Source organism: Hevea brasiliensis, chromosome 7, assembly GCF_030052815.1.
Source record: "Hevea brasiliensis isolate MT/VB/25A 57/8 chromosome 7, ASM3005281v1, whole genome shotgun sequence".
Classification (NCBI taxonomy): domain Eukaryota; kingdom Viridiplantae; phylum Streptophyta; class Magnoliopsida; order Malpighiales; family Euphorbiaceae; genus Hevea; species Hevea brasiliensis.
The window spans coordinates 12,247,493-12,319,581 of record NC_079499.1 but is presented as its reverse complement, the minus strand read 5'-3'; the positions used below and the strand labels follow the sequence as shown (position 1 = coordinate 12,319,581).

The window sequence follows — 72,089 nt, the reverse complement described above, 5'->3', positions numbered from 1 at the left end:
ACAAGAAAAAGAAGAAGAGGAAGAAATTAATACCTTGCCTAAGGAGCAACAGATATGTACAGTTTCCAGAGCTCTTTTCATCATTCAAATGAAGCATTCTCAGAGAGTTTCGTCTCCACTGAAGAAATTCACCAGACCAAAAAATTTGGTGGCGTACACGGGAAAGCCAGGCAATTCTTGTCCTTCTAGTTCTTGTTCTTGTTCTTCCTGTTCTTGATCTTGTTTTTCATGTTATATTTTCTTCTTTTGTTTTATGGGTTTTCATTTAAATATGGAGGATAAAGAGATAGTTAATTACGAGAAGTATATGTCAACTTTTGTTAGAAAATTTCATGGCAGATTCATAGCAATGAATTAAGATTTTGGCTGGTTTCCAGTCTCCCTCCTTGCATGTTCTTTTCTACTCTATATTTTCTTTTTTTATTTTTAATTTTTAATTTTATTTTCTCAAATAATAATAATAATAAGAATAATAATAATGAGTTCTTACTGTGACTATTGACATTGATTGATATTTCATCACCTTTTGCCAAGTGCATGTCATTGATTGATAACAATTAGGTTTAATTACTATGGTATTAATTAACGAGTTTAATTTTGTTTAACTTATATTGGTCCTACGTAATTGGTTGGTATAGTGTTAAATCAAGAGTTTAATTTAAAAACAAATTTAGCAATTTTGATTATATTATTTTAAACCTTCACCCACCACCATAATTTAATTAACAACTATATGTAGTTAGGCTGTAATTAATTTAAGTTAATTGAACAATAATATCAATTCCTCATATCATATATATTCTTTCACTTGTTGTCCTGGTTAATAAATGCTGCCAATTTTCAAGCAGTAAACAACCGTTGCAGTCAATTTTTAATTATTAATAATTATTAATTTAACTTATAATTTTATCATAAATATTAAATTTTAATTATCAATTAAGTTCATATAAAAGTGAATTAATTTCCTTTAAAATAATTGAAAAATATTGATACTTAATAAGGAAATCAACACAATGAAGCCTTTGGGTACAGTTGAACCATCCCTTTTAAGTTTCAACAGACTAAAGGAGTTGCATATTTTTCTCAGAATATTTTTTTGCAAAAAAATTCTTAATCACACTACTATGACCTTATACTATTTTGTCTTTTAATTTTTAATTTGTTAATATTAAAATCAGTTTAAAATGTATAAAATATAAATTTTAAATTCAATTAAAATAAAATCAATAAAAGTTTATAATTTCCTAAAATAATATATGTTTTAGTTTTAATGAGATGAAATTGAGATTTAATAATGGCTTTCTTTGATAATATTAATTATTTTAATAATTATTAATTATTTGATAAAAATAATTATTAAATTAATTAATAGTAATATTATTTTATTAATCATAATTAATATAATCTTTCAATTTAATTTTTTTTAAATTTATCTTTTAATTTTTAAATATTAATATAAATGTTATATGAGAGAAAATATTTTAATTTTAATTAAAATATTAAATGCTAAATTTGATGAACAAAGCCAAGATAGAAATGTAAATGAAAATGTGAAATAAAGAAAGAATTAGAGAGAGTTTTGATGAGGGAGAAATATAAAATTGTTTCGTTTTTTGCAGAGAGTGTCGGAAGCAATCTCTTTTCAAACTTCTACGCCTCGCATTACGCCCGAGGCTTACTTGTTGACTTCTGGTTTTCTATATATATATATATATTATCTTTGTTATAATTATATATTTTTTATTTAAATAAATTCACTTGAAATTAAATTCATTAACTCTCAATTTTCAGATGATTTCAATAATATTAAACCAATGTTCATTAATTATTCTCAATTAATAAAAATATAAAAGTCTAAAGTTAATAATTTAAATAAAAACAACAAGAAATAAAAATATTTTAATTATAAAAATATTAAAATAATAAAATAATTCTTTTAAATTAAAAAAAGTTAAAATGACGTTTTGAAAAACAATTTTAATCCTTTAACTCTAATGCTAAATAGAATTTAAAGTTAGTTGTATAATTAAAATTAAAAAGTTAAATTTAATTTTGTAAATTTTTTTATTTATATTATTAATAAAAAAAGGGAGTATTAAAATATTAGGGCACACGTGTAGGCGTAGTAGTAAGGGGCTCCAATCCATATCCGATTGTTCCCAAGCTATATGTTGCATTGTTGAAAGGCAAAATCCATGGTGTAATAATCAAGGAAAAATTAAAATAATCAAGTGAGCAGATGATGAATTGATTGATTAATTAATTGAGGTACGTGCCTCTTTGTCTACAATCCAAAATTTCAATAATTATTTTTTTGTTTTTTTGACCAAATCTCTCTTCTATGGTTGTGGGGAAATGTAATTTTAGACTTTGAATTTTCAACGACAACAATGCCTTGGAATTTTATCCTTTACATTTTGATTTTGGGATTATTTTCTACGTTCCCCTTCCACACTTCACTCACCCTTTTCTCCATGGTATTTGAATTTTTATGGGTACAATAAATATCATCCCATTAAGTTTGTATAAGTCTTTTTTATTAATTTTTATATTTAAAATAAAAAATTAATTTTTTAATTTTAATAAATTTATTTAAAAAATAAAAATCAAATATGATTATGTGAAAGTTGATTTGAATTTTTTTAATAAATAATTTATTCTAAATGAAACTATGGATTACACATTAAGGAAAAAAAAATTACACAAATGTAATCTGAGTCTATTAATTCAACAGCTTAAACGTTTAAATCAGATAACACTCAATATGTAATACCCCTTATCCGATCTACAGTGTAGCCGAGTAAGGAATGTCACATTCTGTCACACCTTACCCAATGCATAACATGATCCCATAATATACTTAAAGTATTACTGAATTTCGCCTACCGATAACCCATTAAATATACTACAGGAGATTTTAAAACAATTTTATCTTCTTTTGTAGGTTGTGAGCACTTTTAACAGGTCTTACAAACTTTTATTTGCATTTTGAATACTACGTAAAAAATTTTTCAAATTTTATTTTTTGATAAATTTTGTAAAAATTTCGTCAGAGTGTTGTCTAAAGTAAAACTAAAAATTTTAAACTTATAAAAAGTACTTCCAATGATTTTCAATCACAATCCCCAACCTCCAATATATCAACACAATTCAAATCAACACAATTCAACTCAACTTCCATAATTTACGATGTTTTCAAAACATTGAAATAAACCCATCCACATTGCATTTAAAAATGTTTAATTTACATTCACAAGTTTAATTTACAAACATAAAATCCAAAAATAATACTATTACAAATTTACTGTACAATTGCTCAAGACCAATTACAAAACATACATACAGTAATATACATCAAAATAAATTTTGTAAAAAAGAGTATAATTCAATACTCGATAAAAATCCAAAAGTGAAGTACTTTAAGTCCTTAGCAGCTTACTCGGCTGCTTTACCAGTCTCTCTACCTGCGACAGTAACGAAAAGCCATCGCTGAGTACAATTACTCCATGGTGCACAACATAACAAAATACCAATTTATGCATATATTAAATCATGATTAGTCCAAATACAGTACTAGAATTGATAAATAGATACAAAACATAATTTAAAATTTTAATCAAAGAAATTTTCACTTCAAAAGCCATAAAACAATTTTTATACAATCATACAGTCATATCATGACATCAATATATTTTTTATCTCAATAGCCAAAGGCTTATGAGGAATACCAAGGCTAGCTAGCTCAAATATATGGGTACCCATTTAAATTTTGTAACATCCCAAAATTTTATTATTTATGAGTATTTTTGGTATTTTAATTTTATTTGAATTTTAGGAATTTTTTTGAGATTTTTCGGATTTTAAAAATCGGGTTCGATTTTTCGAAAATATAAACTTTGATGATTTTTAAAAATTAATTTAAAGACCACGTGGCAAAACTAAAAATATATTTGGAGTCTACGTATTTTTCTGAGTTTTATGGAATTTTTTCGAAATTTTTGGACCTCGTTTTCGGTCCCGAGGCAGAGTAAAAATTTAAAATTTTGTGTCCTGAATCGAACCGGCCGAATCGAATCGGACCGGATCGGACCGGTCGAATCGGACCGGTCTCTTCTCTTTTTCTTCCTCCCGCGCGCGACGCTCCCTCCCCTCTTCTCTCTCTCGTTTCTCTCTCCTCTCCACCCCACCACGGCCACCACGCCACCCACCCGACGGCGCCGCCAGCCAATGGCACGGCCGCTCAACGGCCGGAAAAACGCGCCTGAAACACCCCCTGCGTGCGCGCGCGCCACTCCTGCTTCCCGGCCCAAATCCGGCCGATCCGGCCACCGATTGGACCGGGTCTTGTGTCCAGAATCATCTACTCGGCGAGAGCTTTCCATAGACACCAAGAACGCCGAAATCCATCTAGCGGATTGTCCGATTTTTGCTCGGGAAGATTTTAGCCCATTTCGACTTTTGGGCTAGATTTCTCGAAAACCGTGAATCCCACAAGGAAACCGAGGCCACCAGCACGCTCCATTCGTCGAGAGCTTCGCAACGACATAAATTTCAAATTTTTCCGACACCGTTTTTCGGTGGGTCCCACGGAACTTCGCAGTGTATTTTCGACCATTAAATGAGCTTAGAAAATTCTGAAAAATTTATGTACTAACCCCCGTGTTATGGGCTTCGTGTAGGTATCCTCGATTCGCGGAAATTCGGCGATTGGACCGGTTCGCAAATTTCGGGCGAACGGACGTTCTGGAAAAGTCTCCGAATTGGACCGAGGTTTTGGCTAGCCCCCCCATTGTCAGACGTCCCGAGCGCGTTCCCGAAGTCGGAATCGGCAAAGGTAAACTCGAACCTTGTTTTTTCGTAATTTTCTAGTGCTTAAATAGGATTAAAAATCCATAAAATATTCGTGGTAGCTTAGAAAATTACGATTCTTTTTGCAATAGCTTAGTAATATTGCTAAGGACCGCGGGGCAAAGTTTTATAATTTTTAGAGCTTGTTTGGGCAGTTTTTGCAAAAATGATCAATAATAAGGACTAAATTGAAATTTTGCGTATTGTGATGGATGATTGATTTGATGGGCCCAGAAGGGGCTGTGTGATATGATTGAACGGTTGATATATGGATTGTGAATATAGAAGTGCGTTTTTTTGCCCTTTTGCAGGTTGGGTAGGTCCTAGGTATAGGGGAGACTCTGCCGGATTTTCGGCACGACTTAGGACGTAATTGGTCTTTTTCTTTGTTTGTATTGAGTCAGATAGTATTAAATAATTGTAATGTAATTGTCAGGTGAGCCGGGACAGCCTTCTTCCTCCGCCCAGCCGCCACAGTAATTTGTCGTCAAGTTTGTGAGTAAAATATTAATTTTAATTGTAATTTCGATATTATTATATGTTCAGCATGCCCATGCATCACTTATATGCATATATTTATGTAGTTAAACTCTAGGCACGAATTATTTTGCATTCATAACTGTTAATGTGCCATGAGTGTTGTTGTGGTAATTTGGAGCAGTGTGCGTGCGTTGGCGTGCGTGTGATGTGGTGTGGACTATGGATAGGACGGGGTAGTCACGGCTTGAGTTCTTCGCTGGGACCCGTTCCTTCGAGGGGTAGTCACGGCTTGAGTTCTTCGCTGGGACCCTCGATTTGGTTTATTAAGCGAAAGTCCGGCTTGAGTTCTTCGCTGGCACCAGGTTGGATTTAAGAGAGCTGTATAGGGGATCAGCTCCCAATATATTATGATTGATGCTACAGGGTGTGTGAGTGCTCCAAATTACCTTTTTGATGCTATGATGTGAATATGATGTTGATGTTGCATTTCACTCTACAGGGTGCATTAGTTACAGATAGTTATAAAGATTATGGTTAAAATTGATATTTTACTCTCTGAGTCGAACGCTCACTCCTGTTCAAAAATTTTTACAGGCCACAGGAGGATATTTTGTTCTGGGTTAACCTGCTTTTCTACTTCGCAGGTTGTTTATCAATATTTGTGTAATTTTATTTACTCCTAGAATTTCCGCATGTGTTAGCAGTGATTATTTGAATTTGGTCTGTAATATTATTATCATGTTGGACCTGTAAACTTAATACTCTATGTCTGTTTGATGGATTGGATGAGGGAGCTGAGCTCCCATTTCTTTTATGATGCTATGAGTATGTGGATAGTGAGCTGAGCTCCCCAATTGACTATATATTGTGTTTACAGGTCGGGTGAGTTGAAAACTCCCCGTTGGAAAGTCCATTTTATGGCCGGACTCTGTCCGTTTGTTTTCTTGAAATTGGGCCCAAATGGGCCTTAGAGTTGAGTTAATGAACAGTTAGGCTTACTACGGGCCTCGGGGGCTTTAAGCTGGCCCAGGTCCTAGTGTCGGTCCGGCCCATAGGTTGGGTCGTGACAAATTTCTTCATTTACTGGCACACACCTCAACACTTCAGCCAGAGAGGAAATACAAAAATAATTCCTCCCACTAGTCAAGCTAGTGAGGCATTCAGTTATTTGGTCATGACACTGTGATTTCAAACTGTTTTAACAATTTTCTAAACATTAAAATGCCAACCATACACCTACTATTTTACTTTCCCAACAGTTTGGCTCATTAACACATTTTTCTTCTCAATCAAAATTTTCAATACAAATAAAGTCATAATTTAATTTTCATAATTCATTTAACACAAATTGCAAAGGAAAATTCAAGAAAAGTTTATATGTTGTACACAAACCTCTTACAAGTTACCTTGACCTTGACTCGGTCTTTCTCAGTATCCTTCTCAACTGAAACACATAATTTATAGTGTTTCAATATCACAACTTATAATAATTCGAATAATAAATTTTTATGTCTACTTAATTGTACCCCTAAATTTGCTTAAAATATCACTCCTTAAACTTTGTATTTTAGGGTTACTATTCATGGTACTATTCAAGGTAAAATATTGACTTCTTCATGCTTAATAGGTATGTGAATTCCAATTACACCCACATACCACATTTTGAGTAGCTAATTTGTTGGTCTTGGTTGCCATTTAAATTTCTAGGTCTCCTAAGAGAAATTTCAATTTTTCAGTTTTGGTCCCCTGTTTTATACTATTCCATTGGTCTAGTTACTATAGGAATTTGACTAAGTGTTCTTCACCAAAGTTGTTCTTTAGTTTTGTAGCCCAAGATATGACCATTTTCCTAAGGCTAGCCGGATTGGTTTTAACCCAGAATTTCTGGGCACTTTTAGGTTCTGGCAGTTTTGGTGTGCTAACTGTAGCTCACTTTTTGGATAGGTTATGGTCAGAATTTAGATTTGTGTTCTTCATAAACGTTGTAGTGCTATGTCTCAGCTTTCCATCGGTATAAAATTAAGGTCATTTGGACCTTCCTAAACCAAGTTATGGCCAAGTGAACAAACACAGTTTATTTGGTCATTTTTGTACAGTGACAGTGCACATTACCGGGATTTAACCTAATTGTTCACTATCTTAATGTCATTTTCTGGGCATGATATCTGCATGAAAATTGTGTTATTATGTGTCTACTTTCATATCAAATTGGCCTCACACCAATTGGGGTGGCATAATTACAGTTTCGGTCCCTAAAAGGGACCTAGGTCATACTACCCAAAAGTGACTCTTCTCCAATCCGAATTGCATTGCAATTCTAATCACTCCAACACATCTCAATTAGTCCTAATTGACCATTTCTAATCTCAATTAAGGTCAATTGCATCAACTGACTATTTTCTCTAATTTTTTCCCCCAATTTCAAGAACTTAAGAACCCTAATTTTTGAATTTATTCAATTCACCTCCAATTCACTACATACATCACTTAATCAACCTTAATTAAGCTCAATTTCATGCCTAATTTAACTTGAGCATACCAAACCCTAGTTCATTACATCAAGGCCGAATTTCCTAGGGTTCTAGTAAGCTTGTTTTTGTTTGATTTTTACACAATTCCTAAGTTTATTAAAGCATAAATGCATAAATTTTAGAGAAATAAATTAGAGTTTATTACAAACCTTTGTGTAGCAATCTTTAACTCCCTTTTTCTCCAAATTGCTTTCAATTTCTTGCTCCTCTATACTTTTCAAGATGCAAGGATGAGGTTTAAGTTGATAATTTAGGGAAATTGATGGAAATTTGAGAGTTTTAAAAGCTTAGAATTAAGCTTTAATGGAGGTGGAAAATGGAAAGGGAGAGAAGTGAGGAAGAAGGCCACGGCAAGAATGAGGGAGAAGAGACCAAATTCCACTTTTAATTTTTTTTGTTTTTATCTCTTATTTGACTTAGTAAATTTTTACTTAATTAAAATTTAATTATGATGTCATGGCTTATGTCACCCCATAATGTCATAATTTTCATTTTCTTCACTTTTTCTTTTTCCTTTATTTTTCTTTGATTCTTTAATTTAATTCTATATTTCAAAATTTTCATTTCTCAGATTTTATTGGACTGTTAGGTCAGGAGTCACCTCTAGGGGTGAATTGACTAATTTGCCGTTCGCCGGTCTAATCCGGTTTGCAAATAATTAGGTATTTCTTCCAGAGCACTGACCTAATTATTTGACCTACTTATTAGCTCTTTTTTGTGATTTTCTCTTTTCTACTAGGTTCGAAATAGTCCTTAGGACCGTGATGTCATAATTTCCCATTCAAAATTAGGGTTAGGATTGACCTCGCAGTCACTCCCCGGTAAGGTCACCCATCGCTGTGACCCCCGGCTCATTTAACCTTTTATATTTTGTTTTTCATATTTAGACTTGACCTTCTAGTGGTTACTATTAATTTTCATTCACGGCTCTTCTAGGTGACTTAAATATGGTTATAATCCTCTTAATTATCCGGACCGACACCAATCACCGCAATAGTAAAATATACCAGGCTATGCATATAGGGGTGTTACAATTCTCCCCCCCTTAAAATAAATTTCGTCTCGAAATTTTACTAGGTATCAGTCTCTGAACAACTGTGGATGTTGTTTCCTCATGTCCTCTTCTCGTTCCCAAGTAGCCTCCTAGCTTGAGTGATGGTTCCACAGCACTTTCACCAGTGGTATCTGCTTGTTTCTCAGCTGCTTCACCTCATATGCCAGAATCTCTATGAGGTTCTTCCTCATATGAAAAGTCTGGATTCACCTCAGTTTCTTCTACTGGTAGTACATGAGATGGATCGGATCTATACCTCCTCAACATGGATACATGGAAGACATTATGTATCTTCTCTAGCTCGGGAGATAGTGCCAATCGATATGCCAGAGGACCCACTCTTTTCAGAACCTCATATGGTCCAATGAAACGAGGACTCAGTTTTCCCTTTTTACAAAATCTCATAATTTTCTTTCAAGGGGAAACCTTGAGGAATACTTTCTCACCCACCGTATACTCAATATCTCGCCTCTTCATATCAATATAGGACTTCTGATGGTCTGATGCAGCCTTGAGGCAATCTCTAATCAGTCTGATTTTCTTCTCTATTTGCTGAACAATATCTGACCCAATCATCTTTCTTTCACCTACTTTATCCCAGCACAAAGGAGTTCTGCACTTTCTGCCATACAAAGCTTCATATGGAGGCATCCCAATGCTTGATTGGTAGTTGTTGTTGTAAGCAAACTCAATCAGAGGCAAGTGTGTTTCCCAACTACCTTCAAACTCAATTACACAAGCCCGTAGCATATCCTTCAATATCTGAATTACCCTCTTAGACTGGCCATCTGTCTGTGGGTGAAATGTCGTACTGAAGTTAAATATAGTTCTTAGGACTCTCTAAAGACTACCCCAGAATCTAAAAGTGAACCTAGGATCTCTGTCAGATATAATCGATACTGGCACTCCATGTAGCCTTACAATCTCATCTATGTACAATTTGGCCAATTTCTCTAAGCTATAGTCCATCCGGACTGGCAGAAATGAGCAGACTTGGTCAATCTATCAACAATGACCCATACTGCATCATGGTTCTTCTGTGTCCTCAGAAGTCCCATCACAAAATCCATAGTTATCCGCTCCCATTTCCATTCAGGCACTGGTAATGGATGTAACAACCCAGCTGGTACTTGATATTCTGCCTTCACTTGCTGACAAGTTAGGCATTTGGAGACAAAATCAGCTAAATCCCTTATCATACCCATCCATCAGTAATGCTCTTTTAATCCTTTATACATCTTAGTACCACCAGGGTGCATAGCAAAAGGAGACTCATGTGCTTTATTCATAATGATTTGTCTCAAGTCAACATCATTAGGAACGCACATTCTACCCTGGTGTAGCAGTAGGCCATCATCGCTCACTGAGAATTCAGGTTTCTTGCCTTGCTGGACTTCTTCCAGTAGCTTCTGATATTTTTAATCATTCTGAGCTGCTATTCTGATCTGATTAATCAACACTGGCTGTATATGCCATGCAACTACGGTCTGTCCCTCATCATTTACTTTAAGCTGGCATACAGTGCTTTCAATTCATGCACCATGGACAAAGAAGAAATTTTTAGACTTGCCATAGTCTTATGACTTAAGGCATCAGCCACAACATTAGCTTCCCCTAGCTAATAGTTTATCAGACAATCATAGTCTTTAATCAGTTCTAACCATCTCCTCTGTCTCAAATTTAGCTCCTTCTGAGTGCTCAGATACTTCAAACTCTTATGATCTGTGTAGATGTAACACTTTTCTCCATATAAGTAGTGTCTCCAAATCTTAAGAGTAAATACAATAGCTGCAAGCTCCAAGTCATGTGTCGGATAATTCCTCTCATGTGGTTTCAGCTGGCGTGATGCATAGGTAATGACATTTCGATCTTTCATAAGTACACAGCCTAACCCATTGTGAGAAGCATCATTATATACTGTATATTCTTTACCCGGTGTAGGTAAAGTCAGGACTGGAGCTTCAATCAAACATCTCTTTAATTCATAAAAACTCTGCTGGCATTTATCCGTCCACTGAAATTTTACATCTTTCTGAAGCAGTTTAGTCAATGGAGATGCCAACATAGAAAATCCTTTTACAAACCGGTGGTAGTATCCTGCTAAACCCAGAAAACTACGAATTTCTGTGACATTCCTGAGTGGCTTCCAATTAAGGATAGCTTCAATTTTACTAGGATCTATCTTAATGCCCTTTGTCGATACTACATGCCCCAAGAAAGAAATTTATTTCAGCCAAAATTCACACTTTAAGAATTTAGCGTATAGCTATTTCTCTCTTAAGGTCTGTAGTACAATTCGCAGATTTCTATCATGCTCCTCTGCACTCCTCGAATATACCAATATATCATCAATAAACACCACTACAAACTGGTCGAGGTATGGTCTAAATATAGTATTCATCAGATCCATTAAAGCAGCTAGAGCATTGGTTAACCCGAATGGCATGACCAGGAGCTCATAATGACCATATCGAGTTCTGAAAGTAGTTTTAGGGATACTCTACTCTTGCACCTTCAACTGATAATAACACGATCTCAGGTCAATTTTGGAGAACACAGCTGCACCCTTCAACTGATCAAACAAGTCATTAATGCGGGGCAATGGATATCTGTTCTTTATTGTCACCTTATTCAACTGCCGGTAATTTATACACAAGTAGAGAGTGCCATCTTTTTTCTTAACAAATAACACTGGCGCTCCCTAAGGTGACACAATAGGGCGAATGAAACCCTTGTCAAGTAGTTCTTGCAACTGCACCTTTAACTCTTTCAATTTTACTGGTGCCATTCTGTATGGTATTATGGAGATTGGATCCACACTAGGCATAATATCAATCTCAAACTGCACTTCTCTTTTCGGAGGTAATCTTGGCAACTCATCAGGAAACACAGTCGGAAAATCACATACTATAGGAATGTTCCTCAATGCTGACTCCCCACTTGGGTGTCTATCACATATGCCAAGTATGCTTCACACCCCTTTCTGATCATTTTTCTGGCCAGTGCAGCCAAAATAATATTTGATAGCAATAACTGCCTCTCCCTATGTATTACCATATCACCGTACAGAGGGAGACCAAAAGTGATTGTCTTCAGTCTACAGTCAATCCTGGCGTGATGCATGGCTAACCAATCCATGCTCAAGATGATATCATAATCTCTGAAGGGCATTTCAATCAAATCTGACAGAAAAACATGTTCTTGGATCACTAATGGACAATCTCTATACATTCTGTTAACCCTGACCTCTTATCCTAACGGACTAGTTACTAGCACCTCAAAACCCATTTTGACACATAGAACAGCAAGAGAACTAACGATGCTAGCACTAACATAGGAATTGATAGAACCCGGATTAAATAGTACAAATACATCTTGATCAGAGATAGAGAAGGTACCAGCCACAATGTCAGAAGTCTCAGTCTCTTCTCTCTGTCTCATCGTGTAGACTCTGGCCAGAGCACTACCTTGTTCAGATTGATTTACTGTACCCTGACTGCCTGAAGTGCTGCCCCTACCTCTACCTCTGCCTCTGCCTCTACTAACTGGTTGTGAACCTCTGGTAGCAGAACTCTGAATAGATCCTTCTGTAGTAGTAGGAGGTGGCCCAAATCTACGGGCACTGGTACAATCTTTAGCTAGATGCCCTATACCCCCGCAGTTAAAACAGGCTCCTGAAGCCTAATAACATATCCCACCATGGGTCTTGCTATATGTCTCACAAGGGCGGGGAGGGTGAAAACTTTTGGTTGTCTACTGATTAGATCGAGGGGGTCTCTGCCTAGAAAATCTTCCCCTTCTAGGCTTTTTATCTCTGTTTGGTCCCCTAAAGTTCTTTCTCTTACCAGTAGCACCACTGGAACCTTTCTCAACTGATTTTTCACTTTTTTCTTTTTCTGACTTCTCTATTTTTTCTTTCACTGGCGCTGCTTCTGACTCAATTCTTTCTAACTCAAATGCTTGAGAGATGAGCTCAGAGAAGTTATTATGTTTGAATCCGACCACTTGCATCCTCAAACTGAGCTTCAAGTCGATTTCAAACCTCTTACATATTTCTCTGATGGTAGAAAGTAGACTCCCTGCATAGTGGTTTAGGCGGGAGAACTCCCTTTCATATTCTGCCACTATTCTGCTTTCTTGTTTCAAACTTAAAAATTCTTGTAGCTTCTGGTCCACATAAGCATCTGGGACGTATCTTTGTCTGAACTCTTTGAGGAAGTCATCCCAGGTCAACACTAGAGGTTCCAACAAACTATGGGGGATGGTTTTCCACCAATCATACGCATCCTCCTGCAGAAGTGACATTGAATACTCAAATTTTAACTCGTCCATGCAGTGCAGTTTCTTGAACACTCTATCCATTCTCTCCAACCACTGCTCTGCCTCTAAAGGGTCTACTGTACCCTTAAACTCTGTAGCTCCATACTTAATCAGCTTGTCATACTGTCTGGTTGGAGGCTGTGGTTGCAGTACAAGTGCCTGAAGTGGAGCTTGAGTAGGCATGCTCCCAGCCATTTGTTAGAACATCGCAGCCATCTGCTAAGCAAATTGTGCAGAAAACTGCAGCATTGGTAGGGTTGGTGCCACTGATCCGCTACATTTTGAAGGGCTAGGGCTTCCCCTTGTGCCTCAGCTTCTATAGATTGCTCAACTAAGCGGTCCCCTTCTTCCATTTCAATTCGAGGATATTATACCTCCTGAATAAATAACACAAGGAGATTTCCCTCAGTTTATATTTATAATGTAATGCATTGTATGTATCAAATAAGGACATTGAGCAGTTGTACTTATCAAAGAAACTATGCAAATTCACAAGTCAAAACATACTTTAAAAACTTGCTCTGATACCACTAAAACATGTCACACCTAACCCCTCTGTGAGGCATAACATGATCCCGTAATATACTTAATGAATTACAGAACTTTGCCTATTGATAACCTATTAAATACACTCAAAGGGATTTTAAAACAATTTTATCTTCTTTTGTAGGTGGTGAGCACTTTTAACAGGTCTTACAAACTTTTATTTGCATTTTGAATACTAGGTAAAAATTTTGTCAAATTTTTATTTTTCTGCAAATTTTGTAAAAATTTTGGCAGAGTGCCATCTATAATTGAGTACAACCAAAAATTTTAAACCTATAAAAAGCACTTCCAATGATTTTCAATCACAATCCCCAACCTCCAATATATCAGCACAATTCAAATCAACACAATTCAAATTAACACAATTCAACTCAACTTCCATAATTTACAATGTTTTCAAAACATTTAAATAAACTCATCCACATTGCATTTAAAAATGTTTAATTTACATTCACAAGTTTAATTTATAAACATAAAATCCAAAAATAAAACTATTACAAATTTACTGTATAACTTCTCAAGACCAATTACAAAACATACATACATTCACATACATCAAAATAAATGTGTAAAAAAGGGTATAATTCAATACCAGACAAAAATGCAAAAGTGAAGTACTTTCAGTTCTTAGCAGCTTACTCGACTTCTTTACCAGTCTCTCTACCTGTGACAGCAACGAAAAGCCATCGCTTAGTACAATTACTCAGTGGTGCACAACATAACAAAATACCAATTTATGCCTATATTAAATCATGATTAGTCCAAATACAGTACTAGAATTTATAAACAGATATAAAACACAATTTAAAATTTTAATCAAAGAAATTTTCACTTCAGAAGCCATAAAATAATTTTTATAAAATCACACAGTCATATCATGCCATCAATATATTTTTCATCTCAATAGCCAAAGGCTTATGAGGAATATCAAGGCTAGCTAGCTCAAATCTATGGGTACCCATTCAAATTTCTTTCTCTACTGGCACACACCTCAACACTTCAGCCAGAGAGGGAATACAAAACTAATTCCTCCCACTAGTCAAGCTAGTGAGGCATTCAGACATTTGGTCATGGCACTATAGTTTCAAACTGTTTTAACAATTTTCTAAACATTAAATGGCTAACCATACACCTACCATTTTACTTTCCCAACAGTTTTGCTCATTAACACATTTTTCTTCTCAATCAAAATTTTCAATACAAATAAAGTCATAATTTAATTTTCATAATTCATTCAACACAAATTGCAAAGGAAAATTCAAGAAAAGTTTATATGTTGTGCACAAACCTCTTACGAGTTGCCTCTTGGCCTTGACTCGGTGTTTCTTATTCTTTCTCAGTATCCTTCTCAACTGAAACACACAATTTATAGTGTTTTAGTATCACAACTTATAATAATTCCAATAATAAATTTTTATGTCTACTTAATTATACCCTTAAATTTGCTTAAAATATCATCCTTAAACTTTGTATTTTAGGATTACTATTCATGGCACTATTCAAGGCCAAATATTGACTTTCTCATGCTTAATAGGTATGTAAATTCTAATTACACTCACATACCACATTTTGAGTAGCTAATTTGTTGGTCTTGGTTGCCATTAAAATTTCTAGGTCTCCTAAGAAAAATTTCAATTTTTCAGTTTTGGTCCCTTATTTTGTACTATTCCATTAGTCTAGTTACTGTGGGAATTTGGATAAGTTTTCTCCATCAAAGTTGTTCCTTATTGTCTAAGCTTTAATTCCATTTTTGAATCACTCCATTTAGAGTTTTGTATCCCAAGATATGAACATTTTCTTAAGGCTGGCCGAATTGGTTTTAACCCAAAATTTCTGGGCACTTTTAGGTTCTGACAGTTTTGGTGTGCTGACTGCAGCTCACTTTTTGGATGGGTTATGGTCAAAATTTGGGTTTTTGTTCTTCATAAAAGTTGTAGTGTTATGTCTCAACTTTTCATCGGTATAAAATTCAGGTCATTTGGACATTCCTAGACCATGTTATGGCCAAAAGAACAAACATTGTTCATTTGGTTATTTTTGTACAGTAGTAGTGCACATTACCCGGATTTAACCTAATTGTTCACTCTCTTAATATCATTTTCTGAGCATAATCTCCATATGAAAATTGTGTCATTATGTGTCTACTTTCATATCCAATTGGCCTCACACCAATTGGGGTGGCATAATTATAGTTTTGGTCCCTGAAAGGGACCTAGGTTATACTACCCAAAAGTGACCCTTCTCCAATCTGAATTGCATTGCAATTCTAATCACTCCAACACATCTCAATTGGTCCTAATTGACCATTTCTAACCTCAAGTAAGGTCAATTGCATCAATTGACCATTTCCTCCAATTTTTCCCCTAATTTCAAGAACTCAAGAACCCTAATTTTTGAATTTGTTCAATTCACCTCCAATTCACTACATACATCACTTAATCAACCTTAATTAAGCTTAATTTCATGCCTAATTTAATTTGAGCATACCAAACCCTAGTTCATTACATCATGGCCGAATTTCCTAGGGTTCTAGTAAGCTTGTTTTTGTTTGATTTTTACACAATTCCTAAGTTTATTAAAGCATAAATGCAGAAATTTTAGAGAAATAAATTAGAGTTTATTACTAACCTTTGTGTATCAATCTTTAACTCCCTTTTTCTCCGAATTGCTTTCTATTTCTTGCTCTTTTATACTTTTCAAGATGCAAGGATGAGGTTTAAGTTGATAATTTGGGGAAATTGATGAAAATTTGAGGGTTTTTTAAAAGCCTAAAATTAAGCTTTAATGGAGGTGGAAAATAGAAAGAGAGAGAAGTAAGGAAGAAGGCCAAGACAAGAATGAGGGAGAAGAGACCAAATTCCACTTTTAATTTTTTTTTTTTGTTTTTATCTCTTATTTGACTTAGTAAATTTTCACTTAATTAAAATTTAATTATGATGTCATGGCTTATGTCACCCCATAACGTCATAATTTCCATTTTCTTCATTTTTTCTTTTTCCTTTATTTTTCCTTGATTCTTTAATTTAATTCTATATTCCAAAATTTTCATTTCTCAGATTTTATTGGACAATTAGGTCAGGAGTCACCTCTAGGGGTGAATTGACTAATTTTTCCCTCTCCGGTTTGATTCAGTTTGTAAATAATTTGGTATTTCTTTCGGAGTCCTGACCTAATTATTTAACCTACTTATTAGATCTTTTTTATGATTTTCTCTTTTCCACTAGGTTCGCAATAGTTCTTAGGACCACTGTGTCACAATTTCCCATTGAAAATTAGGGTTAGGATTGACTTCGCAGTCACTCCCCGGTAAGGTCACCCATCGCTGTGACCCCCAGCTCATTTAACCTTTTATGTTTTGTTTTTCTTATTTAGACTTGACCTTCTGATAATTACTATTAATTTTCATTCAGGGCTCTTCTAGGTGACTTAAATATGGTTCTAATCCTCTTAATTGTCCGGACCGACACCAGTCACCGAAATAGTAAAATATACCAGGCTATGCATATAGGGGTGTTACACATTCTATGCCAGAGTACCTTATCTTATCTTGTTTTATTCATTATTACCTTTAGTCCCATTATGTCTTTAAATTACCACTTTTTTTTTTGGAGAAACTGACAGAGCTTTCCCTATTTTATTAGCATTTGACCTGATAAAATCAATTTCCTGTTTATATATCTCATCATAAATTTCAATCATTTCAACTCATATTTCATCATATCATTATCATATCATGTCTTCATCCACTCGTATAAAATTTTTAAAATCATTCATATGGAATTCATCTCATTTCATTTATAAAGTGCATGTACATATCTTACATAATGTACAAAACTTTATACAATCTAAAAATTTAATTACAAACTTTCATTTGTTTACAATGGGCAAAATGTATATATCAGATATCCATGAGCCCTACCAAAATGAATAGCTGAGGTGATAACTATCCTACTGCAGATCTGATCACTATTGATCCTTGTCTCTAATACCTACGCGTAAACAAACCTACACGATAAGCATATTGTTTAGTAGTGCAATAATATAACAAAAATAAACTAAACAATAAAAGTACAGTTTTCATATGTATAATATCATAAAATGTTATGTTTATGAAATTCATTCACATGTCTATCTACATTTCAGGTTTACACATTTTTGGGGATAAATTTCAACAATTGTCTCTGACTTTATATAGTTGTAATACTACAGTCCTTTAACTTTAAATGTAACATAAAATCTCCTAAACTTTTAAATTTTACACAGTAAAATCCCTCAAACTTTCAATTACTGATTTTTCAGTTAGAAACTGATGTGAATAGCTCCCATATGGCACTTTGTCAATATTTCTCTCTCCTCCCTTATGCTAAGTGTAAAATTATTCTCTTTACACATGAAAAATTATTCTGTCTATAGAGAGAAAAATAATTCAATTTACACATGGCTTGAGAAAGAAAAAAGAAATACTAACTAAGCTCCATGCTGGAGCTGTCCAGGTCAGCGTCTAACTGAAAAACTAGTAATTGGAGGTTAGAGCGATTTTACTGTACAAAATTTGAATGTTAATGGGGTTTTATGTTACATTTTTAAGTTGAGAGACTGTAATGTTACAATTAGATAAGTTCAGGGATAATTGTCAAAATTTATCTCATTTTTGGTGATCTTTGGAACATTTAGTTCATTTGGATCTTTTTCATTCATTTAGTTAACATCTAGTCTTATTAACTTATTTCAATGGCCAAGCAACCTATAACAGACTGTTAAGACTGAATGCACGAGAGTATACTAGTTAGACACCTCATATGCCTATCAAGTATACATCTGTCAGGCATAAAGCTAGTGGGCAAGCATAAAAGCTAGTAAAACATATCAGGCATAAAGCCAGCGGGCAGGCATGAAGCCAGAAAAATAACCATATCAGACATACATTGTCTATCAATGATCATCCATGAAGTAGGCTCAAAAACCATGAGCAGTACTGCATTTATAGTCCCTAATTGGCATGCCAATTGATCTAACCCATACACAAATGTCTAGGCATACAAGGACAAATTTATATCATTATGTGTTCATAAATCTCAATATTTAATCACATATGTTATTCATGCTTCATAGCATTAGTATACTATTTATAATGGGAACATGAGTCCCAATCACCTATTCATGTAGTTCATGTAATCACTAATACATTTAAGTCAAGTTCTTATCACATTTCAAGTTATTTATAAAAGTTTCATGAATTTCTAGAATGGTTGTTTTAACTTTTCCTTAGCAATTTGGCCAAGACGTAAATTCAGTTTGGCCTCATTTTCTTCATAAAGGTTGTTCTCCTATGTTTTAACTTTAATTCCCTTTTTGAATCATTCAATTTAAAGTTTTGTAGTTTTAGTTATAGTCAAATTACTAAGTGTTGTTCCAGGATACTAAACCCTGCTCTTTCTTGTTTTTCAAGATTTCACTAAGTTTTGCAACTAGTATCCGAGCACCATAGGCTTATAATTGGCTTCAAGTCCCTAAAATAAAGTTTTAGGCCTTTGTCTTAGGTTTCCAAATCTTTTTGAATCATTTCAATTGGAGTTTTCTAGAGAAAGTGATGACCTGATAACCATTCAGAGGTCATGAGGCTAATTTGTTGGATTTTAGAAATTCCAACCTTGTCATTTCTAACTTATTTTAACAATTTCCCTAAGTTGCCTTAAGATTTGGGTTTAGGCCAAAAGAAAAGAGTTTTAGTTCTATGTCTTATGGAAATTTTGGCTTTTGAATTACCTCATTTGCAGTTTTGTTGCTTGAGTTATGGCAATTTTGCCACAACTGGTTGGATGCTTAAAATGTTCAGGATTCCAAGTTTAGTCCAGAACCAAGACAGGTTTTATTAACTGATTTTGTCTAGTAATTTGGTTAGGTTAGGGTCATAATTTGGCTCTAAGTTCTTCATATGAAATGTTCTTCTATGTCTCAGGTTTCTATAGGTTCAAGAATCAGGTCAATTGGAGCTTGCTAGAGTAAGTTATGCTTAAATTACTAAACACTATTCATATAGTCTTTCTGCCCAGGTCCAGAATATTAATTCCGGATTTAAGCCTAATTTAGAATAACTTATGGTCAGTTTCTAGGCAACCTTCCTTTATGACATTTCTAACATTATATCTTAGGTTTCATCTCCAATTGGCCCCACACCAATTGGAGCTATGTAACTCAACTTATACTCATTCAAACCTATTGGACTCAAGAGTCCAAAATTTTTGCACATTAAGCACATTCCCAAATCATTAACTCATCTCACCAACTAACTTCATTTCATAATGAATACACATCAATTGGTCAATATTTGACCTCAAACACATCAATTATACATCATATCATAATACCCCAAAATTTCTCCAAATCCTAATTGGTCATCTTAACCAATCTCATACAACTCATGAAATTCTACTTATAATTCATGTATACACATCAAATAACACTACTAGGCAAGTTTAATTCCATCAAATCCTCAAAATTCTAATTCTCTCTACATTAGCCGAAAATCCATAACCCTTAATCATGCATCATCTTTTTCATTTCTCATGTAATTCCATCTCAATTCAACTCAATTTCGAGAATTAAAGGAGAAAGAAAACAAGATTAGGCACTAACCTCACTTGACCAATTCTTCCCCTTGCCAAAACTTTAGTTTCTTTGCTTCCTTTTGCTACTAATCACTTCTTCAAGATCAATTAGCAAGTTTTTATGTTGGTGGTTATGGAAAATATGAAAGAAATTCAAGGAAAATAGAGCTTGAAAATAAAAAATGGTGGAAGAGCTATGGGAGCTTGGGTTTGGCCATGGAAGGGAGAAGAGAAGAAGATTATTTTTTTATGATAAGAAAGAATTAATTAAGTTTATCTTTTATATATATGTGTGTCTAATTTTAATTTGTTGTAAATTATAATTATAATTATTATAATTTCAACAAATTAATAAATTCCTTATGTATCCCTTTCATTTTCCCATATACCTCTTCATATTTTTAATTAATTTTCAATTTTTTAATCTCTCTACTTTTAATTGACATTTAGGTCAAAAGTTAGCTCTTGGAGTGAATTGACCAAAATACCCTTCATCGGGTCATAGTCTATCTTTTTCAATAATGACGTTTAAGTTCATAACCTGATGGTCACTTTAATTTTTATTCTGCTTATTTCAATGTATTTTCATTTCATTCTTAGTCCTTAAAATAACCTTGAATGGTACTATTCACTGACTGAAAATGGTATTATCCAGAGTTCAGAAGTTCGAGATGTTACACAATATTTAATTCAAACTCTGGCTCTATTTGACAATATTAGTTATTTTAATAACTGCTAATTATTTTGTAGCTATCAATTATTTTATTAGTTGTTAGTTATTAAATATTACCTGTTAATGGTTAACTATTTATATAGTGATTTTAAAGTGAAAATGTTAGGTAAAAATAGTTATTGGATTACCGGTTAAATGTAAAAATAGTGATATAATTTTATTGACCTAATGCTTTCTTAACTTTTAAAAGTTAGGAGGGATAATTTGTCACACCTTACCCCTCTGTAAGGTATAACAGGATCCCATAGTATACCTAATGAATTACCAAACTTTACCTACTGATAACTCATTAAATACGCTATAAGGGATTTTAAAACAATTTTCTTACTTTTTTAAAGGTGGTGAGCATTTCTAGCAGGTATTAAAAATATTTACTTGAAGTTTAAAGATTTGATAAAATTTTTGTCCATTTTTTTTCCGCAAATTTTGAAAAAATTTTGGTGGAGTGCCAGCTGTATTTGAGAAAACTGAAAATTTTACTCGTAGAAAACACTTTCAATATAACACTTCATCAATTCACAACCACCATTAACTCAAATCAGCACAATTTCCTCCAAACTCCACAATTCAATCAATATTTCACAACTCAAATTTTCAATTCAATTATTTCTAAAAATAGTAATAATTAATTTCATACTCATTGCATTAAAGAAAAATTAATTTACATTTATCAGTCCAAAATTTACATAAAAAATCTAAAATAATATTATTACAAAATCTGTACAACTGCTCATGACCAATTTACAAATGTACATACAATCAATTACATCAAAATAAACATATACAATCAGGGTATAAAATTATACCCGACAAAAGGTCCAAAAGTAGCTCTGAAATCCTCAGCAGCTTACTCCGCTGCTCTACTAGTCTCTTTATCTATGATAGCAATAAACAGTCATCGCTGAGTACTATGACTCAGTGGTGCACAACATACTAAAATAAAATTTTATGCATAAATCAAATCACATTTATTCAAATATGGTACTGAAAATAAAAAACAAATACAAAACACAATTTATAATTTTAGTCAAAACAATCTCATTCCGGAAGTCCCAAAACAGATTTCATAAAAACACACAGTTATATCATGTCATCAGTACAATGTTCATCTCAATAGCTGGAGGCTTATGAGGAATCTCAAGGCTAGCTAGCTCAAACTAAGGGTACCCATTCAATTTCTTCCTCTACTGGTACACACCTCGACACTTCAGCAAGAGAGGGAATTCAAAATTCAAAACTAATTCCTCCCACTAGTTAAGCTAGTGAGGCATTCAAATATGTGGTCATGACACTGTGGTTTCAAAACTATCTTAACAATTTACTAAATATTTATTGACAATTCAAACACATACAATTAAATTTCCAACAATTTAAGTCAAAAGCACAATATTCATTTCATTCACAATTTTGCAATAAAAATAAATCATAATTTATTCATCAAAACAAATTGTTAAGAGAATTTATAGAAAAATTTTATGTTGTGCACAAACCTTGTGCGAGTTGCCTCTAAGCCTTGACTCGATGTCTCGGGTTCTTTCCCGGTATTCTTTTCAACTGAAATACACAATTTTACAGTATTTCAGTATCATAACGTATAATAAATTCAATCATAAATTCACAATTACTTATGTCTAGCTCTAATATGCTTAATTTAACGTTCTTTGAATTTTGCATTTTGGGTTTACTATTCACGACACTATTTAAGTCAAATTATTGACTTTCTTATGCTTAATAGGTATGGGAATTTCAATTTCACCCACATACCACATTTTGGTTGCTTACTTTGTTGATTTTGGTTGCTCCTTCAATTTTTAGGTCTCCTAGGCACAATTTCAAATTTTTATAATTGGTGTCCTATTTTGCACTATTCCATTGTCATGTTACTGTGAGAATTTGACTAAGTGCTCTTTATAGAAATTGTTCCTTATTGTCTTAGCTTTATTCCCATTTTTGAATCACTCCATTCCGAGTTTTGTAACCCAAGATATGGCCATTTGAACATGGCTGGCCGGATTAGTTTAACTCAGATTTTCTGGGCACCTAATTGGTTCTGGCAGTTTTGGATCTCTAATTTTGGATGGCAAAATGACTTAGTTATGGGCAGAATTTGGGTTAGTGTTCTTCATGAAAGTTGTATTGCTATGTCATACCTTTCTAATGCCACAAAAATCTGGTCATTTGTACCTGTATAGCCCAAGTAAAGGCCACTGTTCATTTGGTCATTTTGGCACAGTGGCAATGCATTACTCCCGGGTTTGACCTAATTGTTCACTATCCTAATGTCATTTTCTGGGCATGGTTCCTGAATGAAAAATGTGCCATTATGTGTCTATTTTCATTCTCAATTGGCCTCACACTATTTGAGTTGGTAAATTTTCAGTTTTAATCCTGAAATAGACCTAGGTCAAATTGCCAGAATAGTGACCCTAACCAATCCGAATTGCACTTGGTTTCTACCAATTCAAACATACCACAAATGGTCCCAATTTACCATTTCTCACTTCAATTAGGGTCACTTCCATCAATTGACCATTTCCTAAATTTATCCCCCAATTTTCAAGAGGTTAAAAACCCTAATTACATAATTTTGAAATCTAATGCAATTAAAGTTTATAATCAACCTCTATACACTCAATTCAACTTAACTAATACTTCAATTCCATCAAAATCATGAAATTTCAATACCCTTATAGACTGGCCGAAAATCCCATTCAGTCCCCCAATGATAGTTTTCTTTTGATTTAAAGTAATTTCTAGGTTAAGTGAACTAAAAATACAAGTATTAAACTAAAATTTTAATTGAAAGAACTAACCTCAAACTTTGATGCCCAAATCTTCAATTCTCTCTCTTTTCTCCTTTCTTTCCTTCTTCAAATTCCTTTTTAAGTTGGGATAACAAGGTTTTATGAAATAATTGTCGGGGAAATTAGGGTTAAGTGAGGCAAATAAAGCTTGAGTTCAAGCTTTAATGGAGGTTTTGCTTGGAGAGAGAGAGAGAGATGAGAGTGGATGGCAACCATGGGAGAAAGAAGATGACATTTTGTTTTTTTTTTCTTTAATTTTTGTGTATTTAAATTACTTTTTGACTTAGTCAAAAATTAAAGTAATTAGATTTATTTTTGACATCATGTATGATGTCACTAAGGTGATGTCAAAATTCAATTTCCTATCCTTTTTTCATTTTCTTTACTTTTCCTTGTTTCTTTAATTTAATTATATATTCCGAAATTTTCATTTTTTCATTTTTATTAGACAGTTAGGTCAAGAGTCACTTCTAGGGGTGAATTAATCAATTTGCCCCTGGCCGATTTGACCCGATTTGCAAATAATTTGGTATTTCTTCTGAAGTCCTAAACTAATTATTTGACCTACTTATTAGCTCTTTTATGTGATTTTCTCTTTTCCACTAGGTTCGGAATAGTCCTTAGGACCGCATCGTCATATTTTTTTGTTCAGAATTCGGATTAAGATTGACCTCGCAGTCACTTTCCGGGAAGGTCACCCATCGCTGTGACTCCGGGCTCATTTAACCTTTTATGTTCTGTTTTTCTTATTTATACTTAACTATCTAGTAATCACTAATTATTTGCATTCAGGGCTTATCTAGGTGTCTTAGATGTAGTTCTAATTCCCTTAATTGTCCGTACCGACACCGGTCATCAGAACAGTAAAATATACCAGGCTATACAAATAGGGGTGTTACATAATTTTTATGAATCACTCTCTCAATCTCTTAATACTAATATAAATATTATACAATCAAACAGTATAAAAAAGTGAAATATTATTTTGACTGGAATAAAAATACTAAATGATGCTTTAGAAGCTGTTGTGGAACAAGGGCTCTATATTTTTTGATTTGCATAATCTTACATTACTTTCAATTAATTACATAATTTCATGTTGTAATTTGTTATCGTTTTGATTAAAGATGATAAATAAATCAATGAATTTAAATTATTTCAGAGGGTGTTTGGTTTAACTTATAAAAACCAGCTTATAAGTACATAAGCTAATTTGAACTTATAAACATTAAAATTTTATGTGATTACGTGTTTGGTTAAAATACTTATAAGTGACTGATAAACATTTAATGTGTTTAGTAAAAATAGCTTATAAGCATATTTATTATTAAAATAACTAAAAAGATATTAAATGATATCTATAACGAAATTTTAAAAATTAAATGAGTATAATATATTAAAATACTTGGTTAAACTAACTTATAAATATAAAACTTATAAGCACCAAAATGAAAAGTTAAGTTTTACCAACTTATTTTTTTTTTTTTTAACTTATAATCTCAACTTATAAACTCAAAAATTGTCATAAGTAAGGTTGTAAATGAATCGAGCCGAGCCGAGCTTAGCTTAAGCTTGTTTAGGCTCAGCTCGTTTGTATTAGTTCAGGCTCGAGCTCGAGCTAAGCTCGATTCGAGCTTCAATATTAAGGCTCAAACTCTACTTGTTTAAAATATGTTAAATTCGAGCTCGATTCGAGTTTAGTTCGTTTTATATTTGTTTATTATATTAACGAGTTAAACTCAAGTTCGACTTGTGTCAAACTCGATAAACTCATTAAAACAAACTTGAATGTAAGCTTAATAAGCTCAAGTTGAGCTTGAGCTCGAATTTGATAAATTCGATTTCAAATTTGATAAATTCGAGCTCAAATTTGATAAATTCGAGCTCAAATTTGATAATTTTGAGCTCGAACTCGAGTTCAAGTTTTATAAGCTCGAGTATGAATTTGATTGTTATTATACCTATTTTAACTTACAATTATTTTCATAATACATTATTACATGAGTTCATAGTCATTAATAATAGAAAATAATGAGGAAAAAATAGTTTAAAACACATTACAATTAGTTTTAAAATAACACAAATTATAACACCACCATAGTTCATATAGAATTAATTGATCTTTATTTTTTAAATTTAAAACTACATAGTTTTTAAATTAAAACTGCATAGTTTTAAAATTATAGTATAAATTTTATCTAATTATAATTAAATTATTATTTTATTTTTCTAATATTATTTTGATAAAATATATTATTTTTGCATTACTAATTTAATTTATTCTGATAAAATATATTATGTGGTTCAGTTTTGATTTATTTAGTACTTATATATAGACAAAATGTTCAAAATAATTTTAATTTATTTATTATATAATATTTTAAATTTATTTCTCATATAAAAATTAACTTTTTTTTATAAAAATTATATTTAAATTACAAATAATTATATTTTATAAATACACTTTTTATTTTGATTAATTATAATTTTATATAATAATATAATATTTAATAATATATTATTTTATCATATTGAGAGCCTGTATTTAAGATTTTATTTTTATACAAATTAACTTTGTTTAAAAAAAAAACAAATCACAAATAACTATATTTTCTATATTAATTATATTATAATTTTAAATAATACACTTTTTATTTATTATTTTTAGAATAATCATAAATAAAATAAATATATTTACAATATTATAAAATATAATTATTAATATAAATGTTTTTAAACAATTCACGAGCTTTTAAATGATCTATTTACGAACTTATTCATAAATTAATTCGCGAATTTGTTTAATGAGTCAAATCGTGAGTTTGTAAGTGAGCAGAGCTTGAACTAGAGCTCAAGCTATATACTACTGAGTTCGAGTTCAGCTATATACTGCTGAGTTCGAGTTCAGCTTGTTTATTAAACGAGCCTAAAATTCTAGCTCAAGCTTAACTCATTTCGAAAACGAGTCAAACCGAGTATCCAGTAGCTTGCGAGTAGTTTAGTACATTTATACCCTATAAATAAATTGATCAACTTATTTTTAAAATTTATAAATTAATTTAATTAATTTTTAAGTTAAGATAAATATCCTCGAAGAGGTTCAAGTTGAATCTCAATTGAATATTTGATTTTACAAGTCACTCAAGTTTAAATTACTTTGAATTTTAGCAGTTTTATGAATCATTTTGAGTCAAAATAGAAATTTCCCACTACTGATTTTTATGCAAAATTAATAAAATCTTCGTGCATTGCATATTATTATTATAGAAATTATCTTTCTTTTAGTTGGAAAAAATGTTTAGGTGAGGGATGCACTGTAAAGTTTATAAATTATCTTAAAAAAATTGTATAAATTTAATATTTTTAATATAATAAAAGAGAAATTTCATATTAGAATCATAGCTTTTACATTAGGGTGTATAGGGCTTTTTTTATTTTCCCAAACACAAATTAAAAAAAAAAAAGAATTATTATTGACGACACATTAGGGTGTGGGACTAAAGTTTTATTATATATTATTTTAGAATGGCTGTTAAAAAAGAAAATTATTTTTTAAAACATATTAATTATATAGTATTAAAAGTCAAATTTAATATTTTTGAAAAATATTTTTCAAACTCTTTTTTCAATATATTTAAAATAATTTTTTTAATGTATTTTTAAGAATATAAAATTTTATGGAAAACGGGCCTAAGGGGCCTTGTAGGTTATGGGTGGGCTTGGCCATTCAGTAGAGAAGAAAGAAATATGTCTGCTTTCTCTTGAAGTCCACAGCCTAATTTTTATTAATAGTCCAATTGGATTCCTGCTTAAAATTTCAGAGTCGTGCCAATGAATATCTCAACCATCAATTAATGAAAATCTTTTTTAGTTCAAAATAGTTAGTGGTATGTTTATTGGTTACAGCTATTAAAAGCTAGAGTTTTGATATGAAAATGATTTTAATAATTATTAAATTAAGATTAATTAAATTTAAGAGATTAACTTTTTTATTATTTTATAATTTTATTCTAAAGTTTTTATTTTAATTTTGGTATTCTAATGTTTGCCATTATGTGTAATTATGTGTAAATTTTAAAATAAGTTTATAATTGGACATAAAAAATAAATATTTACAATAATTTACAATTATAGCTGAATGTTTCAATTTTGGATCCCAAATCTAAACTTTGACGATTATAGTTAAAACCCAAAATTAATTGAGAGAAATTTAAATTTGTCTACTAAACTTACAATTATAGTAATTAAACTCTTTAAACTTTAAATTATATATATATATATATATATATATATATATATAAAATCAATCAGCTAATTACTTTAGTAAAAAATCTTTTCAAAGGGTTTGATTACCATACTTGCAAGTTTAAGACATTTGATTATCATAATTATAAGTTTAATAGAAAAGATTAATTTTAGACTTTGGCTATAATTACACCAAATCTCAAAATTTAAATTAATTTAATTCAAAATTAGAAGGTTTGGTTATAATTGCATATTACTGTAAATGTTTGATCTTTTATATCCAATTGCAAATTTAATTTCAAAGTTTGAATATAATTACACCCAATTTAAATATTGGGATATAAAAATTAAAATTAAAACCTTAAAATAAAATTGCAAAATGATAAAAATGTTTTATTTATTTGTTCAATTACCCTTCGATTAAATATTTATATTTAGATTTATATATTTATTATATACACTTTAATTAATTTTATATAAATTTCAATATAAATATTCAACCTAATAATTATTAAATTAGTTCTCATATTATGTCCAACTTATTAATTACACCCATATTAATTTTATTACAATAAGCTAAAAAGTTATTTTCTTATCCTTTAATAGGAGTCAGTATTAAATTATATTATCACGACCCAACCTATGGGCCGGACCGGCACTAGGACCTGGGTTAGCCTAAAGTCCCCGAGGCCAGTAGTAAGCCTAACTATTCTTTAACCCAACTCTAAGGCCCATTTGGGCCCCATTTCAAGAATTCAACCGAACAGAGTCCGGCCATAAAATGGACCTTTCAACGGGGAGTTTTTGACTCACCTGACCTGTAAACATAATATATAATTAATTGGAGAGCTCAGCTCACCCTCCACATATTCATAACAACATAAAAATAAATGGGAGCTCAGCTCCCTCATCCAGTTCAACAAACATGCATATAATAATAAGTTTACAGGTCTAACATGGTAATTATATTACAGACCCAAATCAAATGAATATTTCTAACACATACGGAAGTTCTAGGAGTTAACAGAATTAAACAAACATTAATAGATGACCTGCGAAAAAGAAAAGCAGGTTAACCACAACAAATATCCTCCTGTAGCTTGGAAAAATAATGAATAGGAGTGAGCGTTCAACTCAGAGAGTAAAATATCAATTTTAACCATAATCTCTATAACTATCTAAAACTAATAAACCCTGTAGAGTGAAATGCAATATCAGCAATATTTTCACATCATAACAGCAAAAAGGTAATTTAGAGCACTCACACACCCGATAATATCAAACAATATATATATGGGAGCTGATCCCCTATACAGCATTCTTAATCCAAACTGTGCCAGCGAAGAACTCAAACTCGGACTTTCACTTAATAAACCAAATCGGGGTCTCAGCGAAGAACTCAAGCCGTGTCTACCCGTCCTGTCCATAGCTAACACCACACCACACGCACGCCAACTCACGCACACTACTCCAAATTACCACAACTACATCCATGGCACTTTAACAATTATGAATGCAACACAAAACGTGCCTGGTGTTTAACTACATAAATACATATTTATAAGTGATGCATGGACATGCTTGAACATATAATAATATCGAAATTACAATTAAAATTAATATTTTACTCACAGACTCAACTAAAGTCACTGTGGCGGCTGGGCAGAGGAGAAAGGCTGTCCCGACTCACCTGATAATTTTTATTACAATTATTTAATACAATTGACTCAATACAAATCAAGAAAAGACCAAATACGTCCTAAGTTGTGCCGAAAATCCAGCAGAGTCTCCCCTATACCTAAGACCTACCCAACCTGCAAAAGGCTTAAAACACACTTCTATATCCATAAGCCATATATTCACAACTCAATCACATCACACAGCCCCTCCTGGGCCCATCCAAACAGTCATCAATCACAATATGTAAAATTACAGTTTAGTCCTTATAATTGACCATTTTTGCAAAAACTACCCAAATAAGCTCTAAAAATTCTAAAACTTTGCCTTGGGGTCCTTAGCAACATTACTAAGCTAATGCAAAAAGAATCATAATTTTCTGAGCTACCAAGAATATTTTATGGATTTTTAATTCCATTCAAGTACTAGAAAATTACGAAAAAGTAAGGTTCAGGTGTAATTACCTATGCCGATTCCGATCTAGGGAATGCGCTCGGGACGTCTGACAATGGTGGGGTAGCTAAAATCTCGACCTAATTTTGAGACTTTTTCGATAGCCTGTCTATCTGGCCGGAAATTCATAGACCTGGATAACTGTCGAATTTTCGCGAATTGAAGGTACCTACACAAAGCCCACAACACGAGGGTTAGTATAAAATTTTTATGGAGTTTTCTAAGCTCATTTAATGCTCTGAAAAACACTACGAAGTTTCATGGGACCCACCGAAAAATGGTGTCGAAAAATTTTGAAATTTATACTGCGCGAAGCTCTCGACGAGTGGAGCGCTCTGGTACTCTCGGTTTTCTCGTGAGGTTCATGGTTTGCGAGAAATCTAGTCCAAAAGTCAAAATGGGCTAAAACTTCCGGGACAAAAATTGGACAAACCACTCGATGGATTTTGGTGTTCTTGGTGTCTATAGAAAGCTCTCGAGGTGTAGATGGTGTTTGATATAAGACCCGGCCCAATCGGTGGCCGGATCAGCCGGATTTCGATTGGGAAGTCAAAACAGCGAGCGCGCACAAAAGGGAGCTTCAGGCGTCGTTTTCCGGCTGCTTGGAAGGCCGGCCGGCGGTGGGGAGGCGCTGGGGCAGTGCGCCGGCAAGGTGGGGAGGCTGGGGTGGCGGCTGGCTGGCGAGGGGAGGTGAGAGGAGAGAGAAAACGGGAGAGAGGGGAAGAGAGGAAAACGCTTGCGGGAAGGAAAAAAAAGAAGAAGAAGGAGCTGGTCCAATTCGGTCGGTCCGATCCGGTCCAGTTCGATTCAGTTGATTCAATTCAGAGTACCCGAAATTAAATTTTTACTCTGCCTTGAGACAAAAAATGAGACCAAAAAATTCTGAAAAAATTCTAGAAAACTCGAAAAAATTCGTAGACTCCAAATATATTTTTAGTTTTACGACGTAGTCTTTAAATTAATTTTAAAAAAATCATCAAAGTTTTATATTTTCGGGAAATCAAACCCGATTTCTAAAATCTAAAAAATTTCAAATAATTTCCTAAAATTTAAATAAAATTAAAACATCAATATTTACCCAAAAATAATAAATTTAAAAATTAAGGGTGTTATATATATATATATATATATATATATATATATATATATATATATATATATATATATATATATATATATTTAAAATTTTCTTTAATTAAATAATTTTTATTTTTATCGATTATTCATTTTACACAATAATTTTACTTTAACTATAAATTAATTATAATAAAACTTATATAAGTTTCACCATTCATTATAATTGTAACAATTGTACCATATAAGAAACGGCATGAGTTGGTTGATTAAATGTGTATTTGGACCTACTAAATGGTGATATAATTATAAATTTTATCAGTCCTATATACGGACTCTAGTGAACCTACTAAACACAATCGAAGACATTATTTTTATCACTTGCCATGATCAATTCTACTGCAAAGGTTTTGCCTAGCTACCAGCCACCATGGGTTACATAGTTAATGGTCATTTAATTTTCCTATAACTATAAATATTAATTTTTAAAATTTATAATTCATTTGAATAAAATTTTGGTAGGCGTGTTAATTCTTTAATTATTTTATTTCTATAATAAAGTAGGTTAACTTATTATTTTTTTAATCAACATAAATTTATTAGTAATAGCGTTGCAAATAATCATAGGAGGGATAGAAAATCCACTTCTATAGATTAAACATAAAATTTATCTTCAAAACTAAAAGAGTTTGTTGATCTTTTAACAAACAAAACAAGAATTATCTAAATTCTTTTGAATAATAATATTAACATAAATTATATTGAATTTTTTTTACCTTAAAGATGATATTAATAAAAGATATAATAAATTTTTTATTTTATGTTTGTTAAAGATAAATTTAGATCAATTTTTTTATTACTTTTTATTTTTATAATAAACTCTTATATTTGTGTCCGTTTGGAATAAATTATCTCCTTAAATTTATATTCCTTAGGAATAGATATGAAGTTTTCTCTCCTTAGCAATTTTTTTTACAATATTTTAATGAGTTATTTGGCAGTTCAAAATATAATGTGGATAGTTAATTTCTTTTGGTTAGAGGCTTTGAATCTTCAAGTATGGATGTTGATGTTTATCAACAGAGTCCGGTAGCACAACTGATCTTTTAATAAATAAAAACAAGAATTGTCTAAATTCTTTTGAATAATGATATTAGCATAGATTATTATGAATTTTTCTGCTTGAAGATGATATTAACAAAAAAATATAAATCTTTTTGGTAGTTATTGGTCTTTTATTTGATTTGGATAGTAAAATAACATTTCTAAATCTTTTATATTCAAATTGTTTTTCATAGAATTTGTTGCACATGATGTCTATAGATGAGTTTAAGTCGCTATACATCAATGTAGAAACAGATAGCATTACCAAACTTTATTGGTAGAAGATGCACATTTACAAATTAATAACTAAAAAATTTAAACCAAATAAAATTAATTACATGGATAATTATCATGCATAGTCACTCATTTATGAGTATTTTCATAAAAGTTATTAAATTTAAAATTTTTTTATAAAATTTATTGAATTTCAATTTAATTTCATAAAAGTCACTATAATCAGAAATTTAAGATTTTCAATTTAATTTATTGACTTATCAATTATTTTATAAAAAAATTATTTTATTTTATTAATTTCTTATAAAAAAATAAAATATATAAAATACATTTAACTATCTCTCTCGTTATCAAATCTCTTTCTTTTTTTTCATTTCTTTTCTATAAAAAATCATTATTTAAGTAATTTTATTTATAAAATAATTAACAATTCAATAAGTTAACTTGAAAATTTTTATATAAATTAAATTAAAATTTTATAAATTTTATAAAAATTGAAAATTTAATAAATTTTATAAAAATAATTATAAAGTTAAGTAATCATGCGTGATATTTTTCTTAAATAAATCATTTTATTAGGGATTTTTAAGGAAAACATTAAGGATCATTAGACCAAGAAACTTTGATTAAAAGCAGCTGAACAAACTTTGAATTGTTTGACTGGGAAAAGCAAAGCACTGTGTTGTTGTCATTATTCACTAATTTTCAAAATATCTAGAAATAAGGTCTATTTATGGCTACATGATAGGATCTCTTTTTTTTTTTTTAATTATACGCAGATATTAAAAAAAAAGGACGTGCAGATGCGTGGTGGGGTCGTGGGCTCACGCAGCCTCTAAATTATAAATGCGAATCATTGTTTTCCTTGCAATAGATGGCTGTCGTGTACACGTAGTGATGTTAATTGCGATTCAATCTCACGTCCCTGCAACGCTAAGTCAGAATTCATTCACAATGATAAATTCACGCTACTTTCACGATTTTTACTTGCAAAAACTAACCCAACAAAATACACGACTATAGTCTAAATAATTTACAACTGATTGCTAAGTTAAGCAACAAAAATATGGTCTCTAATCGGAGAGAGAGACCCTCCAACAGTTAGGAATGGTAATGACTAAGACAAACTCAATTAATATTTTTAAATATTGATATACTTAAACTCATATCCTAGTGAAGTGATAAACGGGTCGGTTCAAGCATATTTGTATCGTTCTTTTTTTAACATGCTAACTTGCATTGAATCTAATAAAGGTACAAGATATGGTAAGTGGGTATGCTTGAATATTGGCATACTTGAACTCATATTCTTAGTGGAGAAGTGGTAAAAGCGTCGATTCTAACATATTTATGTAAAGGTGACAATTCGGATTTATGGGTGGGTCATATTTATGCTTTGTCAACACATGATACAAATACAATTAAGATCGATACGAACACGACACGATTAACAAATTGTGTAAAAAATTTAAACACGAACACGACCCTTCTAACATATTTATGTAAAGGTGACAATTCGGATTTATGGGTGGGTCATATTCATGCTTTGTCAACACATGATACAAATACAATTAAGATCGATACGAACACGACACGATTAACAAATTGTGTAAAAAATTTAAACACGAACACGACCCTTCTATTATACGGGTTACACGACACGACACGATTAATATTAAATTGTATTAAGTGTATTCAACACGACACGACCCATTTAATACGGTTTGACACGACCTAACCCATTTAACACGCTACATAAGTGAGTTCATGGGTCATAGTGAGTCAAATTGGTTAGTGGCTCACGAGTCAACACATGACACAAATATTAAATTGTGTCATAAACATGTCAAATCGGGTTAGCGGGTTAACCTGTGATACAACATGAATATAATTGTGTCATAAATGAATCGATACGAATTCGATACGAACACGAATAAGCCTAACCCAAACCTTATATTTTCATGTTGTGTTCACAGGTTGTGTCCAAAATTGCTACCCCCTATATTTATGTCATTATTATTATTATTATTATTATTATTATTATTATTATTATTATTATTATTATTATTATTATTTATTTATTTATTTTTTAACATGTTAACTTGCATTAAAATCTCATAAAAGGGTGAGATATACAACTGTGATCAAAATACAAAAGAGAAAAGGAAGCCCAAAATAAAGGTTATAGCAAGCCCACCTAACATTTCAAAATCAAACCAAAACTAAATAAATTAAACCAAGCCACCCTTAAATCAAATCAAACCAATCCACAACCACAACCCTGCCCATCCTACAACCTTAGGACAAATAAAGAAGAACAAAAAATGCAAACGCCATCGACCACCCCTTTGCTCACCATTGTCGGAGAAATTCAACCTTAGATTGAAATTAGCTAATAAGGCTAGCATTCTAAGGAGCACCAAATATTGCTTATCCCAGATCAGCACCTCCCAAGCTCAGATTGTCCATAATCTCAACCAAATAAGCCAATGGAAGGAGGTTGCCACAAAGCTCACTAACCTTCAATGGCCAACAAGATGACCTCCCTAGCCATAATGTAGGACCAAGTCCTAGAGATACCAGATAGCCAAAAAAAATAATTTCCTTTTATCAACACTCAACTAAGCTTTTACCCAAAAAATTAGGAGTCGACTATATGGATTATCTTTTTCTACTCTAAACGATTTTTGATTAAATTCTTGGAAATATGTAATGTCCTTTTATCAACACTAAGCAACGAAATCGACCCAAGTGTAAAATAAACAACTCCACAATTACAAGTAATAGATACCCATACCCATGAAGCCAAACCAACAAACATAAGAAGCAAACTAACCCAAACCATGTAGAATAGCGTCCTCCTTGTAGATCATTGCTACAAACTTTCACAAAGACATGATCCAGATTAACGACATACCTTCAAAAACAAAACCAAACTAGGGTAGGAAGGGATCCAAACCCAGCTGGTGAGACCACTCTCATTCCCTAGTCCCAAAGGATAGAGGAGCGACACCAGACGAAACTAGGCTAAGTCTGAGGAAAAATTTAAAAAAATTTTCGAGAGAAAACTTACATATTTATGTCATTCTGAGTTCAAGATATTTTGAATTATAAATTATTTGCTGTGGTGGAAAATTAAATTGATTAAGGGGCCATGCCCCTCAAAACTTGAAAAAAAAAAAAAGCTATAATGTTGATTACCTATTGTGAATATCCCCAAAACTTAAAAAGTCATACATTATATCATGTTTTATATAAGATGGTGGCCTCTAGCTAACATTAACATTTATAATATATTAAAACTTTTGTACCTTTTGTTATAGTAACAACACATAAAAAAGCCAAGCAAATTAAAGTTGAGAGAGTTGAAAATTTACCGATTTGAGTGAAAGACGTCTCATCCAGGTAAAAGTCAAATTTATCATTTTCCTTTTTATTTATAATTTATATGTTTATATTTATTTATTAAATAGAGAAAAATTCAAAACTCTGTATTGATAATTACTTTCATAATTATAAAGTTAAAATTCGCTCACAATTAAGTTAATATTTATTATATTACCATTATTTTTTAGATTTTTATTTATTGCTTTCAACAAACATATTTTATTTTATTGTAATGGAATTAATGTATTTAAAATTATGGACTGATTAGCGAATATCGATTAGAAAAGAATTTATGATAGATTCAGGACAATTTTCATTATTTAATGTTAAAATATTAATTTTATTTTAAAACTTACTAATTTAGATGGAATTAAAATTAAGTAATTTTTAAATTTGTTGATTTATTTAATTGTGTGATTTATGGAGAAATTGAGAGCATGGGTGATGGGCGTGGGATTCTACAGACATGATCATATCCCACCAATCATATAATACATATGGAGGTATTAAGTAGTCCACATAATTGCAATTGAGAGTGGTTAGTTTGCTTTAGACACAAACACAGCTATGTCTTGGCAGATGGCTAATGGGTCTGTCTTTCTAAACAAGAAAAGGGGTTTGGTAGGATAAAGTCGTTGCCAAGGCCCAAGGGAGGACCCATATGTAATCTCTTGGATTTCTACTAAAGTAATCTCTCTCACTGTATTTCTCTTAGGCTTTGATTTTTTTTTTTTTTTAATTTTATAATTTAATTTGTGATGTATAATAAAAATTATATTTTAATTTCTTTATTTTTAATAAATATAATTTTTACATATATTACTCATTTTATTTAAAAGTTTTAATTTTTAGATAATTTAATAATAATTTTTAAAATTAAAAAAATTTTATCTAAAATTTATAATTTTATTTTAAAATTTTGATTTTTACCATTTGAAAATATACCACAATAATAGTGAAAATCATAATATAAGTCATAATTATTTAGCTATCCAAATAAAAAAGTCAGAATTCTCAAATTATATTATGATTTTTAAATTTTTTTTATTTTAAAAATAATAATTAAATTATCTAAAATTAAAAGTTTTTAAAAAAATAAATAATATATATAAATATTTAGATTTATGTTATCAATTAAACTAAATAAATTAATCTTTAAGATATATTTATATTAACAAAATAGTTATTATATTAATATCCATCGATAATCAACCATAATTAAAGAGTCAAATAAAAAAAATAAATTATTATAAATATTAAAACTATAAAACTAAATTATTGCAAAAAATAGATATAATGAATTAAATTATTACAATTTTAAACTCATTAATAATAAATTTTAATAGAAAGATTGAATATTTTAATAGAAACATCTTGAAAATTAATTTAATTCTCATATAAAATAAGGATACTAAATAATATTTTTCTCACATTTTAAATTAGAAATTAAATTATAAATTACTCTTATTTTTTTGGTTAATTTGTAATATCTGAATGAGATAACAATCAGATGGGAGAGAGCACATTCTTTATCTGGGTATTGCCTCATCATTTCCGAAAGATTATTTTTGCTATTTTCTGTGTAAAATTAATATCCACGCTCGTGAAAGCCACAACAAAGGGGAGACACAGTGACGCCAAGTACTACGGTGTCGTATTTTTTGTCGTAGGGTTTTGACAGGATTCGCACGTGACAGGTTCCAATTTCGCGCGCTACGTAAGCATTGGATGTAAATATTACAGACGGCAATTGAACTCAGAGTTATATAATTTTAAAGTATTTAAAATTTAATTTATAATATAAAATATTTTAATTTTTAATTTTAACAATATAAAATATTTTTATAATTTTAAAATTATTAATTTATAATTTATTTATACTTACATGATATTTATTAAATTAAAAATTATATTTTTATAATTTTGAATAAATAAATTTTGAGTTATTTATTAATTTATATAATTTAAATTGTTAAAAAATTAATAAATAGAAAATATAATTGTTTTTTATAAATATTAAATTAATAAAAAAAATATAAATTTTAATATAATAAATGTTACTTCAAAAAAATAATTTATAAATTAATTATTAAATATTATAAAAAAATTTGTGATTCAAATAACAGATTTTATATTATAAATTAAAATTTAAATATTTTATAATTATATATTAATTTACCCAAATTTAGTGGGTCCAAGAGAGTTTTCAACTAAAACGCGTCCGAAACTTATCAGTGTGACAAAATTGCCCTTGAGAGGAAATATCTTTGTCTTAAATCACGCATTGACAATTGGGGCGAGTTTGCTAGAGTAATATTTTCGAGGGGTAGTAATTAAGGGCGAAAAATGAGATTTATTTGAGAAAAAAAATGAGATTAAAAGTTGATTGCATTTTTAATAATTTCACATCACATGATAATAAATTTAATAATTATTAAATTAAATATTTATATTTAAATTTATATATTCTTAATATATATTTTAATTAATGTAGTATAAATTTCAATATAAATATTTAATTTAATAATTATAATTCATTAACATATGAAATTAGGCTTATATTAGACACATGTTTAAAAATTACCCATCAATAAATTAAAGTTAGTGCTAAAGTTAAAAAAAGAAATTAGTTAGATAATTGAGAATACCATTTTAAAAAATATCATAGAAGATGTCTTTGGTTTTGTCCATCATTGAGAAAATCATAAAGGACTAAAGTAGGAATTTCAATAGCCGTGTCTAACTTGTTCATGCAGAATAGATTGTGTTTTCAATGTTAGTAACTCTTCACCACCAGATAATCTATATAGATTTCAAGAAATACTCTTTCTCCTATAAATATTATGCTATTTGGGAGAGATTTTCTTCTAATTTACCTCGGCCTATAAGTAATTGTTAGCTCAATTTCACAATTTAATCCAGTAATATGAGATAATATTGTCTGAAAATCATTCAACATTAATAATGAAATACTAATAATTATTTTTGTAAAGTGAATTTGAGTTTAGGTATTATGACATTAATTATATATTTTTTTTATGGTCACATGCATTATTGTCAAGCTCTATCATGTTGAGAATTTTTGTATGTGCTATAAAAAAAATGTTAGAGAAAATTTTATTTCTTGTTCTTCTAGTTCAAACATCTTTGTTTGATACAACATAGCATTATCAAATATTATTTATCACTTATTAATTAATTAAAAAAATAATAAAGGTGTAAATGAGTTATTGCAATTCAATTTGCTTCTTATATAATTTTTTTTTCTCAAATATAATAATAAGATATTGAGTTTAGTGTTATAATCCTTGATTTGACATTTTAAATTATATATATATATAAAAGAAATATGTGAATAATTTTATTTATTTTATTAAATTATATATTTTGAATTAATATATATTTTTAATTAATGTATAATAATATATACGTGAAAAAGATTAAATTATAAAAGTTTAAAAAGTGTTAAAAGAAGTAAAAAAAATCCAAATTAAACTTCAATCGCTTAATATAAAAATTAAACATATATGATTTTGTAATTTAATTTATTGATTTTGATTTGAATATCATCAAAATATCTTTCATCAATTTAACTAAATACATTAAATTTATGTAAATCCATCCATTTACAGCCCTAATAACTATAATTGAGTTATGCCTACCACTGCAAAGAATGATATAGTATTTGTCATAATGCTAGTTGGAGAAGTTGGTAACAAGTTGGATAATCTTCCATTTTCAAATAACTATTTTTGGTATGGCTATGTGATTAAATCTCACATTTCACAAATTGTTTTGCTTTCATGTTGGTGTTATGGCTATGTGATTAAATTTGCTTACCCATTTTTGCCTATGAAATAAAACATTACAACAAGAAAGAATTTCCCTTTTCTATATGGTTTATAAAATATTAAAGAGGGAATTATTTCTAAAAGGATCATAACCAAGGGTTATTATCTGGCAAAGGCAACATCAAGTATAACAATGGCCAACCTTGAAGGGCAATTTAGGAATAATATCCCCTAAAATGAAATGTTAAAATAGCAAATTCTCTCTGTCCTGAGCATTGCCAGCCTCTCTCTTAAAGTCTGAATACAAATTATTTTTTATTCTTAAATATATTAGTGCCCAAGAGAAAAACTTTTTCAGTTTAGTCCCTTGTGCTATGTTTGGATAAATTATAAGAGGAAAAGAAAAATAAAGGGAGGAAATTTTTTTTTATTTTTTATCTTTTATTTTTTTTTATATTTAAAAAGGAAAGAAAATAAATTTATTTTCTCTTGTAAAAGAGAAAAAGTAAAATAATTAAAATTATTATTTTATTTTTATTTTATAAATTATTTTTTATGTGAATAAAAATTTTAATTTAATAAATACTATATTAAATATATAATTATAAAAATAAATTCATAAAATATTACTCTATTATTTTATTATTGATGTTAAAAATATTAAAAAAATATATAAATAACTAAAAAATATAAACAAATATAAAAATAAAATAATTATTATATAATTTTATAAATTAAAAAAAATGACTTTACTTCACATTATTTCTTTTCTCTCTAAATAAAAAAAAATTAAATATTTTCTTTTCAATCATACTTTTTTTTCTATTTTTTAAATAAAATAAAATATCACATCATAATTATTCTTCATAATATTTTTTCCTTCCCCCCTCTTTTCCTCCAATCCAAACAAGCTCTTAAAAGAGTTGAAAGTTTGTCACTTCATTTGTCCTCCGCCCGAGAAGTCCACCTCAGACAGCCTATATTTCCGTCGGCTCCTCCATTTTTTCAAGTTTTAAGCTCCCCAAAAGTCGGGCTTTTTTTCCTTATCATCCATTTGTTGAAGGATCTTCTGTTCTTCTAGCTTCACGAAGAACCCAAATTCAATCATTAATTCTCTCTCTCTCTCTCTGTATATGCATTACCAGCAAGGTATCTGTTTTTTTTATGGGTTTTGCTCTTCATTTTGTTTTTTGCCCGTTCAAATAAACTTTTTTTCCTTTTCTGGGTCTCTCTCGTTGTCTCAATATTCCATTTCTTTTTTCATGAGCCTGCTTGAAAAGGTAAAAGCTTTATCGGTATTATTAATATTTCCTTCTATTTTGTAGTTGCTTCTTATTTAGATTTCTAAGCTTTTAAGAGTGGCATAAAAGGGTCTTTCATCGCCATTTTCAAATGTATTATTTTTCTCTTTTTTTGTGATAATTTTTGTTTGAGAGTCTTCTCTAATCAAATACTTAAATACCCATTTGAGGCTAATTCAATTTCAAGCTGCTAGGCTTCAGAACTTGACCATTTCACATGTTTCCAAGTCTGTGGCCTTTTCTTATTTGACAAAAAAAACCTTTCTTTTTGCTTCCATTTCTCTCTTTACCGTCCTCTCTTGATCTATCACAAGAGACCATAACCAAAAAACCTAGATATGTACAAAACACATACCAAGAGAGAGGTTTCCTTAGAATTCCAGTCTCAAATCCCAGTCTTGAGGCCGAGCATTCATTCAAGAAGGGCAAATTTAACAGTCAAATTCCAAGACCTTTATGGATTCACTGTAGAAGGCAATGTGGATGATGTTAATGTATTGAACGAGGTTAGAGAGAAGGTGAGACAACAAGGGAGGGTTTGGTGGGCATTAGAGGCTAGCAAAGGTGCAAATTGGTATTTGCAGCCTCAGGTTACTTCAATTGTTGAAGGGATTGCGTTGAAATCTTCTCTTAAATTGTCTACTTTAGCTAATGCGATCACTTTGAAGAAGCTTATAAGGAAGGGAATACCTCCTGTGCTTAGGCCTAAGGTTTGGTTTTCGCTCTCTGGAGCTGCAAAGAAGAAGTCTACGGTGCCTGAGAGCTATTACAATGATTTGACCAAGGCTGTTGAAGGGAAGGTTACACCTGCTACAAGGCAGATTGATCATGTGAGTCTGCACTCTGCATATGGGTTCTTTTGCATTATGTTGTAATGGTGATTTTGTTTATAATTTGGATCCATTCATTGATAGATTTTGACTGGTGATCTAATTTTGGTGCATTTCCTTGTGCATTTTTTCTTTTACTTGTCCTTTTCTTTTCTTATCCCTTCCCTGGTTTTGATTGATGACTTATTGCTTAGATTTGATGGTTATGCGGGTTCGATTGATCGTATTTAAGTGCATTAGATTTTGAATTGCAATGATGGTTATGATCTGAAATTGGTGGTTTATTCTGATTGATTTTGATGGTTGTCGATTTAGCAGTTGCAAGAACTTCATGGGGGGTTAAATTTCTTTTAGAATGATGGCGATTTGCTCTTCTTTAGATTAGTATCAGTTTAGATTCATTCTAGATGAAATTAAATGAAATGCTCCTCATTTACGTAAGTACATATTTATAGTAGAGATTATACTGAGAGTTTATCTCGCTTTCTCTTTGTAATTAGATTTAGAAGCAAGTTAATTAAGCTAAAAAATTGCTCATGATGATGATGCTGAATGCTTATGATAGGAAGAAAAATCGCAGAGGATTCACTGGCTATTTACCTGCTGTGAATCTGCTTATCAAAAATGTATATTTAGCATCTTTTTCATTTCATTTTTCTAAATGTATATCATTGCAGCAGATCTCATTTTCCTGCTTAAACATGAAGCAATGATATTGGTTGCTGTATTTATTTTTTTGATGTCTCTTTCTCTAATCCAAGGCATTACTCGTTCTGAAATCTGAACTCAATTGATTTGGGGAAAGGAGGAACCATTTCACTAAGGGAGTAGAACTGAAGTACAAAGAAAGAGAAGAGTGTTTACAAGAAAGGAAATCAGCAAAATCCAAGACGACAAAAACATGATCAAAAGTGTGACTGCTACATGAAAAAATAAACAATGCTAGCCTAAAGTCCTAGAACAGAGAGGCTCTTTTCCCGTCCCTTGAAGACCCTTTTGTTTTTCCCCCTCCAAACCAGCCAATGAACAGCCCAAGGAAAGATGTCAAAATTTTCTTATACAGCGTGTTTGTTAATATATCTAATGTTGCTATAACTATAAAAGATGAAACATATTACATTGGTTATTTAATTGTTGCTTTGTATGTTTTGATGCCTTTATGTTATCTGGTTTTCTAAGTAAAAGCATTATATATATATATATATATATATATATATATTTTTTTTCCTACTATTTCCCCTTCCAGGTTTTGTTTATGTTGTCATCAGATTGCTTTGGTTTTGTTTGATTCTATCTTTATTTATGCTTGTAGGATCTGCCACGAACCTTTCCTGGTCACCCGTGGTTGGACACACCGGAGGGTCATGCTACACTACGACGTGTTCTTGTTGCATATTCTTTCCGTGATTCTGATGTTGGCTATTGCCAGGTGAGTATTTATGGAATTAAAATAGTGTGGTAATGAAGGGTGTGAATGTATCAAATGCTAAGACCTAAGAGCATACAACAGATAATAGCATGATCTTGCTGCCAATTCTTTCACATGGCTTTGGCAACAGATCAAGATGGATCTTGATATACATTGCATATTTGAAGTTCTAATTTTTATTCAAATTTCATGTCATGTATCATAGTTTTCATCACAAAAGACATCGTTTTCAAATACTTTAGTAATGCATGCTACTAATGCCTTTAGATTGCAGCATACAAATTCTCATAAGTAAAATTTACTCATCATTTTCAAATGCATTTGATCTTATTCTTTACTCCTAATCATATCATAGTTATTATGATATTCTGACATATTCATATTGTTACATTTATATCACTATGCTTCCTTAGCCATCTCAATATGAAGCTGCCTAAATCCGTGGCTGATTTGTAAAGCATGGACAATTTTATTGCCGTTGTAGAATTGGTTCCAGTGTATTTATCAGCTCAGAATGGCTATATATGCATATCCTGATCAGAATCATTGTTTCAATTTCTGGCTAATTAAGGAGCATGTACCACATTTTTAAAATTTTGAAAATTTAGAGGGATTATAAAAGTAGATGAGCCAATTTGTTTTATGGGCTGTATCACCATCACCTACTAAGATTTTGTTTCCCATGTGTACGTCCTCTTTTGCATAATTGGAATTGAGGGGAAAAATGGTTCCTACTTTCTACTAACTCCTGCAGTATTTGTCAACTAGCTATCAACATCATTTAGTAGGTCATGACTTACTTTCTTAGCATGTTGCTATTTTATTCGTAATAAATAACAAATTCTACTTTTATATTGTGTACTGTAATGATCCTATGTACAGGGTTTAAATTATGTTGCAGCACTGTTGTTACTTGTGATGAAAACAGAGGAAGATGCTTTTTGGATGCTTGCTGTCCTCCTGGAAAATGTCTTAGTTAATGACTGCTACACAAATAACTTGTCAGGATGCCATGTTGAGCAAAGGGTTTTCAAGGATTTGCTTGTTAAAGAGTGCCCAAGGTATTTTTTTTTTCATTGACTTTTGCTTTTCATAAAGTAGTTGTTATTTGTTTAAAATTGGAAAGGAAAAATGCAGGATAGCTGCTCATTTGGAAGAACTGGAGTTTGATGTGTCCCTTGTTGCCACTGAGTGGTTCTTGTGCCTTTTCTCAAAGAGCTTGCCTTCAGAGGTTAGAGAAGCACTGATCCCGCCCTCCTATCCCATCCAATCTGTGTCTTTTGGATAAATGACTGAATATGTTTGAGCTTTTGTTTGATAACCAACAATCCTTTTCTGTGGGTTATTTTTCCAGACCACTCTGCGAGTGTGGGATGTTCTTTTCTTTGAGGGGGCAAAGGTTCTGTTTCATGTAGCTTTGGCTATATTTAAGGTGCTGCTGCTGTTGCCACTAAGCTCTTCATATTGCATGAATTTTCATAATCAAGCTTATACGTCCCTTGAATATTGCTATTTAGAAAAGTGTAAGGAAAAAAGTTTAACAATTTTCAATTGCAGATGAAGGAAGAAGAGCTGCTTCTAACTCATCATGTTGGTGATGTGATTAACATATTACAGAAAACCACCCATCACCTTTTTGATCCAGATGACTTATTGACGGTAAGGCAACTTACTGCTTGATTTTCCTTTCTTTTCATCACAATTCCTCCTCTATTTTGGTGGAGTGGCTTTAAAACGAAAAATGATGCAGTACATGCTATTGAATGAAATCACTAATTGATGATAAAGCTTCATTAACAATAAAATAATTTGATTTGTTAAGCAGATCGTTTCCTGAAGCTATGTGCATAAAAATGTTTCAAAAGCTGAAAAGGATTATTTTCCTTCCATTTGATATCAGTCTGCAAACCTCCTTTGGACGTAGGCTGTAGAAAGAAGTATGCAATGTGTAGATTGAAGGATAAATTTTGACAATCGTCCCTGAACTTATCTAGTATAACATTATTGTCCCTCAATTTAAAAATGTAACATAAAATCCCTTTAACTTTCAAATTTTGCACAGTAAAATCTCTCTAACCTCTAATTGTCGGTATTTCAGTTAGACACTGACCTGAACAGTTCTAGCGTGGAGCTTAGTCAATATTTCTCTTTTCTCTCTTAAGTTATGTGTAAATTGAATTATTTTTCTCACTGTAAACATGATTTTTCAGTTGCAGAGAGAATAATTTTACAATTTAAATAAGAGATGAGAGAAAAATATTGATCAAGAGCCATGCGGGAGCTGTTCACATCAGTTTTCAATTAAAAACTCAGTAATTAAAAGTTAGAGGATTTTAATTTAGGGGGTTTTATGTTACGTTTTAAAGTTTAAGGACTGTAGCGTTACAACTATATAAGTTCAGGGATAGTTATTGAAATTTACCCGTAAATTGAAACTTCTGCAATATAAGTCTTGAGGCTCCATCATATTAATCTCAATGAAAGAAAAAAATAATTATTTGTTGATCAACAGGTGTAGATTGAAACTTCTGCATATAAATCTTGCAGGTGGCATTTGATAACGTAGGTTCTATGACAACCAAAACCATATCAAAGCAAAGGAAAAAGCAAGAACCGGCAGTAATGGCAGAGCTCGATCAAAGATTTAGAAGACTAAACTCTTTGAAAATGGATGAGAAATAACAGTTATAATCACAATCTGATCAAAATTGTTACATATAAGACATTCCAAATAAGGGGCATTTTGCCCCTTTGGGAGTTAAGAATGTTTAATTTATGCAGTTGTATCTGTGGAAGGGAAAGGACCCAGTAATGAGTGTCTGCTGCTTTCAAGGATGTAGTAGGTGGTTAAATGTAAATTATGGATTGTTGCAACAATGGAATTAATTAAAGATGCAAGTCAGGGCATCACTGGCTTTTTTACTGCCCTGCAGTTTTGGTTTCTGATGTGAGTTGATCATCTTCAGAAGTTTTTTATAGCACTTGTTTTATTCTTTTGAGTGGACAACTTCCCAACCATAAGCTCCTGATGATTTAAACCACAAGAAGTAAAAAAGATACAGTGAAGGTGGGCATAGGTTCCAACTCTCCATTGGATTGTCAATCACATGATCAACTGACCCAGAGAGATAAAATGCCTGTAAAATCAACAAACCAAAATGTGCTACTTGAGAGTTTCATCTTTTGTCAATATAAATAAATGGGAACATGTACCTTGCCTGAAAGTAATGTATCATCCTCCCAAATTACATCATATGGATTCCTTTTGTCTAGTCTGATAACGTCAAAAATATCAGAAAGTGAAGCGAAGTTTTCATTTTTTAAGACACCCATCCACTCCAAAAGGTGATCGACTCTTGAAATACTCTAAATTGACTTGATTTTTATTGAGTCGAGTCAAGTTCGAGTATTACAATATTTTACTTGAGCAGCCCATGAACTTAATTGAGTATTTAACTTTTCATATAATTTTAAATATATTTTATATTTAATTCAAATAAAAAATATAATATTTACCATTTTATCTTAAATATATATTTACAAAACATATAAGTTTGAACTCAAAAGCGAGCTTATACGATTGAGTCGAGTTGAGTTGAGTTTAGGTATGAAAAAATAAGAATTCATCGAGTGGAAAGAATAAAGCTTTGAACATTGCGTTGAACTTGAGCTCAGTATTGTGTTGACTCGGCCTGATTACTACCTTGCCAATAACAGTTGGAATCAGTATTACCTTGGCCTCTCTGTATCGCGAGGGTCAGCGTCTGTAGGAGGCGGCTCGCCACATAAAGGCCAAAATATTGGGAATAAATGTATGGATATTGTTAGTGTACCACATAAAAAAAAAAAAGTGAAAAAAAAAAACATAAGGCGAAGGGAAGCCAAATCAAATTAGTTTAAGTTTCCGTTTGAGACCGGAGACCTGAAAAAAGCATGATAAGCATTGAATCAGTTGGATTTATGGGCTAGCAAAAGAACTAGATGAACTAAGCCACAAAGAAGATGATCAAACTTTAGATGGGTCACTACATGCAGTCAAGTAATAACTAGGCTATAAATTTAAGTCCAGTCAAGGGAAGAGGTTGATGACCCACATCAGAAAAAAAAAAGGCAAAATAAAGAGAAAATAAAGTAAGGAGAAGCCTAGTGAAATCATCTTAAGCCATTTGGGTGGAGGCAATCTCAAGCTGACCTCAAGCTTAACACGATAGTCATCCACACTCCCGTGAAATAGTTCTTGGTTTCACAATGAAAGGACATTGACCTAGAACTTTTGCTAAGTTTTAACTTGCAGAATTCGAGGTTTGATAAATAAATTTATGTTGGCATTCAGCTCTCTGCAAAGCCATATATTCCTTAATTACTTTGCAAAAAAGGAACTTTACCAAATAAAGGCAAAAGGAGCTTTCCCAGTTTTTTCAAGCTTTTCTTTTAGTAGACAACTGAAATCATTAGAACTGCAGTGATAATGAACTACCTGTTATATGGAATTAGCACCCAGGCATGAAGCAGCTAATATTCACATTAACAATAGCAACTACAGCCAAATCAAACATTTAGAGAACACAAAACAACTAGCATATAACTATAAAATGAAAAAGATATTAATTAAGCAAGGTAAAGAAAAACATGGATCATGATTTACTAAAGAATATAATTGAATTTGCAGCAGCAGGGTATTTCATTACAATACCCGTTGACGCTAATTAGAGGGTTGGTTTGATGTAACGGTAAAGTCAATCCATTCGACATACATACACTTAAGCCATTGATGAAAACAATCTGAACTCAACAATTAGACTTTGACAACAATTCTCAGTACTCTTCGGACGAGAATTTCACATTATATTAAAGCAATCCACAATTTAGGACATGAAAAAAAAAAAAAAAAAACATGGTGAACAGTGCTGTAACGAGGCAGAGCTGGGGGAATCCATATTGTAGTAAAAGAACTAGACTTGTAGAGTCAAGTTAAAGTCTAAATGTGACATCACACGCAGTTTAAGTGATAACTAAGTCTAATCCAAGAGACTCTCCAATTTTTTTTACCATGATGGGGCCCAAATTTTAAAATTTTCTATAAAAAAAATTGTCAAAATAATTAAAATTCGTCCCCCCCAAATTAATAAATAAAAAAAGGCCTATTACTACATATTTATTAGATTGCACAATTTATAAAAATTGAAAACTATATACATTTGTTAATCTTTAAAAAAATGTAAACTGTAGCATGTTGTGTTTCCATATAACATAAATGGATAAAAAGAATCAATAATAACTAAATTTCATTGAGGAAAAAAACTTAAATTATTATATAAAAACAGTAACCTATCTTTTTTTTTTTAATTTTTCTTTACTTTTTTTTTATATATTTAACCGTTAAAGTTTAAAACAGACAAATTGGTCATGATCACGAGAAAACATCTAAAGAGTATCGGATGTTGGGCAGTCACATGGAATTCTGACTAGGACTCAAGTTGTAATTGTCATAGTTTGTCCACTAGCATATCCACAGATGTATTTCTGTCCATCAATGTCTTCAATCAAGACAGCACTCTAGTATTCATCACTGGCATCAATTTGGAGAATTCTTTTGCCTGGATTTAGGCTTAAGTTTGTCATTAGGTTTGTCTTCTTCCATAGATTCAGAAGATGAGAGACTAGGTGTAGGATGTGCAGTTGAGGAAGAAGGGTGAATTCTGAAAGGTGGAGAGAAAAGTCATTGTTGATAAAATGGTTTAGAATGGAATGGGGAGTGAAACGGAGACATAGGATATGAAGGGCTGGTATGATTCTTTTTACATAAGAGTGTTGTCTGCTTATTGAGTGCCCCCCTCCCTTTAGGAATGGTAACAAATAGGATACTTATAAAAATTATCATATGTTTCATGTTTCCATGATTATTGTTAACTATTTTTTTTTTCTTCTGCAACTTCTTTTTTTTTTTTAAATATTATTTACTCTTTTTACAATATTGTTCACTTATTCAGTACCCCAAGATAATGAATAAGATATTCATAAAAATTATTATATTTGAACCTATTATGATGCAGTATGTAAATCCATGCTAAACCCAAAGACTTGTGTTTTTCTATTTTCACGAGGATTCCTAATTCTAAGAAAATTTTTTATTTTCTAGATATTTTTTTATTTATATTTCCTAATTTATTTAAGACTGTAAAATACTACTTCTTTTTAATTTAGATCTATAAAATATATTTTTTATTTAGACTAAGACTCTTTAATTCATTTCTACCAAGATTAGAAATTAGAACTCTATAAATACCCATTATATTTTTATTATGTATAAGTTTTTAGAATTATTTTAATGAAGTTTTCTTCTTCATAAAGTTGGTTTGCTTTATTTTCTTCTTAGATTTTGGATTGAATCTTGAGTCTCTTAAGATCTTGGATTAGATTTTATTTAGTTTTAAGGGTTTGATTGTGTGTCAATCCTTTTTCGCGCTACACGTTGTGTCAGGTGATATTAGTGTAGGGATTTCACCCTCATTACGATGGCCAATACTGGTGGTGATGGTGGTAATCAACCTCATGACTGTGATCAAGGATTGTATGCTTTTTGTTGAGCAATTGAAGAACAAACTACATCTTTTCGCAATATAGGGTGTCAATTGCAAGAGATTCGCCGCTTATTGGGAGTTCCTAATGTTGAGAAAAGAAATCAAGAGCCTATTCAAGCCAGTAGTGTGACACTCCTTACTTGTCTACAGTGTAGCCGAGCAAGATATGCCACACAGTATGCCGGAGCACCATATCTTATTTCATAACAAGTTATCCTTCTTAATTTATTTACCAAGTGTAAAATTTTACCAATTATATTATTTATTTACAAATTTGATTAATCTGAATTTTTCATAAATTTTTATAAAAAATCCGGCAGAGTGCCTGCTGTAAATTGAAAAAAAAGTTCTTCTGAACCTGTTAAAAATACTTCCAATATGGTTTTCAGATCCAGAACTCCAATATACGTACATATCAACTCAATCTCTAAATCTCAACACAATTTTCAAAATTTTTGTTCATATTACAATTCGAATTAATTTCATGAATAACTCCTCAACATTTTATTCTTCAACAAAATACACTGATAATTACAGTAACATGAAATTTTATATATTTACATTATCATATGATTTCATGAGTTTGTAATTACAATCAAGAATTGGTACAAAATGCAAAGTACAAAATATAACCCAAAATCCTAATATCCTACCAAGTGCACTACAGATATTAGATGACTCTGGACTCTGTGCAAATTTGACTAATCACCTGGTCTAAGGTCTGCTGGACTCTCCAGCTATGTCTCCAGTACATGCGTATGGCAAAAGCAACGCGCTAAGCAATTCTGCTTAGTGGTGCCAATATAAAATAAAATAGCTAAAATAAAATAGATGTGCAGAATGTATGTTGACATTTTATGTAGACTAAGTTCCTGGCAATTATTGTTGTATTATTTGATTAAAATTTGGTAAGATTTATTTAGATTGCCCAAGTAACCTATACTAGTCAACTGCACTGGATAAACGGGTAAACTGGCACTGGGTATCAAGTACCTTGGGCCATCACATCATCAGTCACATTGTGTCTTCCAGTGTACAACAGAACAACCAATAAGCTGTAATAAACATTGGGCACAAGGCCAAGTATCACACTGATATCAGAATGGCTAAAAGCCATAAAATCATAGAATGGCATAATGCCATGTATAGTACTGCTAACTGAACCCTATTGGCATGCCAACCTATCCAAACCAATCATTCTAGGCATAGTAGGACATTTTACACAGTTAATGATTCAATTATTTATTTTTATAATGTAGAGGTCACTATTCACTTGACTAATTTCACTCAAAGGTTGACTTTTTGATTTATAATAGATTTGTTGAACTTAAGTTCACTAAGATACCGCATTTTGGTTTACAAAAGTATTGGCATTAGTTGCCAAACAATACTTAAAACTAATGGAGAATAATTCAGAAATTTTAGTTTTGAGTGTTAGAGTTCACTGTTCCATTAGGCAATTCTACAGTGAGAATTTGGCCAAATGTTCTTCATCAAAATTGTTCCTTATTGTGTTTGGTTACATCTCTTTTTTTGAATCACTCCATTTGGAGTTTTGTAGCTCAAGTTATAGCCTAAACACCATAACTGGCCGGATTACAATTTTTCCAGAATTTCTGGTCAGAATCAATTCTGCAGTTTTTGTACACTGACTGCAGGTCAGTTTTTGGATATGTTATGGTCCAAATTTGGGTTTATTTTCTTTATGAAAGTTGTAGGGATATGTCTCAGCTTTCTAATGGTAAAAATTCAGGTCAATTAAACTTTTTTACACTGAGTTATGACTATTTGAATAAACACTGTTCATTTGGTCATTTTCCAGGGATAGCATATTGGTCACCCGGATTAGGGTAGTTTTTAGGTCAACTTAAGTTAGTTTTCTGGGCAGGGTTTCTTTATCAAAGTTGTGCCATTATGGGTCTAGTTTCATGTCCAATTGGCCTTGCACTAATTGCACCTACACCTTTCAAGTTACAGCTGCCCAAAAATGCTGGACTCACACCCAGCCCTGTAGGTCACCAAGGGCAGCATACCTAACCTTAATTCCATTGTCCTAAATCACTTCAATTCCTCATCACATATAGTTAAGTGGTCACTAATTGACCATTACAATGTTCATATACCATTACATGAGCAAACCCTAATTTTGTTCAAGTCTCCAAGTTCTCAAAGTTCAATTTATGCATTAAACTTACAATTTCAACTTATATCATGTCCTTAAACATGAATTGAGTGAGAGAGAGAATAAATTGGGCACTAACCTTGAATGGAGTCAATTCCAAGCTTGTAAAAGCTCTTCCTTTTTACTTCTTTTTACTTCCAAAAGCTTCACTAAGATGAAAGATTAAGGTTTTGTGTTGGGAACATAGGGTTTGGTTAAAGAAAAACCAAGGAACTAAGCTTTGGAAAACTTGGCAATGGAGGAGAGGGATGAGGAAAAAATTTTGGCATGAAGAGAAAGAAGGTGGCTGCTGGCTTTTTCTAGAGTTTTTTTTGACTTCTTTTCTTTCTTTTAATGTATTATAAGTGATTTTATTGCATTTTGATTGGCCAAAAAATTTTAAATGACCTTATGCTTACCTAATAAAGCAATATTATTTTATTTCTTTTCTTCTCTTTACTACTCACTTTTAATTTCATTTTTAGCAATGTTTATTCATATTTGATATCATATAATTTATATACTTAATTGGACAAGTTGGCCAAAAATCATCTCTGAAGACGAAATGACCAAAATGCCCTCCGTTTGGTTTAACGAGCTAAATTTGTGTGTATTGATTGATTAAATTTTTCTTGTATTTTCTTAGCATTTTATTTTCATTGAGACCCCAATAATCATTCTCTGAGATCTCAAAAATTATTTCATGGAGTTTTCCCTGGGTCTAGGATTACTAACGGCCTTCACCGTCACTTTCCGTTAGGGTCACTCATCACTGGGGCTATGGCTTATTTAACCTTAGTGCATTTCATTTCTAAAAATTTTTCTTAATTTTTCTTATCATTATTTGGTTTATTTATAACTCCTCACTCTAGTCTAATTATAATTCCAAATATTCTAGCTGCCCGGACCGACATTGGTCACCAGAACAGTAGAACGTACGGATTAGCTAAAGTGAGGATGTTACAACTCTTCCCCTCTAATAAAAATTTCATCCTTAAAATTTACCTAATGCAAACAGTTGAGGAAACTGTTACCTCATCGTCTCTTCACTTTCCCAAGTTGCCTCCTCAGTATTATGGTGCCTCCAAAGTACTTTTACCAGTGGAATATGTTTATTTCTCAGTTTCTTCACTTCCCGGGCCAGTATCTGGATGGGTTCTTTTGTATATGTCAAGTCCGATTGAATTTCAATCTCTTCCATGGAAATGACATGTGAAGGGTTTGAGCGGTATCTTCTTAGCATAGAAACATGGAATACATTATGGATCTTATCCAGTTCTGGTGGTAAAGCTAGCCGATAGGCCACTGGTTCCACACGTTCAATGACTTCATATGGGCCAATGAACCTATGGCTTAACTTACCCTTTCTTCCAAACCTCAGTACCTTCTTCCACGATGAGACTTTGAGAAACACTTTATCGCCAACTGCATACTCTATCTCTTTTCTCTTTAAGTCGGCATAAGATTTATGTCTATCTGAGGCAACCTTCAAATTAGCTTTGATTAACTTTACTTTTTCCTCAGTCTGTTTCACTAGGTCTGGTCCTACCAGCTTATCTTTGCCCAATTCAGTCCAACATACTGGGGTTCTACACTTCTTCCCATATAGTCCTTCATACGGGGCCATTTGAATGCTAGTTTGGTAGCTATTGTTATATGCAAATTTTGCTAGTGGAAGATATCTATCCCAACTCCCCTCAAACTCAATGACATAACTCCTTAACATATCCTCAAGGTCCTATCACATAATTCACGTTGTTACTATCATTTCAATTTATTAGTTGTAAGAATTCAATTAGTTTTTAGGTTAACCTGGATTACTCGTTCCGACTATCCATTTGTCTGAGGATGAAAAGCCGTGCTAAAGCGGAGTTGTGTGCCTAAGGCTTCTTGTAACTTTTTCCAAAATTTCGATGTAAACCTTGGGTCTTGATCAGATATGATAAAAAGTGGGATTCCGTGCAGTCTAACTATCTCACTGATATACAACTCTGCTAATTTCTCCAGTGAGTAGTTAGTTCTAACTGGCAGAAAATGTGCTGACTTTGTCAATCTATCCACTATCACCCATACTGCATCATGCTTCTTTTGGGTGAAAGGTAGACCACTGACAAAATCCATAGTGACCCAGTCCCATTTCCATTCAGGTATGCTTATAGGCTGTAGCAATTCTGATGGAACTTGATGTTCTGTTTTAACTTGCTGACATGTCAAGCACTTAGTAACATAGTCAGCTATATCCTTCTTCATACTAGGCCACCAATAATAAGGCTTCAAATCATTATACATTTTTGTGCTTCCCGGATGCATAGCATAAACACTAGTGTGTGCCTCTTTCAGAATACCGATATTCATTTCCCCATTATCTGGTACACACATTCTCCCTTTGTAGTGCAGACACCCATCTGCTTTCACCTCATAATCAGTTTCCTTCCCCTCTGAGATTTTACTCACAATAGCCATTAATTTTTCATCTGCCTTCTGCCCATCTTGTATCTGCTGTAGTAGGTTTGGCCTCACTTGTAACTCAGCCAAAATAGCTCCATCTTGAGCTAGGGACAGATGGGCATTTAGTGATCTTAAAGCTGTGATGGACTTTCTGCTCAAGGCATTAGCAACTACATTTGCCTTCCCAGGATGGTAATCTATCACAAAATCATAGTCCTTTAGGAACTCAATCCATCACCTCTGTCTAAGGTTGAGCTCTTTCTCGGTTGGCAAATATTTTAAACTTTTGTGGTCTGCATAGATGTAACACTTTTCACCATACAAATAATGCCTCCATATCTTCAGTGCGAAGATAATTGCTGCTAGCTCTAGATCATGAGTAGGGTAATTCTGTTCATGTGGCCTTAACTGCTTGGAAGCATAGGCGACCACTTTCCCCTCTTGCATCAATACACACCCTAACCCATTATGTGAGGCGTCACTGTAGACCACAAAGTCCTTTCCCGTCATTGGCTATATTAACACTGGTGCCTTTGTCAACATAGCCTTTAGCCTCTCAAAACTGGCTTGGCACTTGTCGTTCCAGCCAAATTTCACATTCTTGTGTAACAACTTAGTCATTGGAGCAGCTATGAGAGAGAACCCCTTCACAAATCTTCTGTAATACCCAGCTAGCCCCAAAAAACTTCTGCCCTCAATTGTATTTCTGGGAGGCTTCCATTCCATCACTGCTTCTATCTTCTTGGGATCCACTCTAATCCCCTCAGTTGATACTATGTGTCCAAGGAAAGAGATCTCACTCATCCAGAAGTCACACTTGGACAACTTAGCATATAGCTTCTTTTCTCACAGGGTTTGCAGAACAATCCTCAAATGTTTATCTTGTTCTTCCCTGGTCTTGGAATGCACCAGAATATCATCAATAAAGACCACTACAAACCGATCTAAATATGGATGGAAGATACGATTCATAAGCTCCATGAATGTTGCTGGTGCATTTGTTAACCCAAACGGCATCACTAGAAATTCATAATGCCCATACCGAGTTCTGAATACAGTTTTAGACACATCTGCATCCTTTACCCTCAGCTGATGATACCCTGATCTGAGATCAATTTTTGAAAATACACCGGCTCCCTTCAACTGATCAAACAGATCATCAATTCTGGGCAATGAATATTTATTCTTCAGAGTTACTTTATTCAACTGCCAATAATCAATGCACGATCTTAAAGTTCTATTTTTCTTCTTCACAAACAGCACCGGAGCTCCCCATGGTGATACACTAGGGCGTGTGAACCCTTTATCTAGTAACTCCTGCAACTAAATTTTCAGCTCCTTCAATTCAGTGGGTGCCATCCTATAAGGAGCAATAGAAATTGGTGCTGTATCCGGCATTACCTCAATAGCAAATTCAACTTCCCTTTCTGGTGGTAAACCTGGCAATTCTTCAGGAAACATATCTGGGAAGTCTCTTACTGTGGGTATATCACACAGGTTTGGTTTAGCTTGCCTAGTATCAACAACGTGTGCTAGGTAGGCTTCACAGCCTTTTCTCATCAATATTCTTGCAACTGTGGCTGAGATGACATTGGGCAGGAAATCTGTCCTTTCACCCACAACTGGAACCTTATTACCCTCAGGAGTTTTCAAAGAAATCCTTTTTAGTTTACAATCAACTATTACCTGATGACGTGATAACCAGTCCATTCCCAAAATCACGTTAAACTCGTGGAAGGGTAATTCAATTAGGTCTGCCGAGAATTCATACTCCTAAATCCTCAACGGACAACCTTTATACACCTTATTCATTACCACATTGTGGCCTAGCGGATTTGTAACTAGAATGTCTTGGTCACTCTCCTCTACTGAAACTCCTTTCTCTACGGGTAGCTTGATGCAAATATATGAATGGGTAGATCCTGGATCCCCCAATGCATGCACAGGTAAAGTGTAGAGGAAGAACGTACCCCTGATAACATCTGGGGCATCTTGCTCCTCCTGGGCTCTCATGGCATAAGCTTTGGCAAGTACTCTGGCCTCTAGCCTCTCGGCTGACTCAGATGCAGGCTTCAGTGATGGACCAACTACCTCAGATTTACTGGACTTCCTACCCCTTTGAGGTGCAGGGGCAGGCCTATCTGCTTGTGTTGGGGCAACTGTAGTAATCCTTTTCGAGCAATTTTTGATCTGATGTTCTGTAGACCCACAACGTAAGCAAGCACCAGTCACTCGCCAACAGTCCCCCTTATGCCATTCTGGCAGTATGGATAGGTAGAAGATGCTGGGGTTGATCCCCTGAACACCGTCCCTGGAGAGCTGCCCACTGATGGTGTGAACTAGCCTCTCCAAGGTGTGAACTGTGGTCTGGGCCCCTGGGAATGACCCTGACCTTGTGGTTAACCCAAACTTTGATTAAGAGGACCCTTAAACTTCTTACTGGGAGCAGAAAATGAACTGGACTGACCTGGACCCCTCTTCTGCTGTCTTTCCCTTCTGTTTTGCTCATTTATTCTGACTCTTTCCACTTTCAATGCAGCATTAACTAATTTGGCAAAATCTATAATCTCCAATGCTGTTATCATGACCTTGATATTGTTATTTAGCCCTTCTTCAAACCTTCTGCACCTCTCAGCCTCTGTAGGCACTATTTCCCTCCCATACTGGCTCAGCCTGACAAATTCACGCTTATATTCTACTACTAATAGCTGTCTCTGTTTAAGACTGATAAATTCTCTTCTTCTCTCTTCTAGATACAGTTTACTAACATACTTCTTCCTAAACTCTGTGAGGAAGAAATCCCAGATAATCTGATTCGGTTGCATCTCACTGGATACTGTGTCCCACCACTGGTATGCATCATCTTAAAGTAGGGACACAGCACCCTTCAGGTTCTACTCGGGGGTGCAATGAAGCTGTTTCAACACTCTTCCAGTTCTATCTGGCCAATTTTCAGCTGTCATGGGGTCATCCTCCTTCTTCCCAAAGAAATCTATAACCCCATGTTTTCGTAGTTTTTCCATATGGGACTTCTACGGTGGTGGCGAAGGTTGTGACTGTTTTTGTGGTGGTGGAATTGCCCCCATCATTTGCAGGTAAAATTCATCATTTGCTGAAATAACGCAAACTGAGGTTAGGTAGGTGCCTCAGCTGTTGGTGGAGTAGATTCTCCCCTGCCTCCAGATTCAGCCCTTGGTGGAGCACGACTCTCCACCTCTTCATCAACTGCTCTTTGAGAAGCAGGATCCATATCCTATTCAAAATAAGAAAATAAACAGATCTGCATCAGTGTCACCTCAACACTTACAAATGCAATGCAATGCAATGGTATGCACTCTATCTAGGCCCAAAAACGCTTAAACTGATGCTCTGATACCACTAAATGTGACACTCTTTACCCTTCTACAGTGTAGCCGAGCAAGATATGCCACACAGTGTATCGGAGCACCATACCTTATTCCATAACAAGTTATCCTTCTTAATTTATTTACCAAGTGCAAAATTTTACCAATTATATCATTTATTTATAAATTTGGTTAATCTGAATTTTCCATAAATTTTTATAGAAAATTTGGCAGAGTGCTGGCTGTAAATTGGAAAAACAATTCTTCTGAACCTATTAAAAACACTTCTAATATGGTTTTCAGATCCAGAACTCCAATATATAAACATATCAACTCAATCTCCAAATCTCAACACAATTTTCAAAATTTTTATTCACATCACAATTCGAATTAATTTCATGAATAACTCCTCAACATTTTATTTTTTAACAAAATACACTGATAATTATAGTAACATGAAATTTTATATATTTACATTATCATATGATTTCATGAGTTTGTAATTACAATCAAGAACTAGTACAAAATGCAAAGTACAAAATATAACCCAAAATCCTAATATCCTACCAAGTGCATTGCAGATATGAGGTGACTCTGGACTCTGTGCAAATCTGACTAATCACCCGGTCTGAGGTCTGTTGGACTTCCCAGCTATGTCTCCAGTACCTGCGCATGGCAAAAGCGACGCGCTAAGCAATTATGCTTAGTGGTGCTAATATAAAATAAAATAGCTAAAATAAAATAGATATGCAGCTAAGTTCCTAGCAATTATTGTTGTATTATTTGATTAAAATTTGGTAAGATTTATTTAGATTGCCCAAGTAACCTATACTAGTCAATGGCACTAGATAAACTGGTAAACTGGCACTGGGTACTAAGTACCTCGCGCTATCACACCATCGGTCACATTGTGTCTCCCAGTGTACAACAAAACAGCCAATAAGCTATAACAAACATTGGGCACAAGGCCAAGTATCACACTGATATCAGAATGGCTAAAAGCCATAAAATCACAGAATGGCATAATGCCATATGTAGTACTGCTAACTGAACCCTATTAGCATGCCAACCTATCCAAACCAATCATTCTAGGCATACTAGGGCATTTTACACAGTTAATGATTCAATTATTTATTTTTATAATGTAGAGGTCACTATTTACTTGACTAATTTCACTCAAAGGTCGACTTTTTGATTTATAATAGATTTGTTGAACCTAAGTTCACAAAGATACCACATTTTGGTTTACAAAAGTGTTGGCATTAGTTGCCAAACAATACTTAAAACCAATGGAGAATAATTCAGAAATTTTAGTTTTGAGTGTTAGAGTTCACTGTTCCATTAGGCTATTCTACAGTGAGAATTTGGATAAATTTTCTTCACCAAAATTGTTCCTTATTGTGTCTACTTACATTTCTTTTTTTGAATCACTTCATTTGGAGTTTTGTAGCTCAAATTATGGCCTAAACACCATAACTGGCCGGATTATAATTTTTTCAGAATTTCTGGGCAGAATCAATTCTACAGTTTTTGTATACTGATTGTAGCTCAGTTTTTGGATATGTTATGATCAAAATTTGGGTTTATTTTCTTCATGAAAGTTGTAGGGCTATATCTCATCTTTCTACTGGTAAAAATTCAGGTCAATTGAACTTTTCTACACTGAGTTATGACCATTTGAACAAACACTATTTATTTGGTCATTTTTCTGGGACAGCATGTTGGTCACTCGAATTAGGGTAGTTTTTAGGTCAACTTGGGTTAGTTTTCTGGGCAGAGTTTCTTCACCAAAGTTGTGCCATTATGGGTCTAGTTTCATGTCCAATTAGCCTTGCATTAATTGCACCTACACCTTTCAAGTTACAGCTACCCAAACCTGCTGGACTCACACCCAGCTCTGCAGGTCACCAAGGGCAGCATACCTAACCTCAATTCCATTGTCCTAAATCACTTCAATTCCTCATCACATATAGTTAAGTGGTCACTAATTGACCATTACAATGTTCATATACCATTACATGAGCAAACCCTAATTTTGTTCAAGTCTCCAAGTTCTCAAAGTTCAATTTATGCATTAAACTTACAATTTCAACTTATATCATGTCCTTAAATATGAATTGAGTGAGAGAGAGAATAAATTGGGCACTAACCTTGAATGGAGTCAATTCCAAGCTTGTAAAAGCTCTTCTTTTTTACTTCTTTTTGCTCCCAAAAGCTTCACTAAGATGAAAGATTAAGGTTTTGTGTTGGGAATATAGGGTTTGGTTAAAGAAAAACCAAGGAACTAAGCTTTGGAAAACTTGGCAATGGAGGAGAGGAATGAGGAAACAATTTTGGCATGAAGAGGAAGAAGGTGGCTACTGGCTTTTTCTAGAGTTTTTTTGACTTCTTTTCTTTCTTTTAATGTATTATAAGTGATTTTATCGCATTTTGATTGGCCCAAAAATTTTAAATGACCTCATGCTTACCTAATAAAGCAATATTATTTTATTTCTTTTCTTCTCTTTACTACTCACTTTTAATTTCATTTTTAGCAATGTTTATTCATATTTGATATCATATAATTTATATACTTAATTGGACAAGTTGGTCAAAAATCATCTCTGAAGACGAAATGACCAAAATGCCCTCCGTTTGGCTTAACGAGCTAAAATTGTGTGTACCAATTGATAAAATTTTCCTTGTGTTTTCTTGGCATTTTATTGTCATTGGGACCCCAATAATCCTTCTCTGAGATCTCAAAAATTATTTCATGGAGTTTTCCCCGGGTCTGGGATTACTAATGGCCTTCGCTGTCACTTCCCGTTACGGTCACTCATCACTTGGGCTACGACTCATTTAACCTTAGTGCATTTCATCTCTAAAAATTTTCCTTAATTTTTCTTATCATTATTTGGTTTATTTATAACTCCTCACTCTAGTCTAATTATAATTCCAAATATTCTAGCTGCCCGGACTGACATTGGTCACCAGAACAGTAGAACATACGGATTAGCTAAAGTGAGGATGTTACAAGTTGAGCTAACCATGGTTGAGCTAAATTTGATCCTGATCTTGTCAATCCAAAGAGAAAAACCATCAACATCATTGAAAACATGATGATGATGATGGTGACATCTATTGTGGACCTAATGGAGAGGATGAAGAGGAAGATTGTGAATAAGAAGAATCAACATGCTTAATGAGAAGCTCAATGTTCATACAAAAGAATGAAGACAAATCATTAAAAGATTTTGTCAAATAAAGGGATCATTTTGAATTTGAATTTGACACTTTTACAATGCCTTTTGTTATGGTAGATGATGAAAAGCTTGAAAAGAGTGTCATGTGGAAAGATCAAGCCAAGGAGATTTCAATGAAGATTGAAATTTTCTCTAACAATTTTTCCAGTGTTTTTATTGATTTTACTTGTCTAGGTGAATCTAAGCATGCCAAGGAAGATAAAAAATTGTTCAAATCAAATTTGTTCAAGCCAATCTTATTGATATTATTCAAGAAAAAGATATTGTGTGATCTTCCCATGGAGATTTTGATTCATCAACACTTTAAAATTTGGGATTGAATTTTCTCAAAAGTATAGGTAAATGACGCAGTGTGCAAATCTATGCCAGACCCAAAGACTTGTTTTTCTATTTTCACAAAGATTGTTAATTCTAATAAAATTCTTTATTTTCTAGATAAATTTTTATTTATATTTTCAAATTTATTTAAGACTATAAAATACTACTTCTATTTGATTTAGGTCTTTAAAATATATTTTCTATTTAGATTAAGACTCTTTAATTTATTCTTATCTAGATTAGGATTTAAAACTCTATAAATACCCATTGTATTTTTATTATGTATAAGTTTCAGATTTATTTTAATGAAGTTTTCTTCTTCGTAAAGTTTGTTTGCTTTATTTTCTCCTTAGATTCTGGATTGAATCTTGTAATTCTTAAGATTTTATATTAAATCTTATTTATTTTCAAGAGTTTGATCGTGCGTTGATCCTTTTTCGCGCTAGATGCTGCGTCATATTATTATTCTTAATATTCAAATTTATCTCAAACCAGATTAAAATTTATGAATAACTTGAATCTATTTCAAATTTAATTATTATTACCATAATAATAATGTAACCTTATTAACTTTATATATTTTAATTAATAATTTATATTTTAAAAATTTAATAAGTGTATAAAATCTTTATATTTTATTTATTTAAAATATAATATATAAAAGTTTATAAATATTATTATAAAAAAGATATAATTTATTTTTAACTAATTATTTTATTAAACATGTTAAGGTAATAGGTACTCAATATAAAAAATCTCAACCCAACAGGAAAATTTTTTTTCCCAAATACAAACTTGTCTCAAATGATATCTTGTTTTTTTTTTTTAATTCAATAAATTAAAAAGCATATAAACATTTTATATAGAATTTAAATTTAAAATACTTTAATTTTAGGAAGCCTGAACAGTGCAATACTTTTTTTATCCTTTGCTTTTCACATGTTAAAAAGAAAAAGAGTACCCCAATTTTTTTTTTTTTTTAACTCACCCCTAATTTGAATCTACACATCCCTAATTTTGTATTCTGCTTAATATATCTATATATGTATATATATATAAACATAATCCTAAAACACTGTTCATGGGATCTTTAATTTCACCACTTTGGCAATTTTTTCTCTTTTCATCAACTAATTTTGGTTTTTCTGGCTATCATATTTTTATTCTTCTTTAATTTGATTATAATTTTGAAAAAATAATTTTAATATTATTAAATTAAAAAGAATAAATTACTATTTAATCTCTATATTTTTTAAAAAATTAATTATTTAATCTATATATTTTAAAAAATATACTATACAGTCTTACATTTTGCGTCCATTAAATTATTTAATTCATCCGTTAAATTTTTCATTTTTAATATCAGTCAAATTATTATTTAGTTCTTGTATTTTAAGAAAACTAATTAGTTGATACTTGTAATTTTAAAAACACTATTATTTTATCTTTTTATTTTAATAAAATTAATTATGTAGTTCATATATTTTAAAAAACACAATATTTTAAAAAGTATATTCTTCGATAAAAATTGAAACTTTACTACGTTGACATTAAAACTAAATTTACACTTTTTTTAATTTTTAATTTTTTGAACATCATTTTGTATTTTTTTTACTGAAAAATAATTTTCTTTGATTACTTAAAATTTAAGCAAATTGATTAAATTTTTGGTGAAGACTGCTTGTACCATTTTTATTAAAAAATGAAAGCAAAGATAGAATAGAGGGAGAAAGGTGTGAACATAGAAAAGAAGAAACATTGAGAAATCAGGATAATTTAGGTATAAAAAATAATTATGATACTAAATATAGTTAATAGAGTCAAATTATAAAAACTAACTAATTAATTTCACTAAATAGATGGACTTAATATTAATTTGACTAATATTAATTAACGAAAAAAATTGATGAAAGGGCTAAACAGTCTAACGGAAACAAAATATAGAAACTAATTAATAATATATTTTTTCAGAACTGAATAATAATTTACCAAATTAAAAATTTAGTGATTGTTGCGCATTGCTTCATAATATGTCCATGGGATCAATATAATATATAATAACGATAAAGCTTAAAAATGGAAAGAAATTATATTTCTAACATTTGTATTTTCTAATATATAGAATGAATTTTAAATAAAAAACTATTTAATTAATAAAATAAATGGTTAAAAATTAAATTAAAATACACTTTTAGAACACACATGAACTAATTAATTAAGTAATTATGTATAAGATCAAATTCCAAATATAAATCATTTATATTTTTCATTTCATTAATTTTATTTTTTATAATTTTTTCGCAAGAGCTCCTGTCCACCCAATATCCCCCTCGAATCGACCACAAACTGGTACAAACTAAAGGAGAAATGAACTAAGAATATACAGAATGAAGAATTTATTTATATCATTCACAATAGATTATAGAGTATGTTTCCCTTTTATACAAATCAATCCACTACACCCTACACTAAAAAAAAAAAAAAAAAAGCAACCGATCGAATTAGTTGTTAATATATTAAAATCGGTTGCTAATCAATTTAGCAATTGATTTAGTCAATTGTAATGAAATTAACTGTAAATAATAACCAATAATCAACTGATTTGTCAACCAAAACATAATTAGTAGGAAAAATTTAGCATCTTTAATTTTGTAAGTTTATAACCATTTTGTAAATTGATTATTATTTACAATTAATTTAGCAACTGAAAAGTCGGTTGTTAATTTAAAAAAAATAAAAAAAATTTAAATTTCTAAATAATAAATAAAAAATTCAAATAAATAAATTTTTCAAAGAATTACTAAAATAATAAATTATTAATAAAAATTAGTACTACAAAATTAATATAAAAATATTATAAAAAATTATTAATAGCCATTATAAAAAGTATTAACAAAAAAACGAAATATAAAAAGATATTTATAAGAAGTACTAAAAAAATTACCATGTATATATATATATATTATATAAAAAATAATAAAAAATTAATATTACACAAAATTTACTAACAAAAAAAATATTTGTATAAAAAATTTTATTTTGTGTTAAAGAAAAATAAATTAAATAAAAAAATGAGAAAAAAAAATGATGAAGAAGAAAAAAGATGAGAAAGAAAAAGATGACGAAGAAAATAGATGAGAAAGAAAAAGATGGCGAGGAAGAAAATAAATGAAAAAGAAAAAGATGATGAAGAAAATATATGAGAAAGAAAAAGATAAAAAAATAGATAAAATAAATGATGAAAAAAATAGATACAAAAAAATAGATGAGGAAGAAAAAGATGATAAAAAAATATGTTAGAAAGAAAAAAAATGATGAATAACATATATAAGAATGAAAAAAATGATGCAGATAATAAGAGAAAAGAAAAGAAAGAGAGAAATAAAAATAAATAGTGAGAAAATAAAATGAGAAGTGATTTATATAAACGAAATAACAATAAATTGTCGATTGTTAATTTCTTTTAAAAATTAAATAAAAATTTTTTAGAGAAAAATTTTACAATCGATTCACAATCTGTTGTTAACAGGAATCAATTTCAATCGATTGTAAAAATCGATTGTTATTAGTAATCGATTCACAAATTAGTTTTACAAATTAAAATAAAAAACAAAAAAAGAATGAGAATTTTTTTGAGGGAAAAAATTGCTTGCAAATGAAAAAAAACATTGGCTAGGAATTTTTACGGGGGAAATTGAGCAACTGATTTTTAATTGACTGTAAAAATTGATTACTATTAGTAATCGACAAGGAATGGTTGCAAACAATAATCGATTTTAGCAAACGATTACAAATTAATTGCTATTAGCAACTGATTGCAAATCGGTTGTTAACTTTGAAGTCAATTAAAATAATTCTTTAATTTAGCAACTAATCTCTAATATTAATTACTGTTAGTAACCGATTTCTTAATTAGTTGCTATTTATATATTTAATATTTTTTTAATATCGATTAACAATCAATTTAACAACTAATTATAAATTAGTTGCTCATAATAATCGATTTTAGTAATAAATTATAAATCGATTGTTAATAACAATTGATTTAGTAATCGATTCTTGAATCGGTTACTAATAACAATCGATTTAGCAATTGATTCTTAAATCGATTGCTAAATTTTTAAAAATTAACTATTTTATTAAAAAATAAAATTAAAATCATAAATCAGTTGTAAAATTAATTATTAATAGCAGTCAATTTCAATCAATTATAAAAATTGATTGTAAAACTAATTGTTTTTTGTGCTACCTCTACCAAATACTTAAATTTTAAGATTAGCAATGTTTCTCATTTTTTAAATTTTTTAATAATATTTTACTATTTTATATAAGAGTGTGGATCAATCTATTAGTTGATTAATTTAAGATGTTAAGTCATAATAAAATTTATCAACATATAAGTAATAAAATTCAAACTTGAAACACTCATGTATTAAAACTCAATCCCATTTCACTCTTCATGCGAACAATTTTTTTATTAAAATTTTTTTTAAAAGTTATTTATTATTTTTCCACAACATACTAAAATGATGCCCACATTTACTTTTCATGATGTCTTTTTCAAAATTATTTTTTGAATATTTTTTGCTCTCATCCCCTTATGATTCAATTATGCATTCAAACGCCCTTTTCCTTTAAATAATTTTTAAATATTTTAAATCTTTTCATTTTAATTTATTTTAATTTTCAAATACTTAAATATAACTGATATAATCATTTAATTTAATTTTATTTTATTTTTCCTTTATAATTCATGGTTCCTGTGTGTTTTCTTTTTTATTTTTTAATTTTTGAAAATTATTTTTTGATTATTTACTTTTTTCACAATAAACTAAAATGATATCCACATTCACTACTTTTTAATTTTTTTAAAATTATCTTTTATCTTTTATATTTTTACTATTTTTTACAGAAATGCCAGTCCATTGACCATCACACACCCAAACACCAAACATCTTTTTCTTTTAACTATATTTTTATAAAAAAATTTTAAAAACCTTCTAATTTTAATTTATTTTTATTTTTTCACCACTTAAGTACAACTTATATATTCATTAATTTTTTTATTTGATTTTTCTTTAATATTTCATTGTTCCTGTGTGAGTAGTTCTTTTTTTTATTATTATTTTTAACTTTTAAAATTATTTACTCTTTTTGCATAATGTACTAAAATATATCCACACTCACTATTTACAAGAATAATGTATTTTTTTTTATTTTTTTACTTTTTATGTTTTTTAAAATTATTTTTTTATAATATTTACTCTTTTTGCACAAAAATGTTGGACAATCCAGTGCACCATCGCTCCATGACTCTATTATGCACTCAAATACTCTTTTCCTTTATGTTTTTTTTTAAAGAATATTTCTAATTTTAATTTATTTTAATTTTTAACCACTTAAGCATGATTTATGTAATCATTTAATTTTTTTATATTTATTTAATTATTAGATTTTTACTAATTATCATATTTTATTGAAGTAATTTTAAATGACTTTATTTATATTTAACATTATATATAATAAAATCATACTCAAAATCATTATTCACAAGATTTTGGAAATAATAATAATAATAATAATAATAATAATAATAATAATAATAATAATCTAAAAATTAATAATACAAAATATAGAGGAAATAAAAAAAAGTAAGTAGCAATGCTAGGGACAATTTTACTTGTGTAAACTGTAGAAGGGTGACAACGAGTAAGATACTCATGTGAATCACCTGAATGTGTATGGATCGTATCAAGTAGTAAAAAAAAGTTATTATTCCACAGAGATTTGAGTTTGAGTACTAAACTATAATTGTTACCATAATTAGGCTAATAATGATGTATATTAAAATTTAAAAGAAGTAAAAGGAATAATAATAGAGAAATTAAAAGAAATAAGTGATGGGCAAAGTAAATAAATCTTTAAACTAAATGAAAATTTACTAAATTAACAAAGGGTATGTAAAAACTAGAATTAGTTGATGATAAAAATGATTCCAGAGTTAGGGTTTATGAAGTAAACTTATTGGGATTTGGTTGGATAAATCCAATTTTAAAGGATAATACGAGATTTGAAAGTAGTTGATTCTAAAATTCTTTAATCTTTTTTTTTAAGCAAACTAAATAGTGTTTTAAGACAAACCAAACCCCACTCTGTATGATGTTTCATTTGCCCAAAACCCATTAGGAACTTTAATCAACCAAACTCCCTCTTAATCCCTAGTTTATCTCTAACACTAGATAATTAAGTTCAATATCTTGATTATCCATAAATGATTTTTAACTCCTGATTCTTCAATCAAAGATTAAGGCAACACCTATCAGGTACCAACAAAAAACAAGATAAGAAAACGCACAATATATGAATCAAAACTCATATAAACTAAAATTTGAATAAAACCCAGTCCAAATCCATAAATAAAACTTAAATTATTATATCTAACTCTGAAATATCAAATATCTACTCACTCATGATTGTTTTTACAAATAAGAAATATAAAATAAAAAAGATAGACATGAAAATAGGACTGAAAATAAAGGAACCCAGATAGAGAGTATCCTTATCTGAAGATTGGCAGCTGAAATGTCATTTTGCAAGTGTGGTCTTGTAGAAAAATAATGTCTCCTTCTTTTCTCTCTCTCTTTCTCTCTCTTTTCTTCTTCTTCTTCTCACTTTCTATGGCTTAAAATGAGAAAATATGTATTTATATGTGTCTAAAAGAGTACTCTAAAATAGGCTAAAAGGAGATAAAGGCAAAATGTATTAAAGATGTGAGGTGTAAAAAATTTTCCAAGTCTGCAATGCTATCAACGTATTTCAGCATGCCCAATGCTGAATTCAGTGTTCTTTGGTATGTCCCATGCAAGTTCAGATGAAGAGCTTTAAATTTTGCATTAACTAGTTGCACTATGCATGCTAGAGCTTTTGTAAATCTCAGCTAGTTAAAGTTCCAAAAGTTGATGTTGCATGACTTAGTGCTAAACACTATTACAAACAACATGCCCTATGCTCATTTTTTACTCATTGATTCTTAGCTGTGTATGCCCTATAGCGTAAAACATGTCCTGCAGCATGGGGCATGTCACAAGGTCTGCAAATTTCGGCTAGTGAGCTTCATTGAGTATATTTTGTTTAACTTTTTTTAAATTTTAAGCTAATAAATCATCTTGAATTATTTCCATATATAACTTTTTACCTTCAAATCACATTAAAAACTATTACAAACATCAAGATTTCAAAAATCAAATGCAAAGCAACTAAAATTAATAAATTAACTAAAACAAATATTAAAATCATAAAATTACTAAATAAAAAGGAAAAATAGATGCAAAAATATCCTAAAATACTTATATGAAATGAATGTATCAAATTTCCCCAAAATCAAATATTTGGTTGTCCTCAAGCAAATAATAATAATAAAAAATATATACAATTGAGGTACCTTTCTTAAATTATGAAAGTCATCCATCTAAGCACTCAAACTTACCTCTAGCCACCAATAAACCATACACCCACCTTCAAGATACAAATAATTCAATCCTTATCAAAGCTATTACCGTTTAGCCTTGAGTCAATTATCATCTCATCAAATTCAAACCAATAAATTACAAAGAGAATTCATGCCGAAATAGGCTCTAAAGCAATTTATAAACTAAAGTATCTCAAATGAGGATGGAAATAGATAAATGGATGAATGATATTCCAATCTCATAGGCTATCCTCCTATTTCAATCTCCACTAATGTAGCAAAATACTATCAATAGATTAAGAAGACTTTTAAAGATTGTAATAGGGATAAGAGAGTAATAATGTGGCTAACAAAGAAAAGGCAAATAAGATATAACATGAGAATAATTAAATTATTAAAAGATCAAGACACACATTTTTTTTTCTTTTTTTTTTCTTTCTTTTCTTTTTGAATCAAATGGGATTAAGAACTTTACAACTATTCACCAATGCCAGCACATAACTTTGGGACTCTAAGAGGGACTATATAAATAATATTAATCTTGAATTACAATTGTCTCTTTTTAATTCACTCCCAAACTCATTTCTCTATATATTTGGGTGGTAAATTATTTTTCACAATATAATATGATTGCTAGTAGATTTACTATAGTTATTTCTCCCATACAATTATTTTATTTTTTTCTTTTCTCTTTTTTTTTTTAGTGTATCTATCACTTAAACAATTACTCCCATGAAAGGTAAGTAACTGTTTGGGTTTATAGCTAGGTAATGATATGGGTACCAAAGAAATAAAAAAGGATAAATGTAAGCTCAAATTAGTTTCAAAGGAAAATTTTAAAATGAGGTTAGCTAAGGCTAAAATGTGGGTTTAAAAGCAATGAATGCCTAGATCATTTCTCTCTTCAAGTGTATGCTAATATTTCACCTTGAAAGGTCTAGAAGGATTGTTCTAGAATTGGTGAGACACAATTAGCTACTTCTTATCCGAGAGTTTTCTCAAAGCACTCAAAACTCAATGCAATTTATTGGGTGACCCTTGGCTAAGAAGACATAAACAAAGGAAAAATCTGACAACTATGCACCCATCCAGAATGTTCAATCCATCAAACTCTCTACAGCTAAACTCAATTGCTCTTCAAAGCAATTCTCACTCTTCTAAGGATAAGGTAAAAATTTATTTTTATGCTATGCATAATTCCTAAACTGAATGAAAAATTAAATGAAAATTATGTGCAATCTATATGAAAACTATATGTAAGTGTATATGTGTATAAGTGTAGGTGAATGATAAATGAAAGAATTAGATGCAATGAATGAATGAAAATGCTCAAAAATTTCGAAAATTTTGCCCTTACCCCCAAATTCAAATGAAATATTGTTCTCAATTTCTAAAATGAATGCGAAGATAGGCAAAACTGAATAAACCAATTAACTCATATAGTATGTACAATTGGGAATTAAAACTGAATTATAACAAGTATTTCAAAATTAAGCTCAAAAGAATATGAACAAAGTAGTTCAAAGAAAATATGTGCAAAAGTATCATAATTATATCAAAATAAATAGAAGTGAGTGAGGTGAAAGAATGAAAAGTGAATTAGGAAATTTTAGATTTTAGGATTTTAAGTGAATATTTGTACTGATTAAGTAGCATGAGATATGCTGAAGTAAAAGTAAATTAGCATGCCCAGTGCTAAATGCTGATGAACAGATAGGCTGATGACATTGGTAGTAGCATGGGTCATGTTATGCTCCATGCAAATTTTGGCCTATTTTAAAAATTTTGTAATTTTCACCATTTCAATAGGCTCAAATGATAGCATAAGCCTCAGTATGAGGCATGTTATACTCAATGCTATCAGACTTGATATAAAACTCAAGATTTCACCCTAAAAACCTAAAATTCTAAATATACAACACAATTTAACTGCCAAAGAACACCCAAATTAGTATGAACTATTTTCCAAACACTTTAAAATACATCTCAATCATAATTCACACCTCAAAACAAAAAAGTTTAACTCAACATCATGCACTGTCACACCATACGCTCATACCATCAAAGCATATTCAATATATTCAATAAAATCAAGAAAGTACTATTCTCATTAAAAAAAAAAAAGCAACAAACTCAATCTTTAACTCATATTTGACACTCAAAACATCAAAGCATACTCAAAACACACATATCAACCAAGCTTCCTCATTCTATCAAAGTGTATTCAATCTAATAGCATTTTGGTATGAAAAATATTGTTCACAATGAGATAAAAGTGCATAATACTTCTCCAAACAGTAGTTGTCCTTCCTTTTTGCAGCATATTACAAACACCCCTAAAAGATTAGCAAGTTGAAAACTAAGTTGCATCGACCAAACTAACACATATAAACATAGCTAAAATACTGAATTAGCCAAAATTAAATCTAAACATGTTAAACATCGTCATGCACTCTTAGAGCAAAATTTAATCATTATTATCAATTTGTCTCAACCAAATTTTCTTATTTCACTCTATCTAAAGCAAGACATCAAGCAGACATAAATTTATTATTCACCAATAAATTAAAAGAAACATAGAAAACTTCCCTAAATCAGCAACATGGCTCTCTTTACAATAATTTCTAAAACACCTAATTTTTGCATGTCACCTACAAATAAAAAATGGACAACTATCAAAATTGAGATATTAGGGATGAAATAAGAAAAAGAAAATTAACAAACTACTAAAAATAAACTTGGGGTGCGTCCCAAGAAGCTCTAATTTTAGGTCATTAGCTTAACCACCTTTCATGGCTCATGGTGGTTTGAACAAGAAGTTATCTCTACACTTAACAGGTGTTTTAATGTATTTAAATTTTACCTTTCTCCCATTGATTATAAAAGCACCTGTTGCTTTGTTTAAAATCCTAAACACACCTTGAAGATTACTTTTACAAGCTTGAGATGAACATTGTACTTTGAGTTGTTTAGATAGAGACTTGAGTTTTACTCTTGGAGTTTCATTCTTATCAAAAGGAGATGACAAATGAGACTTTTTCTTTCGCACTCTATGCTGATTGCATTGAGAATGAAGAA

General features: G+C 31.2%; 1 protein-coding gene and 1 long non-coding RNA gene across 2 annotated transcripts; both read left to right on the top strand.

Moving 5' to 3' along the window:
* Nucleotides 1–4,745: 4,745 nt before the first annotated feature.
* Nucleotides 4,746–6,142, top strand: LOC131181655 (uncharacterized). Its single transcript, XR_009150151.1, has 3 exons — nt 4,746–4,834; nt 5,285–5,343; nt 5,923–6,142. It is a non-coding gene; the product is annotated as an uncharacterized LOC131181655 (long non-coding RNA).
* A 34,668-nt stretch (nt 6,143–40,810) lies between these two features.
* Nucleotides 40,811–46,392, top strand: LOC110660669 (uncharacterized). The gene is made up of 7 exons (XM_021819045.2): nt 40,811–42,020; nt 43,333–43,449; nt 44,332–44,510; nt 44,587–44,680; nt 44,804–44,881; nt 45,007–45,108; nt 45,997–46,392. Exons 1-7 carry the CDS (start codon nt 41,529–41,531, stop codon nt 46,129–46,131), a joined length of 1,197 nt encoding a protein of 398 aa, XP_021674737.1. The 5' UTR covers nt 40,811–41,528; the 3' UTR covers nt 46,132–46,392.
* The last annotated feature ends 25,697 nt before the right edge of the window (nt 46,393–72,089 follow it).

Bases quoted from the DNA above. Each gene is read 5' to 3' on its own strand.
- LOC110660669 (XM_021819045.2), top strand. From the start codon at position 41,529: ATGTACAAAACACATACCAAGAGAGAGGTTTCCTTAGAATTCCAGTCT. The intron at 43,450-44,331 runs GTGAGTATTTAT...TCCTATGTACAG, and splicing joins CTGATGTTGGCTATTGCCAG to GGTTTAAATTATGTTGCAGC. The intron at 44,511-44,586 runs GTATTTTTTTTT...GGAAAAATGCAG, and splicing joins CTTGTTAAAGAGTGCCCAAG to GATAGCTGCTCATTTGGAAG.